We start from the raw sequence: 72,089 nt of genomic DNA on the forward strand, positions 1-72,089 counted from the left end.
TTTGAAAGCTTAAAACGGTTGGTGAGGTGATTTTAACCAATCATCAAGCTTTTACTCTCCCCAGGATGACACAGGGGTAGAAAAGTCGTTTCGGATCCATGATTTGTTCATCTTTATGAACGTGAGTCTGTCTACATTATCAGTGGAGAGCCGCGTGCGCTTATCTGTCAGCACACCACCAGCAGCGCTGAACACACGTTCAGACAGAACGCTGGCTGCGGGGCATGACAAGATCTCCAAGGCGTAAGTGGCGAGGTCCAGCCATTTATCCAGATTGGAAGCCCAAAAAGAGCAAGGGTCCAGTGACACAGTCATGGCTTCAATGTTTACTTGGAGATACTCCTGTACCATCGTCTCTAGGCGTTGACTATGTGTCAGACTTCTTGTCTCCTGTGGCCTTGCAAAGGATGGGCTAAAAAAGTGGTGAAATGATTCCGCAAAATTGATGTTACCAGCAGATACTGTGTTTCTGTTACGGTTTGAGTGCTGAACACTCGACGGTCCCACGGTTGGCAAGTTGGAACTGTGAGATTCACTACGTGCACCACTGGTGTTTTGTGGAAAAGCACATGTAAGATTCTGCAACAGTCTCTGCTGATACTCCTGCATGCGTGCATCCCTTTCTATGGCAGGAATAATTTCTGCAAATTTACTTTTGTACCGGGGATCTAACAGTGTGGCAACCCAGTAGTCAGGATTATTTCTAATTCTCACAATTCGAGGGTCATGTTGCAGGTAGTGCAGCAAGAAGGCACTCATGTGTCTTGCGCATCCAGGAGTACCAAGTCCCTGTTGTGTTGGTGGCGAGGTAACAATCATGCTTCCTTCCTCTGTCCTCTCCCCCCAACCTCGCACAACAGAAATGTGATCAAGGTCTCCCTCATCTGATGAGTCTTCCATCAGTTCGTCCTCCACTTCTTCCTGGGCTCCTGCACCTTCCTCACTAGTTTGGCTGCTACCATGCGCCCTGGTAAAACCATCTCCCCCACCCTCACATGCCTGCCGCCTTGGTGCTGCCGACCGTCTGGACCTTGCAGATGTTAGCCCTTCCGCATACAACTCCTCCTCCTCTACTTCCTCCACCTCCTCTTGTGCCACCACCTGACTCCGAATTCTGTTTAACATGTGCTCCAGCATGTAAATCACCGGAATAGTCATGCTGATAATGGCATTGTCAGCACTAAACATCTTCGTCGCCATTTCAAAACTGTGCAGAAGGGTGCATAGGTCCCTGATCTGAGACCACTCCTCCAGCGTAATTTGCCCCACCTCTGGATCTCGTTGGCCCAGGCTATACGTCAGAACGTATTACACCAGGGCTTGTCGGTGCTGCCACAGTCGCTGCAACATGTGCAGAGTTGAATTCCACCGGGTAGGCACATCGCATTTTAGCCGGTGAAGTGGCAGGCCCAACGACTTCTGTAGAGATGTAAGTCGCTGAGCTGCGGGATGCGAACGGCGGAAGTGAGCACACAGCGACCGTTCCCTCTGCAAAAGGCCATCTAGTCCGGGATAGTGGGCTAAAAATTGCTGGACAACCAGGTTCAACACGTTAGCCATACAAGGCACGTGTGTGACATTGCCCCGGCGAAGGGCCGCACCCAGGTTTGCAGCATTGTCGCACACGGCCTTCCCTGGTTTCAGGTCCAGTGGAGACAACCATTCATGAAATTGGTTCTCCAGAGCTGACCACAACTCCTCAGCTGTGTGACTCACATTTCCCAGACATTTCAAAGTAAAAACCGCCTGATGACGTTGAGCCCTACTGCCAGCATAGGAAGGAGGTGTGCAGGATCCCTTCTGCGCAGTTATAAAGCTTGTGGCATGACCAGACAGGCTTTGGGTGCTGGTGGAGGACCGAGAGGAGGTTGAGGAGGCAGAAGCAGTGGAGGAACTTTGAGATAAAGAGGATTGACGCACAACTCGTGGGGACGGCAAGACTTGGACAGCAGCCCCTTGTCCTGCTGTCACCATAGTTACCCAGTGCCCAGTCAGCGACCTGTAACGCCCCTGTCCATGCCTACTCGTCCAAGTGTCTGTGGTGAAATGCAACCTGTCACACACAGAGTTTCTCAAAGAAGCGGTAATGTTGTGTGCGACATGCTGGTGGAGCGCAGGCACACCTTTCTTTGAGAAGTAGTGCCAACTGGGCATCTGGTACTGGGGCACTGCGACGGACATAAGGTCTCGAAAATCCTCTGTGACCACCAGGCGGAAAGGCAGCATTTCTGTAGCCAAGAGCTTGCAGATGGTGAAATTCAACCTCTTAGCTTTCTCATGGCTAGGAGGAAATGGTCTTTTACTTGTCTACATCTGAGGGACCGAGGGCTGGCTGTTGTGCTTAGACGGGGTTGATAAGGGTGTCCCCGGCAAACTGCCGGTCTGTGAGGAAGATGCAGGCGGACATGTTAGGTTGCCTTGATCCAAAGGTGGTGCTATCGATGTCGGACAGCGCTCAACACCAGCTGGTGTTACCACCTCCAAAGAAAATGATGACCTGCCAATCACGCTGGCTGTTGCAGGTAAAGAGGTGGCAGGTCTGCGTCCCAAAACAGGTGTGACTGCTATCCCCCCAGTCACAGAGAATGAAGAGGCCGCGGATGCACAAGATGCGGCAGACGGTGGTCGGCCCGGCCGGCTAGGCCGCATTGTAGCACAGTGAGCTTCCCACTGCAACTTATGCTTCATGTCAATGTGCCGGTTCATGCAACTCAAAGTACTCAAACTATGTATTTTTTGGCCTCTACTTAGCTTTTGCTGACAAATGTTACAGATAACACGAGTTGGGTCATCTTTATCGATCTGAAAAAATGCCCAGGCTATGCAAGGCTTAGCACCCATGCGACCTGAAGAGCCACCACGATTTGTGGTCAGAGGCAGAGTTGTGTTTGAGGATGCCGTTGTTGACCTGCTTCCAGTACTACGTCTATGTCCAGGAAGGCGCAACCTGACCTCGTCGTCACTAGCAACCTCCTCCACCTCCTCTGCTGACCTCATCTCTTGGCTGACTGTGGGTTGACAGTAAGTGGGATCTCCAACCTCATCATCATCACCCTGTGTGTTATCACACCAGTCGTCCTCAGAGCCAACCTGTTGCTGCCCTGACAAAAAACTAAAGTTGTCGCTCCAATCAGGTATTTGAGTCTCATCATCGTCTTCCTCATTGTCTCCACCAACAGGAGTTACAGTTTGGGAATGAGGGTCTAAATTATGGTCAGAACCTTCTGCGTCTGGTCCTGGAACCGACTCATAAAGATTCTGGGCATCAGTGCAGATCATTTCCTCGTCTGGATTCACAGAAGCGCTGGAGTCGACCTCTGATTCCCAGGCTATAGTATGAGTAAACAGCTCTGCAGACTCAACCATCTGTTCTACCCCATACTCAGATGGGCAGCTGGAGATTTGGGAGCTGTGAGGAAGCAACTGCGATTGGGGTGACACCTCTGAGGACTGGAGTATTTGTGATGTTGAAGTTGAGGTGGAGGAGAGCCCACTTAAAGGAGCACTTGATATCCGTTGAAGCACCTGCTGTTTTTGTGCCTCATCTGGAATTTGTAGCGATTGGTGTGGCCGTAAGAAAGGGATCTTATCGCATTGTCCGCTAAAAGAAGTAGACATTTTAGTTTGGCTGGAAGATGGTCTTTCTTCTGCAGATGTTACTGTTGCTTTAACACCTACCCCACGGACACAAACTTTTTTCCCCTTCCCAACACGCCTATTCCCCTTTCCACCAGCAGCAGGCCTTTTTCCACTCATTTTGGTGATTAACTAATTCACAACTCTGGAGTTGTTTGCACAAAAAAACAATGGATGGGAACCGAGCAGAGCAGAGTGGCCAAACTGTGGTATTAGGCCAAAAGTATTGGCTGGGTTAGATGCAGATAAAAATGATATTGAATTTGCAACCTGATGGAGGTCAGTATAGATGAACTAATAGAACAAGTTCCACACACTGCTAGAAGCCCAAATATTTTTTCAGAGCTAGATGCAGAAAAAAATTATATTCAATTTGCAACCTGATGGAGGTCATTATAGATGGACTAATAGAACAAGTCCCACACACTGCTAGAAGCCCACATTTTTTTTTAGAGCTAGATGCAGAAAAAAATGATATTCAATTTGCAACCTGATGGAGGTCAGTATAGATGGACTAATAGAACAAGTCCCACACACTGCTAGAAGCCCAAATATTTTTTCAGAGCTAGATGCAGAAAAAAAATATTTTTAATTTGCAATCTGATGGAGGTCAGTATAGATGGACTAATAGACCAAGTCCCACACACTGCTAGAAGCCCAATTTTTTTTTCAGAGCTAGATGCAGAAAAAATTTATATTCAATTTGCAACCTGATGGAGGTCAGTATAGATGGACTAATAGAACAAGTCCCACACACTGCTAGAAGCCCAAATATTTTTTCAGAGCTAGATGCAGAAAACAATTATTTTTAATTTGCAACCTGATGGAGGTCAGTATAGATGGACTAATAGACAAAGTCCCACACACTGCTAGCAGCCCAAATTTTTTTTCAGAGCTAGATGCAGAAAAAAATTATATTCAATTTGCAACCTGATGGAGGTCAGTATAGATGGACTAATAGAACAAGTCCCACACACTGCTAGAAGCCCAAATATTTTTTCAGAGCTAGATGCAGAAAAAAATTATATTCAATTTGCAACCTGATGGAGGTCAGTATAGATGGACTAATAGAACAAGTCCCACACACTGCTAGAAGCTCAAATTTTTTTTCAGAGCTAGATGCAGAAAAAAATTATTTTTAATTTGCAACCTGATGGAGGTCAGTATAGATGGACTAATAGAACAAGTCCCACACACTGCTAGAAGCCCACATTTTTTTTCAGAGCTAGATGCAGAAAAAAATTATATTCAATTTGCAATCTGATGGAGGTCAGTATAGATGGACTAATAGAACAAGTCCCACACACTGCTAGAAGCCCAAATATTTTTTCAGAGCTAGATGCAGAAAAAAATTATTTTTAATTTGCAACCTGATGGAGGTCAGTATAGATGGACTAATAGAACAAGTTCCACACACTGCTAGAAGCCCAAATATTTTTTCAGAGCTAGATGCAGAAAAAAATTATATTCAATTTGCAACCTGATGGAGGTCATTATAGATGGACTAATAGAACAAGTCCCACACACTGCTAGAAGCTCACTTTTTTTTTCAGAGCTAGATGCAGAAAAAAATGATATTCAATTTGCAACCTGATGGAGGTCAGTATAGATGGACTAATAGAACAAGTCCCACACACTGCTAGAAGCCCAAATATTTTTTCAGAGCTAGATGCAGAAAACAATTATTTTTAATTTGCAACCTGATGGAGGTCAGTATAGATGGACTAATAGACCAAGTCCCACACACTGCTAGAAGCCCAAATTTTTTTTCAGAGCTAGATGCAGAAAAAAATTATATTCAATTTGCAACCTGATGGAGGTCAGTATAGATGGACTAATAGAACAAGTCACACACAGTGCTAGAAGCCCAAATATTTTTTCAGAACTACATGCAGAAAAAAAATATTTTTAATTTGCAACCTGATGGAGGTCAGTATACATGGACTAATAGACCAAGTCCCACACACTGCTAGAAGCCCCCAATTTTTTTCAGAGCTAGATGCAGAAAAAAATTATATTCAATTTGCAACCTGATGGAGGTCAGTATAGATGGACTATTAGAACAAGTCCCACACACTGCTAGAAGCCCAATTTTTTTTTCAGAGCTAGATGCAGAAAAAAATTATATTCAATTTGCAATCTGATGGAGGTCAGTATAGATGGACTAATAGAACAAGTCCCACACACTGCTAGAAACCCAAATATTTTTTCAGAGCTAGATGCAGAAAAAAAATATTTTTAATTTGCAACCTGATGGAGGTCAGTATAGATGGACTAATAGACCAAGTCCCACACACTGCAAGAAGCCCAAGTTATTTTTCAGAGCTAGATGCAGACAAAAATTATATTCAATTTGCAACCTGATGGAGGTCAGTATAGATGGACTAATAGAATGATGCTATGCCCAAAAGGTTTTACTTCACTAGGTGCAGTAAAAAAATTGGTATTCTATACACAGGTGGTATAGCTTGCAACACAGATAGGCTACTCCACTGACTAACACACTCTGCAATAGGCCAAAAAGGATTAGCTTTGCTAGATTTAGCCAAATGCTGTGAAAAAAACTTGCACAGCACTGGCACAGACCTGCTTGGCAAAAACTGATAGGAACTGATGTAACTTAGTCCTGAAAATGACTGCAATTACAATTAGTCTTTACTCCCAACCTATCTATTTAAGAGCACAGACCTGCCTGACAAAAGTCGTAGGAAATGCTGTAACCTAGTCCTTAAAAGGACTGCAATCACAACTCTTCCCTACTCCCAAGCTATCTGTAGATTTGTGCGAAAATTGGCTTGAAATTAACAAGGTATAGCGCACACAGCAACAGCGGTGCCGTCTAACACACAGCTGCAGCAGTGAGAAAATGGTGGCGACGGGGAAAATGGCTGGGTCTTATAGGGCAAGGACATGTGACATACACTGCCAATGACACATGCCCTTGCTTGTGTGAAAAAAAGCACTTCGCTCCGTGTGTGCGCTGCTGATAGGGTGACAGATTGCACCTCCCCACTGTAAATGCGGGAAAGAGAAAAAAAATGGAGATCTTCATTATTCCTGCAGAGATCCATCCCATGCCCATCCCCCCGCCCTGCTGTACACTCAAACTGCGTATTAACATTAATTTTCAGCATTACTGAGAAAAAATCCAGTTATGATTTTGGGGCACGAACAGTTATCGAACATAACCTCGAACAGCCGAATTTTTTTCAAAACGTTCGTGTTCGCCGAACGGCTCGAACACCGCCCAAAACAGCTCGAATTTGAGATTGGCGAACAGTTCGAGTCGAACAACGCTCATCTCTACTAGCCACCCGGATTGACATCCGTTTCCAAGAACGTACCAAAGAGACTACCCGGGAGAGAAAGTTACCTCGCCTTGCTCCTACTTTCCAGAGACCTGCCTCTCAACCAGTCACTCCCCGAGCGCACTCGCCCGAACCTATGCAGATCGACCAGACCAAGATGGTCAAATCTCGCCAAGAGTCACGCCGAGCCGAGGGGAGCTGTTTCTATTGTGGCAGTAAGGAGCACTTCATCCGTTCCTGCCCAGAGAAGCCGGGAAACTCCAGTGTCTAGGACCGCTCGGAGAGGTCGTCCTAGGCAAAAGTAAGCCCTCTCCGTCCCTGACTTTGTCTGTCTCTATCTCCTGGGGAGAGAACCGTCACTTTGAAATTGCTCATCTGGATTCTGGAGCTGCTGGAAACCTCATTTCCCAGTCCCTGGTAGAGAGATACCGGATTCCCACCAAACCCCTGGCTGAACCATTGTCAGTCGCCTCCCTGGATGGAAGACTCCTTCAGGTGACTATCCTGCTCGTCACTGAACCCATAACCCTGCAGGTGGGAATGCTGCACTCTGAGAAGATCTCCTTCCATGTGCTGTCCGGACTCTCTCACTCCCTATTGCTAGGTCTACCCTGGCTCCAGACACATGAACCCGTGCTGAACTGGCAATCCGGTGAAGTACTCCGGTGGGGGCAGGATTGCCATAGGATTGTCTTAAGGGAGCTAGGATCTTTACCAGGCTAGATCTACGTGGGGCGTATAATCTGGTCCGAATCAGTCAAGGAGACGAGTGGAAGACGGCATTCAATACCCGGGACGGTCACTATGAATACCGTGTGATGCCCTTCGGTCTCTGCAATGCTCCCGCCGTCTTCCAAGAATTGGTCAACGACATCTTCCGTGATCTTCTTTACTCTTGCGTGGTGGTGTACCTGGATGATATCTTGGTCTTCTCTCTGGATCTTCCCACACACCGGAGGGATGTTCGTCAGGTCTTGCTTAGGCTCAGGCAGAATCACCTCTATTCAAAATTCGAGAAGTGCCTCTTTGAGCAGACCTCTCTTCCATTCCTGGGCTATGTTATCTCCCAGACAGGCCTACGGATGGATCCCGAGAAGCTCTCTGCTGTCTTAAAGTGGCCCCGTCCGGAGGGGTTGAAGGCGATTCAGCAATTCCTGGGCTTCGCCAACTACTATCGTCTCTTCATCCCGCACTTCTCTTCCCGGACTGCTCCCATATCTGCGCTCACCCGTAAGGGAGCAAATCCCAAGGAATGGTCGCCCGAAGCTGAGGTGGCCTTCCTTTCCTTAAAGCAAGCCTTCTCCTCTGCCCCAGTGCTGCACCGTCCGGACTGCAACAAACAGTTCTACCTGGAGGTTGATGCTTCCTCCTCCGGAGCCGGAGCGATGCTCACCCAAAAGTCTTCATCCGGGAGAATGGTAACCTGCGGCTTCTTCTCCAAACTCTTCTCCTCGTCTGAACACAACTACTCCATATGAGACCGAGAACTGTTAGCCGTTAAATTGGCGCTGGAGGAGTGGCGTTACCTGCTTGAAGGGTCTCTATACCTGGTGATCATCTATACAGATCACAAAAACCTGGCATATCTCCAGAATGTCCAAAGACTCAATCCGCATCAGGCCCAGTGGTCTTTGTTCTTCGCCCGTTTCGACTTCGTCCTACATTTTCGCCCGGTGGACAAAAATGTCAAAGCCGACGCCTTGTCCCGATCCTTCCTGTCCTCCGATCAAGAGGAGGAGCCTATGCACATCATCGACCCCTCCAAGGTGATGAATGTGGCCCCCTTGGATCTGACTCGTCTTCCACCCGGTAAGATGTTTGTAGCGGTACCAGATCGTGAGATCGGACTGCTCCCATATCTGCGCTCACCCGTAAGGGAGCAAATCCCAAGGAATGGTCGCCCGAAGCTGAGGTGGCCTTCCTTTCCTTAAAGCAAGCCTTCTCCTCTGCCCCAGTGCTGCACCGTCCGGACTGCAACAAACAGTTCTACCTGGAGGTTGATGCTTCCTCCTCCGGAGCCGGAGCGATGCTCACCCAAAAGTCTTCATCCGGGAGAATGGTAACCTGTGGCTTCTTCTCCAAACTCTTCTCCTCGTCTGAACACAACTACTCCATATGAGACCGAGAACTGTTAGCCGTTAAATTGGCGCTGGAGGAGTGGCGTTACCTGCTTGAAGGGTCTCTATACCCGGTGATCATCTATACGGATCACAAAAACCTGGCATATCTCCAGAATGTCCAAAGACTCAATCCGCATCAGGCCCAGTGGTCTTTGTTCTTCGCCCGTTTCGACTTCGTCCTACATTTCCGCCCGGCGGACAAAAATGTCAAAGCCGACGCCTTGTCCCTATCCTTCCTGTCCTCCGATCAAGAGGAGGAGCCTATGCACATCATCGACCCCTCCAAGGTGATGAATGTGGCCCCCTTGGATCTGACTCGTCTTCCACCCGGTAAGATGTTTGTAGCGGTACCAGATCGTGAGAGGGTTCTTCACTGGGGTCATTCATCTAAACTAGCTGGCCATGCTGGCCAAAAGAAGACCTTCCTACTCATTACCCGGCATTACTGGTGGCCTACCCTGCGCAAGGATGTGGTAGACTTCGTCTTGGCCTGTTCGTCCTGTGCCCGCAACAAAGTTCCAAGACATGTTCCAGCCGGTCGCCTCCTGCCTCTTCCCGTACCTGCTGCCCCGTGGCAGCACATTGCCATGGACTTTATTACTGATCTCCCTGTTTCTGCCGGTTGTACAGTCATTTGGGTGGTCGCCGACCGCTTCTCTAAGATGGCCCACTTCATCCCTCTGCCTGGTCTCCCGTCTGCATCGGAGCTGGCCAAGGATTTCTTCCGTCATATCTTCCGTCTCCATGGCCTACCCCTCCACATTGTGTCGGATCGAGGGGTTCAGTTCACCTCACATTTCTGGAGAGCTACCTGTAAGCTACTGTATGTCACCCTGGATTTCTCCTCCGCCTACCATCCACAGTCCAATGGCCAAGTGAAGCGTATCAACCAAATCCTTACCAGCTACCTCCGGCTCTTTGTTAACGCTCACCATACCGATTGGGTGGAGCTCCTACCATGGGCCGAATTCTCCTACAACAACCATGAGAGCGAATCTACTTCTAAATCCCCGTTCTTCGTGGTCTACGAGCAACTTCCTCGGATTCCGTTTCCCATCTCCGCCTCGGTGGACAACCCTGCCGTGGAGGCTCTTGTCAGTGAATTCTCCACCATTTGGGAAAATACTAGGTCCGCACTTCTTCAGTCCTCCGAGCGGATGAAGAAACATGCTGACAAGAGACGTCTGGATCCGCCTCAATTCCGCCCGGGAGATAAAGTCTGGCTCTCTTCCAAGCATGTCCGACTCAAAATACCCTCCTATAAGTTGGGTCCTCGGTTCATCGGTTCATTTGAAGTTTTCAAACAAATCAACTCAGTGGCCTACAAGCTAAAACTCCCGGCCACCTTACAGATTCCCAACTCCTTCCATGTATCTCTCCTCAAACCAGTTGGGTTTAACTCTTTTTCCAACAATCCATGTACTCCCCCTGCTCCGGTTTCCACTGAGGACGTTTTTGAGGTAGAGAACATTCTGGCCACTAAGAGGGTAAGAGGAAAAACCTTTTTTCTAGTGGATTGGAAGGGGTTTGGCCCAGAGTAGAGAACTTAGGATCCCAGGGAGAACATCCATGCCCTGCTTCTCCTTGAAAAATTCCTTTCTGGCTTAAAAAAGAGGGGGCGTAAAGGGGGGGGTACTGTAGCATCAGCGTCTCTGCCCCCTGCTAGGCAGAGATGCCGTCCCACTCACCTCCTCGCTCCCTGCTCTGCTTTCTCCAGCGCTCCTCTTCCTGCTGCAGGCGCGCGCAGCTCCCCGGGCACTGTGCTTAGGGCGTGCGCGCTCTCCCTCCCTCTTAAAGGGGCCGCGCATGCTGTCCTAAGGAGTCCCCGGCCAATAGCCGAGGATCCTCCCATATATACGGCACCTCCTCCAAAATGGAGGTGCCCGAGCAAAAGTTGTTGCACAGTGTTTCTGACCTCTGCTTCAGCCCTCAGGTCCCGCTCCTAGCCTGACTACCAGTCTTGCCTGCCAGCCTGTTACCTACCTGTTACCTGCCGTGCCTGCCAGCCTGCTCACCTGGGAGCACTTGCCTGTTACCTGCCTGTTCCTGCCTGTTACCTGCCGTGCCTGCCTGCCAGCCCGCTCACCTGGGAGCACTTGCCGTGACCACCTAGAGACTCCTGCCGTCACTTGCCGAGACCACCTAGAGACTCCTGCCGTCACTTGCCGTGACCACCTGCCAGCCCACCTAGAGACTCCAGCTGTCATTTGCCGTGTCTACCTGATAGCCTACCTGGAGGCTTCCGCTCGCCAGCCTGCCTTCTGTGCCTATCTGCTATTCCGGTCAGTTCCTGCCATCTGTACCGTGGGAGTCACCTGCTCCCTTACAAGGTCGTGCCCAGAGTAGCACCTGGTCCCTCGGCTCGGTCCCTTCCTGGTCACGGAGTCGTTAGCTGCCGTACGTCCAGGGTCGGTCCGGGTTGATACTTAGTTACGCCCCTCTGGGTCCCTCCTTGCACCGTAGCACAGAGGTTCCACACCCCCTGACCCGAAACAAATGTGGAGGCACCAAGTGTAATATTTGCAAATTTATGTTTAAGACCCAGACATTTACTGACAGTGCAGGCAAAATATACAATATCAAGCACTTTATTAATTGCTCTAGTACATATGTCATTTATCAAGCACTGTGCACACCTTGCAAAATTTTTTATGTGGGTTGCACTAGCCGCATGCTCAAAAGACGCATCGCAGAGCATGTTGCTGGAGAACTCCGAATCCTAATGCAGGGAGTCCTCCATGTCAGGGCTCAGCAAACATTTTGCTGATTTTCACTGTGGTGATCTTTCCACACTTAAGATTATTGGAATAGACAAGGTGCAAAGACAAATAAGTGGAGGAGATAGAGGCAAGCTTCTCTTAGCCAGAGAAGCCTCATGGATTCTTAAACTTAACTCTCGCATTCCCAATGGTCTCAATTTTCGTAATGATCTAATGTACATTTTTTGATATTTTTTTCTAATGGTGTACTTAATTTGCCAGCATAACATGCACATAAGTTTAATTTATACATATTACTGAGCAATTATCCTCAGGAGGATTTTCATTCACTAATGAACTTCCTGTTCTTTGTTGTCTCCACCTATTTTCTCTTTTGTTTTCAGTCCATATGTATATATATGTCTTTTAACTAGAGCAATGCTATCTATGATTAAGAACCCCTGTTTGGTTCGAAACGCATAAGGTCTGCCTCACATATGGCGCTTTTTTAATGGAACTAATAAAATGGAAGTTTTAAATTTACATTTCTTGTGATGGATACGGAGAAGGTGCTGGAGTTTTTCTAATTCACTTCCTACTGCTTCTCAACCCTGGATTTGCTACCAAGGATTTCCTGACCCTCATGGTATATGCATGGTAGGCTGAAATTTTCCCTTTTTTTCCTTATATACCTATGACCAGATAAGGTTGTAAAATGTTAAAATGATATTTCCCAGTGAATGCATTTGTCTTTGTTGAAAGCAATGCAAAAGTGCAAAAACGCATCAAAAACGGTACGTGTGAACATAGCCCAAGGTGTGGAGGAGTATTTTTGTTTTTGGTTATTTATTTTACCTTATATACAAGTCATTACCCTGGAAAGGATGTTCCTTAACATATTTCCCAGGAAAATCCATTTTGGTTTCGTTTTTGCATGTTTTATTGTGAGTCCGTAAAAGTCACATAATAACTCTGACAATATTGTTCACAGCAGTGACCTGGGAGTCAGAGATGCTTCCAGGGGTCTTCCCCATGCTGTTCCCATGTCATTTGAACACTGTTCCCACAATTTCTAGGCTCTCTGCAGACCGCTGGGGGGGAAGCCGCCAGAAAAATGCCCGAGTTTACACTAGACTTACATTGGGGTCGTTGCTCGGGTCGAGCACCCAAGTATTCCAATTTGCTCGACCCGAGAAACGAGCACCCGAGCATTTTAGTGCTCACTCATCACTAATTATGACATCATCAGTTGATTATGACATTATGAGTTGATTATGACATAACCGAATGATTATGACATCATCAGTTGATCATGACATCATCGAATGTTTATTGCATCATCAGTTGATTATGACATCATCAAATGATTATTACATCTGTTGATTATAACACCATCAGTTGATTATGACATCATTGAGTGATTATAACATCACTTGAATGATTATGACATCATCAGTTGATTATGACATCATCATTCGATAATGTCATAATCATTTGATGATTTCATAATCAACTGATGATGTCATAATCATTCAATGATGTCATAATCATTCGATGATGACATCAAATGATTATGACATTAACAAATGATTATGACATCATCGAATGATTATGACATCATCAGTTGATTATAACATCATCAAATGATTATGACATCATCAGTTGATTATGACATCATTGAATGATTGACATTATCAAAAGATTATGACATCATCAGTTGATTATTACATCATCAAATGATTATGACATAATTGAATGATTATGACATTATCGAATGATTATGACATCATCAGTTGATTATGACATCATCAAATGATTATGACATCATCAGTTGATTATGACATCATCAAATTATTATGACATCATCGAATGATTATGACATCATTAGTTGATTATGACATCATCGAATGATTATATCATTGAATGATTATAACATCATCAAATTATTATGACATCACTAAATGATTATGACATCATATGATTATGAAATCATATGACAGTTCCTTATGACATCAATAGTTTATTATAACATCATCGAATGATTATGACATCAACAGCTGATTATGACATCATCAAATGATTATTACATCATCTAATGATTATGGCATATTCAGTTGATCATGACATCATCTAATGATTATGACATCATCAGTTGATTATGACACCATCGAGTGATTATGACTTCAGTTGATTATAACATCATCAGTTGATTAAGACATCATCAAATGATTATGATGTAATTGAATGATTATAACATCACCAAATGATTATGACATCATGTGATTATGACATCATCAGTTTCTTATGACATCATGTGATTATGACATCATCAGTTTTTTATGACATCATTATTTTATTATGACATCATTGAATGATTATGACATCAACAGCTGATTATGACATCATTTGATTATGATATAATCCGTTTTTTATGACATCATCGAATGATTATGACATCAGTTGATTATAACATTATCAGTTGATTATATAATCAAATGATTATGACATTATTAGTTGACTATGGCATCATCAAGGATTATGACATCAGATGATTATGACATTATCAGTTGATTATATAATAGAATGATTATCATATCAGCGGTTGATTATGCCATCATCAAATGATTAACACATCATCAGTTGATTATGCCATTATTGAATATCACATCATTAGTTGATTATGCCATCATCAGTTAATTATGACAACATCGAAAAGTTATAACATCATCGAATGATTATGAAATCATCAAATGATTAAGATATTTTCAGTTGATTATGACATCATCAAATGATTATGACATCATCGGTTGATTATGACATGATCAGTTAATTATGACATCATCGTATAATTAAGACATAGAATAATTATGACATCATCAATTATTATGACATCAGTTGATTATGATGACATCATCAAATTACTATGAAATTATCATTTGATTATGAAATCCTTAGCTGATTATTACATCATCGAATGATTATGATATCATAAAATGATTATGACATCATCAGTTGATTATGAAATCATCGAATGATTATGACATCATCAGTTGATTATGACATCATCAAATGATTTTGACATTATCAGTTGATTATATCATCAGTTGATTATGACATCATCGAATAATTATGACATAATCAGTTGATTATGCCATTATCAGTTGATTATGATATCATCAAATGATTATGACATCAGTTGTCTATAACATGAGTTGTTTACTACATCATCAGTTTTCTATGACATCATCAGTTTATTATGACATTATCAGTTGAATATGACATCGTCAGTTGATTATGACATCATCAGTTAATTATGACATTATCAGTTGAATATGACATCGTCAGTTGATTATGACATCATAAGTTGATTATAACATCATCAAATGATTGACATCATCAGTTTCTTGTGACATCAATAGTTTATTATGACATTGAATAATTATGACATCATCGAATGATTATGACATCATCATTTGATTATGACATCATCAGTTTATTATGACATCATCAAATTATGACATCATCGAATGACTATGACATCTTCAGTTGGTTATGACATTATAAAATGATTATGACATCATCAGCTGATTATGACATCATCGAATGATTATATCATTGAATGATTATAACATCATCAAATGATTATGACATCATTAAATAATTATGACATCATCATGTGATTATGACATCATCTGTTTCTTATGACATCAATAGTTTATTATGACATAGAATGATTATGACATCAACAGCTGATTATGACATCATTCAATAATTATCACATCATCATTTGATTATTGCATCATCAGTTTATTATGACATCATCGAATGATTATGACATCAGTTGACTCTGACATCATTAAATTATTATGGCGTCATTAAATGATTATAACATCAGTTGATTAAGACATCATCAAGTGATTATGACATCATCAGTTGATTTTGACATCATCAGTTGATTATGACTAGAGATGAGCGTTGTTCGACTCGAACTGTTCGCCAATCTCAAATTCGAGCTGTTTTGGGCGGTGTTCGAGCCGTTCGGCGAACACGAACGATTTGAGAAAAATTCGGCTGTTCGAGGTTATGTTCGATAACTGTTCGTGCACCAAAATCATAACTGGATTTTTTCTCAGTAATGATGAAAATTAATGTTAATACGCAGTTTGAGTGTACAGCGGGGCGGGGGGAGGGGCAGGGGATGGATCTCTGCAGGAATAATGAAGATCTCCATTTTTTTTTCTCTTTCCCGCATTTACAGTGGGGAGGTGCAATCTGTCAGCCTATCAGCAGCGCACACACGGAGCGAAGTGCTTTTTTTCACACAAGCAAGGGCATGTGTCATTGGCAGTGTATGTCACATGTTCTTGCCCTATAAGACCCAGCCATTTTCCCCGTCGCCACCATTTTCTCACTGCTGCAGCTGCGTGTTAGACGGCACCACTGTTGCTGTGTGCGCTATACCTTGTTAATTTCAAGCCAATTTTCACACAAATCTACAGATAGCTTGGGAGTAGGGAATAGTTGTGATTGCAGTCCTTTTAAGGACTACGTTACATAATTTCATATGACTTTTATCAGGCAGGTCTGTGCTCTTAAATAGATAGGTTGGGAGTAAAGACTAATTGTAATTGCAGTCCTTTTCAGGGCTAGGTTACATCAGTTCCTATCACTTTTTGCCAGGCAGGTCTGTGCCAGTGCTGTGCAAGTTTTTTTCACAGCATTTGGCTGAATCTAGCAAAGCTAATCCTTTTTGGCTTATTGCTGAGTGTGTTAGTCAGTGGAGTAGCCTATCTGTGTTGCAAGATATACCACCTGTGTATAGAATACCAATTTTTTTACTGCACCTAGTGAAGTAAAACCTTTTGGGCATAGCATCCTTCTATTAGTCCATCTATACTGACCTCCATCAGGTTGCAAATTGAATATAATTTTTTTCTGCATCTAGCTCTGAAAAAATATTTGGCCTTCTAGCTGTGTGTGGGACTTGTTCTATTAGTCCATCTATACTGACCTCCATCAGGTTGCAAATTGAATATAATTTTTTTCTTTATTTAGCTCTGAAAAAATATTTGGCCTTCTAGCTGTGTGTGGGACTTGTTCTATTAGTCCATCTATACTGACCTCCATCAGGTTGCAAACTGAATATAATTTTTTTCTGCATCTACCTCTGAAAAAATATTTGGCCTTCTAGCAGTGTGTGGGACTTTCTCTATTAGTCCATCTATACTGACCTCCATCAGGTTGCAAATTAAAAATAATTTTTACTGCATCTAGCTCTGAAAAAATATTTGGCCTTCTAGCAGTGTGTGGGACTTGGTCTATTAGTCCATCTATACTGACCTCCATCAGGTTGCAAATTCAAAATAATTTTTTGTCTGCATCTAGCTCTGAAAAAATATTTGGGGTTCTAGCAGTGTGTGGGACTTTCTCTATTAGTCCATCTATACTGACCTCCATCAGGTTGCAAATTAAAAATATTTTTTATCTGCATCTAGCTCTGAAAAAATATTTGGCCTTCTAGCAGTGTGTGCGACTTGTTCTATTAGTCCATCTATACTGACCTCCATCAGGTTGCAAATTGAATATAATTTTTTTCTGCATCTAGCTCTGAAAAAATATTTGGCCTTCAAGCAGTGTGTGGGAGTTTCTCTATTAGTCCATCTATACTGACCTCCATCAGGTTGCAAATTAAAAATAATTTTTATCTGCATCTAGCTCTGAAAAAATATTTGGCCTTCTAGCAGTGTGTGGGACTTTCTCTATTAGTCCATCTATACTGACCTCCATCAGGTTGCAAATTCAAAATAATTTTTTGTCTGCATCTAGCTCTGAAAAAATATTTGGCCTTCTAGCAGTGTGTGGGACTTTCTCTATTAGTCCATCTATACTGACCTCCATCAGGTTGCAAATTCAAAATAATTTTTATCTGCATCTAGCTCTGAAAAAATATTTGGCCTTCTAGCAGTGTGTGGGACTCATTGTATTAGGCCATCTATACCAAGCTCCACCAGCTTTTAAATTAATAATAATTTTTAGCTGCATCTAGCCCTGAAAATAATTTTTCTTCCCAATAGTGGTAGCAATAGAAATATGGGGCGCGTGCCTGGCTTACAAAAATATACGCGTCATAACAAAAAACACCAGCTAGCGCACTGCATTAATAAGATGGCATCATCGTCTCTCCCAGTGCTAGGCCTACTACCCAGGCTAGCATTCCTGTGCCTAAAACACAATGTATGGGTCCGCGCTAGCCACTATGCTGAGGGGTCTAAAGCTGCTGCTAACGCTTTATAACAATTCAATTGGCAGATTTTCACAGAGCTCTTCCACAACACCCAACCATTGGGCAACAGTTGCCCACCTTCCCTATGGGATCTAGTGGCGAATAGTTGATGCCATTAATCAGAGCGTCAGTTGCCCCGTCGACGTGTCAAGCATACGGTAAGGCATGGGAAGAGTGGACACGACTAGTAGCAGGCAGACGGGTTGACCAATGTGAACAAGCCAGATCACAAGTCACTAGCTATAGTATGGTCAGAGATTGTGCCGATAGCGGTATGACAAGGTGCGCGAGACATCACGGCCATCGAACGGACAAGGCGGGTAATAAATATTCGGATGGCAAAATTTAGAAGAGACAGAGGCGGTGTAGTGGTACGACACCGATAACTGGAAGGAGATAAAGCAGGCCTCATACGGCCCGACGTTGTTCACTTAATGGATATTGTACTAGACATATTCCTTATTAACACAAAATTTTTTACCAGGATGTATTACAATAACCCAGTAAAACATGAAGTACCAAAATAATTTTAAAATAAATATTTTATTTTAGACATGTTAAAATCCAGAGTAAAACCATAAAAAGAGAGGTACCAATCATAAGGAGACAGGAGAATATTGAAGTCTTTAGAAAAGTATACATAGATTGTTGGTTAATTATTGATATATATATCCAGCTTAGGTAGTCCTATAACAATTTTATTGTGCTATGAATGAAGTACCCATCATAGATTAGAGAGGTGTAATGGTGTTGTATATAGCAGCATGGATTATCAAAAAGAAAAATCAATTTATTATGCCACACATTGGACCGAATCAACAGGGCAGCAGTGCTATAGCATACTGGTGCTCTCGTGCACAGAAGTACATAGATCAGCTCAGTTCATTAATTACATGACCAGCACCTGCTGCCAAAGTGATTGCTCCAGTGCACATAGATATACAAAAGATCTCCTGCTGTCATTAACACCTAATGCTAAGTGGGTACAGTCAACACATAGGCATATATCAACAGTAAAGTATATAATACTTATTCCATACCAATGTAGATACTCCTGCTTCCTGCCCCGACGCGCACGTTTCGCATTAGCTTCTTCGGGAGGCGTGTCAAACTAAGGGGTGTGCGTGTTTTTTATGTAGCAACCGGCCAATGAGGAGATAGTGGGCAGAGATGGAACAATGATGCTGTCAGCGTGGAACCAATGGCGCGTGCGAAGATTGAGGCGGCATCCAGGAAAAGAGTCCCGTGACCAGCGGTCACGTGCTGGATGACGCTCTCGCCCTCAACAGCTCAGTGAAAGCGAGGCGAGGATTTTGAAAAATGGGAGAAAAATATTAGTCTGGACAAGCACAAAAAGTATGAACGGGACATTAATGATTTTCAGAGTGGTACTATCTTTAAATGGCAGCTAAGGAAAAATACGAATAAAAAGAATTTACCTAGAAGCATATCCAGTCAGTCTTTGTCCTCCTATCCGGGGGACTTCAGTTCTGAAACTGATTCTGAAACGGGATCCAATATAAGACAATTTCAAAAGAGGAGACCGAATACAAGAACGTACAATAAAAACTCCCGTGAGGATTCTTTGAAGGTAATTAATCTGTCTTCTCATTCCATATCTGAAACTCAAATGTCTGTCCTACAGAAGGGCTTAACGTTTTCTCCCTCGTTTCATCTAGACACATTTACGGCCATAAAGGACATACATCTATTTGCCCGTAAATTAATCTTGAAGAAATTTCACTATAAAACTGATGTCTTTGATATGTTCCCAAGCACGGAAGAACAGGAGGTTTTGGCTACTTTGCAATCTTTAGCTGAAGAAAGCTCTGCAGATGTGAATGCCTTCCCTATACATCTGGTAGGTCAAACCAAAAAATTTCCGGCTCTATCTCTTGTACCGACGGTGGAAATTTTTACTAAAATAGTATCACGTGATGTTGAAAAACTGGCCCTTGAATCTAGAGGCCAGTCTAATTTGAGTTTTAGAGAAAGAAAGGCTATAGATGAAATGAAGGGTTGGGATGATGTGGTCTTCAAAATGGCTGACAAAGGCGGTAATGTGGTAGTGTGGCCAACTCAATGTACGAGAAACAAGCCAATAAATTACTTGGCGATCGTAAATGCTACAAAGAATTGACCTTTAATCCTACCGCCGCATTTCACTCTGAACTTCTTGGCCTTTTGTCATCAGCCTTTGAGGACCACATTATCCCCAAAAAACTTCTGGATTTGTATAAGAATTTGAACCCTAGACTAGCCACATTATACTTGATCCCTAAGATACACAAAAACACGTTGGACCCTCCAGGGAGACCGATTGTCTCCGGAAATGAAAGTCTCTGTGAGACTATATGCAAGATTGTGGACTTTTATCTTAAACCACTTGTTTCTGAATTACCTTCATTTGTTAAAGACACTACCATGGTCCTACGTCGGCTTGACAATATACAACTAAATGACAATATGCTGATTGTGACAGCAGATGTAGAGGCCTTATATACCTCTATAAGACACAGTGATGGCCTCATGGCGGTCTCCTGGTTTCTTCAATCCAGCAATATTGATCACTCTTTAACTAAATTAATTTTGGCTTTGCTGGAATTCATATTAACTCACAATGTGTTTACTTTCAACAATAAAACCTATTTACAGTTACAGGGGACCACCATGGGGGCATCCTGTGCCCCTGCTTACGCGAATTTATTTATGGGGTTCTGGGAACGTCAAATATTGCAAGACGAAACAAGGCCTGGTATTGACAAAATCCACAACTGGCTTCGATATATTGACGACCTTATGTTCATTTGGGAGGGTTCCAGCGAGGAGTTGAAAGTATTTATGGATAGCCTGAATTGCAACGAATACAATATCAAGCTTACATATAAATTTGGCAGATCTGCTGAATTTTTGGATATTTTTATTTCCACTAACCCAGATGGCCAGTTATCGACCACTTTGTTCCGGAATTCCACAGCAACAAATTCCTTGCTTCATGCATCATCATCACATCTACAATCCACCATTAATGGCATTCCAATTGGACAATTTTTACGCATCAAAAGGATTTGTTCAAACGACGAACAATTTGAAATACAATCACATGAATTATCGGAACGGTTCAAGGCCAGAGGATATAGCCATCGTGCAATTAGGAGAGGCTACCAACGTGCTAAAATTACTTCTAGGAACTCTTTGCTCTACAATAATCAACTCAGCAAAAAATCACCTGCGGCTGACAACCAAGTACGCCTAATTACCAATTACCACTCTCAATGGACGGAATTTAAAAACATAGTTTTGAAACATTGGGATGTCCTCTCCACTGACCCAATTCTTAAACGAATCCTACCTGACTCACCACAGATTATTGCTAAACGCTCCCGTAATTTAAATGACATTCTGGTCCATAGTCATTATGAACCAAAGGCCCAGAAGACATCTAAATACAAAAATGGCTTTTTTCCTTGCAGTCTATGTAAGGCCTGTGGTAATTTAATTAAAACAACAAACTTCAGAAACCATGATGGGTCTCGGACATTTGAAATTCGCCACCACATCACTTGTGCAACCAAGGGTGTCATCTATCTGGCTGAATGTCCCTGTAATAAAATCTACGTCGGGCTGACCAGTAGAGAACTCAAGGTAAGGACTCGTGAGCACTGTTTAGACATTGAGAAAGCCAAAACTAACATTAATGACTCTCTTCTCAAAACGATACCCAAACATTTTAAGAGGTATCACAACTGTAATCCTCATTTATTAAAAATTAGGGGCATTGATGTAGTTACTATGGGCATTAGAGGGGGTGATTTACACAAAAAATTAGCAAAAACCGAAAGCAGATGGATATATCGGTTAGGGTCTCTGGCCCCTCAAGGCTTGAATGAGAGTTTTGGGTTTGGGGTCTTTCTGTGAGCTGTATAAGCTATATGAGATATATGAGATTTGAAACTGGATATTTGATGTGTGCTGTTTGTCTTGATTTTAATTATTATTTTTTTAGTTTTTAGTATATGGTACCCGGGGTTTAGCAAATATGGATGGAGATGAGACCATGATGCACAGATGCCAACCATTGTTGATGTATGAAATGATGAAGAATTTGGACAGAATATTATTTTTTGTATTATCTATAATATACCTTTTGATAGGCGTTTTTTGCATTGTCACTTTATAATGTCTATGTGATGTGATTATTGCACAGTTACTTTATGCAGTCATAGCATTTGATTTTCAAGCATAAAAATTATACATACCGTATATTCCGGCGTATAAGACGACTTTTGAAGACTGAAAAATCTTCTGTCTAGTCTGGGGTCGTCTTATACGCCGGTAATGCTTTTGAACTTTCAGAAATTGACATGCGGGGATACTCTGGGGGTGTTAATAAGCTGCCGTGGCCGTATCCCTGCCATGTCGGAGTTAATATAAGGTGGAGGGAGGTAAAATACGGCGGCGGTAGGTCCAGACAGTCAGCGCTTCTGTGCTGAAACTGACACATCGCTGCGTATTCCCAGCTCCGGACACAGCGCAGGGCTTCTGTGCCGACAGCTTTCACTTGTCACAGAAGCGCTGCGCTGTGTCCGGAGCTGGGAAGTTCGCATCGCTTCTGTGACAATATATGAAAAGCCGGCAATTCAGCAGCGGCATAAGCCGGCACCCGACAATTTAGAATAGAAAGAATAGAGAATCACACATAGATTAGATAGATAGAAACATGTCAGTCACATATATATGAAGTACAGTGACAGTGTTGCTTACTGTACTTGTCATTTAGTGTAAAGGATTTATTAAAACAAATAATAGTGTTTTCATGCACCGTCTCTTTAAGAAAGCCGGCCGGCAATTCAGCATCTGTACCCGACAATTTAGAATAGAAAGAATAGAGAATCACACATAGATTAGATAGATCGAAACATGTCAGTCACATATATAAGAAGTACAGTGACAGTGCTGGTTACTGTACTTGTCATCTAGTGTTAAAATAACGGATTTATTAAAAAAAAAATTGGCGTGGGGTTCCCCGTAATTTTTGTCCCTAGCGGAGGTTAAGCAGACGGCTGGGGCAGATGTTTGAAGCCTGGGAAGGGGGTAATACCCACGGAGCTTCCCAGGCTACTAATATCAGCCCCCAGCTGAATACCTAGCCTTTACTAGCTATTAAAATGGGGAATCCCAAAAAAATGACGTGGGGTCCCCCCTATTTTAATAGCTAGCAAAGGCTAGGCAGACAGCTGGGGGCTGATATTAATAGCCCAGGAAGGGTGCCATGAATATTGGCCCCCTCCCAGGCTAGAAACACCAGCCGTCAGCCGCCCCAGAAATGGCGCATCCATAGGATGCGCCAATTCTGGCACTTAGCCTCGCTCTTCCCACTGCCCTGTAGCGGTGGCAGTGGGGTAATAGAGTTGGGGTTGATGTCAGCTTATAATGCCAGCTGACATCAAGCCCAGGTTAGTAATGGAGAGGCGTCTATAAGACACCCCCATTACTAACCCCATAGTCAAAGTTAAAAAAAACACAAACACCCAGAATAAAGTCCTTTAATTGAAATAAACACACAATTCTTTATTGTTCTAAATTAAACCATACTCACCATCACGCCCATTCCAGCTGAAGCCAACGATCTCCTGCAATAAAAGAAAAATAATAAACCAACCTCATCCTTACCTTTCCATGGTTCCCAGGACGGGTCCAGCTCTGCTACATTGAGATGACAGGCTGGACCGCAGCAGAACGCTGCCATCCAGAGTGTCATCCCGCAGACACTGAGAAGCGCAGGCTTGCTTGCGCTCCTCAGTGTCTGACTGTGACGGCATCCAGATGAGCCGACAATGAACTCAGCTCTAGTGTTGAGCCACCCCCGTAGTGTTCGAGTTCGGTTCGGTTCGTCGAACACCCGTGTGTTCGCCGAACTGTTCGTCGAACTGTTCGTCGAACACCTTCAAACACCGTTAAAACCAATGGCAGGCAAACAAAAACACATAGAAACACATAGAAAACACCTTCAAAGGTGTCCAAAAGCTGACAAACTGCTCAGAAGACACAACTAACACATGGAAAAGTGACAAGTACATATAGTCATGCGAAAAGAAAAGAGGTGGAGGAGTAAAAGGAGGGGGAGACACAGATATAGGCATGTCATGCCCTTCTAAAATCCAAAAAGTGAGAAGCCGAGACGGCCAGTCCGCTCCTGCCCGTGCCACCTCCGTGTCGCCGGGTTTGTGCCAGAGCTGCGGTGAACCCTGACGGCCAGCCCCCCTCTCCCAATACTGGTGCCTGTCCGCTGGTGGGTCGAGAGAGCCCCCCTGTGGTGGAGGCAGCTCTAAGCTTTTTAATTTAAATTGTCCCTCTAATTTGAATGAATACACTTTAAATCCATTTACAAGGATCTATTGGAGGGCAAGTCTCATGCCAGCAGCTGCGTAATTCCAGCTTCAGTAGCGTCCACTAAAGCTGCTGCAGTTAAAAAGCTTTTATAAGGATCGAGCTCGGCTGTCCACCGCAAGGCATCCTAGTGCCAGTCCCAGCCCCTATGCCTTGGGGTGCCTCCTGATGCTCTTCACTAAGTATCCCGTGGTCCCGAAGCATTTCCTTTGAAAAAATTAAGTGTCCAAACTACAGGTGGTGTAGCTTGCTTAACAGCCGGGATAATCCGCTGACTAGCAGACACTGCTACTAGGCACAAAGTATTTCCTGGGCTAGATGCAGTTAAAAATTTGTAAGTAGATACTCTCGTTGGATGCTGAGAAAGCATTCCATAGAGTCTCCTGGCACGCCATATATGATTCTCTTAAAAAGCTTGGGGTAGGGGTCTAGGGGACCCTTTTATAGCCAAAATCACGGCCCTGTATCACAATACGTCACCTAGGCTGAAGATAAATGGAACTGTAGCACCGAGGGCTCGGTTGCTACAGACGTATTGCACCTCACCCAGAGGTGTGATATCTCACTCTCAGATAAGGATGGAGTGTGGATCAGGACCCGACACCTGCATGCATTACACCACATTGCCGTGGGGCAGGGCGACCAATATGCCCCTGAGATGGGCACGACAGTCCCTGTCCCTGGCTGGAGTGGGGGGAGGGAACACTGAGGAAGGGGAACCCTGCAGTGCAGGAGCAGGGAGGAAGCAGTTCCTGGGTGCATTGAGAAGGGAGTATAAAAGGTGGGCACCATCTTAGTTCAGTGCAGAGAAGTCTGAGCAGAAGTGGCAGGGAGCAGGGGCTCTGCATGAGCTCTGCTCCGGAGGCGGGCCTAGTAACAGAGGCCCAGGCCTGCAAGAGGGAGAAGGAAGGAAGAGGAGCGGAGAAGGCTCCAGGAACGAGGAATGAAGGGATCCCAGGGGTGCGGACGGGCGAGTCGCCACCGCACGCCCGAATCCACCTGCGTGGAGGGGTCAGGCCAAAGGGGGAGACCGGTCCCCGAACTAGTGGAGGCAGGAAACGACCCTCAGCTAGAAACCGGAGGCTCTGACATTTTATGTGGCACAGCCCCTTGCTCCACCCGCTAGGAAGGCACCACATAGGGTCAGGGAAACTGGCGCCAAGTTTACCAAGAGGAGGCCCGAGGCAGCCGGACAGAAGTGTTGGTAAGAAAGGCCAGACAAAGGACACACAAAGGGGGTCCTGTGAAGCGCTCCAAAGTTATCTGGGAGTTGTCTGAGCCCCTCACCTGGTGAGCACAGTACGACGTGGGCAGCCGTTACCTGCAGACGTGGTCTGGATAATAAGAACTGTGAGTAAAGGCCCTGAACTGCATCACTGACTCCGTGTCGTTACTGCTGCTGCCCTGCACCATCACCCCCATCCTCCGCATACACTGCCCTGAGGCTATACTCCTCCCGTGGGGAGTTATGCTACGCTCTGCTGCACCCACAACACCAGCCTTAGCGGTCTGCCCTGTAGCGGCGGTTCACTCTGACCGCAATCCACGGGTGGCGTAGTCGGACATTTAAACATCAAAACCACATAAATAGTTCCGCCACTGGTTTGACCGCCCTGAGCCACGGAACCGGATCGCCGCCACGAAGACTACAACCACCAGCATCCACCAAAAAGGGTCCGGCTCCGGGTGTCCCAAGGCCCAGGGGGTGCGTCAGAACATTTTCATCACCTTTCACAATCACCAATGGGACAAGGCAGGGATGTCCTCTGTCCCCTCTCTTATACATCCTAGTGATGGAGCACCTGCTCTCATCAATTCGCCATAACCCCAATATTAGGTGGATTGAGGTGGGAGGCACCGAGTACAAGTGCTCTCTATTTGCTGATGATGTCCTAGTATATATCACTCAATCACATATATCCATCCCTGCTGTTATGGCTGAAATAGATCACTTTGTTACATGGTAAAATTTTAAAATCAATGCAGCGAAGTCTGAGGCCCTCGATGTCTCCCTCCCTAAATCCATATAGGATTCCATCCAGTCCAACTTTCCCTTTGCCTGGCCCTCACAGGGTATCAAATACTTAGGAATTCCTATTCATAGAGACCTCTCCCATCTATGTTATCTTAATTTTGGGCCCTTTATTGAACAATTCCATACAGACCACGGTTGGCAAGTTAGAACTGTAAGATTCACTACGTGAACCACTGGTGTTTTGTGGAAAAGCACATGTACACCGCGTTCCAAATTATTATGCAAAAAGTGTTTAGGAGTGATAAGGGAAGAATTTGTTTGTTTGTCAGTTAAACTCATTGATGGTGATGTGTGTCAGGGCTCTTTATATCACTGTAAGCAATTGCAGACACCTGTGCTAATTAGTTTGGCAGGTGTGTCCAATGAAAGGCAAGACTACTTAAGAAGGCTCTCTCACATTATTAAGCAGCCTACATTTTCTGCCAAAATGGGAAAGAAAAAGGATGTGTCGGCTGCTGAGAAGCAACAAATTGTGGAGTGTTTAGGTCAAGGCATGACTACAATCAACATTGTGCGATGATCAGGATGAAGTGTCTTGGCAATCAAGAAGTATGTAGCTGATTCACAGTACACACGTGTGCGTGCTGATAAGGGCAAATTGAGGACTCTTTCCTACAGGCAATTACGTCAGGTTGAAACAGCAGCGGCAAAAAAGCCTTGTCATAGCAGCAGACAAGTTTTTGAAGCTGCTTGTGCCTCCAACGTCCCCCGAACAACAAGATGCAGGGTCCTTCAGAGGTTTGCAGCTGTGCATATGCCATCCTGTCGACCTCCTCTATCCACTTCACACAAGCAGAAACGGCTCCAGTGGGCCAAACATTACATGAAGACTGATTTCAAAACTGTTTTGTTCACGGATGAGTGCCGTGCAGCGCTCGATGGTCCAGATGAATGGAGTGGAGGATGGCTGGTTGATGGACACCCCACGCAAACACGGCTACAGCGCCAACAAGGAGGAGGTGGAGTAATGTTTTGGGCTGGAATCATGGGGAGAGAGATTGTCGGCCCCTTTAGGATCCCTGAAGGCGCTAAAGATGAACTCCATAATGTATGTGGATTTTCTCAAACAGCACTTCCTGCCATGGTTCAAGAAGAAGAACCGTGTATTTCACAGCAAGATCATTTTTCTGCATGATAATGCACCATCTCATGCTGCACATAAAACATCTGCATCTCTGGCTGATATGGGCATAAAAGGGGACAAACTTATGGTGTGACCCCCATGCTCCCCTGACCTCTACCCCATTCAGAACCTTTGGAACATCATTAAAAGGAGTGTCTATGATGGCGGGAGGCAGTTCACATCTAAGCAACAGCTCTGGGAGGGTATTCTGTCCTCATGCAAAACAATTGAAGCAGAAACCATCCAAAACCTGACAAATTCAATGGACGAGAGAGTTCAGAAGCTCCTTTCGAACAAGGGGTCCTATGTGAAAATGTAACATCACCTAGAATAAAGTTTTGAGTTGAAAACTGTTTGATTTCAGTTTCTAACAACCTGCTAATGCTTATAATTTCAAAAATGACCATTTTTTTGGTCTTTATTAAAATGAAAAGGTTGATCGAAAAGTTTGGGGGATCTAAGAGTGTGGCAACCCAGTAGTCATGATTACTTCGAATTCTGACAATATGAGGGTCATGCTGCAGGTAGTGCAGCAAGAAGGCACTTATGTGTCTTGCGCATCTCGGAGCCCCAAAATTATTTTCCGGGCTAGATGCAGCTAAAAATTATTTTTAATTTTAAATCTGGTGAAGCTTATTATAGATGGCCTAATAGGATCAGTGCTGCACACTGCTACAAAGCCCAAATTATTTTCCAGTCAAGATACAGATAAACATGATTAGTAATTTGAAAGCTTAAAACGGTTGGTAGGGTGATTTTAACCAATCATCAAGCTTTTACTCTCCCCAGGATGACACAGGGGTAGAAAAGTCGTTTCGGATCCATGATTTGTTCATCTTTATGAACGTGAGTTTGTCTACATTATCAGTGGAGAGCCGCGTGCGCTTATCTGTCAGCACACCACCAGCAGCGCTGAACACACGTTCAGACAGAACGCTGGCTGCGGGGCATGACAAGATCTCCAAGGCGTAAGTGGCTAGCTCCGGCCATTTATCCAGATTGGAAGCCCAAAAAGAGCAAGGGTCCAGTGACACAGTCGTGGCTTCAATGTTTACTTGGAGATACTCCTGTACCATCGTCTCTAGGCGTTGACTATGTGTCAGACTTCTTGTCTCCTGTGGCCTTGCAAAGGATGGGCTAAAAAAGTGGTGAAATGATTCCGCAAAATTGATGTTACCAGCAGATACTGTGGTTCTGTTACGGTTTGAGTGCTGAACACTTGACGGTCCCACGGTTGGCAAGTTGGAACTGTGAGATTCACTACGTGCACCACTGGTATTTTGTGGAAAAGCACATGTAAGATTCTGCAACAGTCTCTGCTGATACTCCTGCATGCGTGCATCCCTTTCTATGGCAGGAATAATTTCTGCAAATTTACTTTTGTACCGGGGATCTAACAGTGTGGCAACCCAGTAGTCAGGATTATTTCTAATTCTCACAATTCGAGGGTCATGTTGCAGGTAGTGCAGCAAGAAGGCACTCATGTGTGTTGCGCATCCAGGAGTACCAAGTCCCTGTTGTGTTGGTGGCGAGGTAGCAATCATGCTTCCTTCCTCTGTCCTCTCCCCCCAACCTCGCACAACAGAAATGTGATCAAGGTCTCCCTCATCTGATGAGTCTTCCATCAGTTCGTCCTCCACTTCTTCCTGGGCTCCTGCACCTTCCTCACTAGTTTGGCTGCTACCATGCGCCCTGGTAAAATCATCTCCCCCACCCTCACATGCCTGCCGCCTTGGTGCTGCCGACCGTCTGGACCTTGCAGATGTTAGCCCTTCCGCATACAACTCCTCCTCCTCTACTTCCTCCACCTCCTCTTGTGCCACCACCTGACTCCGAATTCTGTTTAACATGTGCTCCAGCATGTAAATCACCGGAATAGTCATGCTGATAATGGCATCGTCAGCACTAAACATCTTCGTCGCCATTTCAAAACTGTGCAGAAGGGTGCATAGGTCCCTGATCTGAGACCACTCCTCCAGCGTGATTTGCCCCACCTCTGAATCTCGTTGGCCCAGGCTATACGTCAGAACGTATTGCACCAGGGCTTGTCGGTGCTGCCACAGTCGCTGCAACATGTGCAGAGTTGAATTCCACCGGGTAGGCACATCGCATTTTAGCCGGTGAAGTGGCAGGCCCAACGACTTCTGTAGAGATGTAAGTCGCTGAGCTGCGGGATGTGAACGGCGGAAGTGAGCACACAGCGACCGTGCCCTCTGCAGAAGGCCATCTAGTCTGGGACAGTGGGCTAAAAATTGCTGGACAACCAGGTTCAACACGTGAGCCATACAAGGCACGTGTGTGACATTGCCCCGGCGAAGGGCCGCACCCAGGTTTGCAGCATTGTCGCACACGGCCTTCCCTGGTTTCAGGTCCAGTGGAGACAACCATTCATGAAATTGGTTCTCCAGAGCTGACCACAACTCCTCAGCTGTGTGACTCACATTTCCCAGACATTTCAATGTAAAAACCGCCTGATGACGTTGAGCCCTACTGCCAGCATAGTAAGGAGGTGTGCAGGATCCCTTCTGCGCAGTTAGAAAGCTTGTGGCATGACCAGACAGGCTTTGGGTGCAGGTGGAAGACCGAGAGGAGGTTGAGGAGGCAGAAGCAGTGGAGGAAAAATGACATAAAGAGGATTGACGCACAACTCGTGGGGACGGCAAGACTTGGACAGCAGCCCCTTGTCCTGCTGTCACCATAGTTACCCAGTGCTCAGTCAGCGACATGTAACGCCCCTGTCCATGCCTACTCGTCCAAGTGTCTGTGGTGAAATGCACCCTGTCACACACAGAGTTTCTCAAAGAAGCGGTGATATTGTGTGCGACATGCTGGTGGAGCGCAGGCACACCTTTCTTTGAGAAGTAGTGCCGACTGGGCATCTGGTACTGGGGCACTGCGACGGACATAAGGTCTCGAAAATCCTCTGTGTCCACCAGGCGGAAAGGCAGCATTTCTGTAGCCAAGAGCTTGCAGATGGTGAAATTCAACCTCTTAGCTTTCTCATGGCTAGGAGGAAATGGTCTTTTACTTGTCCACATCTGAGGGACCGAGGGCTGGCTATTGTGCTTAGACGGGGTTGATAAGGGTGTCCCCGGCAAACTGCCGGTCTGTGAGGAAGATGCAGGCGGACATGTTAGGTTGCCTTGATCCAAAGGTGGTGCTATCGATGTCGGACAGCGCTCAAGACCAGCTGGTGTTACCACCTCCAAAGAAAATGATGACCTGCCAATCACGCTGGCTGTTGCGGGTAAAGAGGTGGCAGGTCTGCGTCCCAAAACAGGTGTGACTGCTGTCCCCCCAGTCACAGAGGATGAAGAGGCCGCGGATGCACAAGATATGGCAGACGGTGGTTGGCCCGGCCGGCTAGACCGCATTGTAGCACACTGAGCTTCCCACTGCAACTTATGCTTCATGTCCATGTGCCGGTTCATGCATGAAGTACTCAAACTATGTATTTTTTGGCCTCTACTTAGCTTTTGCTGACAAATGTTACAGATAACACGAGTTGGGTCATCTTTATCGATCTGAAAAAATGCCCAGGCTATGCAAGGCTTAGCACCCATGCGACTTGAAGAGCCACCACGACTTGTGGTGAGAGGCAGAGTTGTGTTTGAGGATGCAGTTGTTGACGTGCTTCCAGTACTACGTCTCTGTCCAGGAAGGCGCAACCTGACCTCGTCGTCACTAGCATCTTCCTCCACCTCCTCTGCTGACCTCATCTCTTGGCTGACTGTGGGTTAACAGTAAGTGGGATCTCCGACCTCATCATCATCACCCTGTGCGTTATCACACCCGTCGTCCTCAGAGCCAACCTGTTCCTGCCCTGACAAAAAACTAAAGTTGTCGCTCCAATCAGGTATTTGAGTCTTATCATCGTCTTCCTCATTGTCTCCACCAACAGGAGTTACAGTTTGGGAATGAGGGTCTACATTATGGTCAGAACCTTTTGCGTCTGGTCCTGGATCCGACTCATAAAGATTCTGGGCATCAGTGCAGATCATTTCCTCGTCTGGATTCACAGAAGCGCTGGAGTCGACCTCTGATTCCCAGGCTATAGTATGAGTAAACAGCTCTGCAGACTCAACCATCTGTTCTACCTCATACTCAGACGGGCAGCTGGAGATTTGGGAGCTGTGAGGAAGCAAGTGCGATTTGGGTGACACCTTTGAGGACTGGAGTATTTGTGATGTTGAAGTTGATGTGGAGGAGAGCCCACTTAAAGGAGCACTTGATATCCGTTGAAGCACCTGCTGTTTTTGTGCCTCATCTGGAATTTGTAGCGATTGGCGTGGCCGTAAGAAAGGGATCTTATCACATTGTCCGCTAAAAGAAGTAGACATTTTAGTTTGGCTGGAAGATGGTCTTTCTTCTGCACCTACCCCACGGACACAACCTTTTTTCCCCTTCCCAACACGCCTATTCCCCTTTCCACCAGCAGCAGGCCTTTTTCCACTCATTTTGGTGGTTAACTAATTCACAACTCTGGAGTTGTTTGCACAAAAAAACAATGGATGGTAACCGAGCAGAGCTGAGTGGCCAAACTGTGGTATTAGGCCAAAACTATTGGCTGGGTTAGATGCAGAAAAAAATTATTTTTAATTTGCAACCTGATGGAGGTCAGTATAGATGGACTAATAGACCAAGTCCCACACACCGCTAGAAGCCCAAATATTTTTTCAGAGCTAGATGCAGAAAATTTTTTTATTCAATTTGCAACCTGATGGAGGTCAGTATAGATGGACTAATAGACCAAGTCCCACACACCGCTAGAAGCCCAAATATTTTTTCAGAGCTAGATGCAGAAAAAAATTATATTCAATTTGCAACCTGCTGGAGGTCAGTATAGAAGGACTAATAGAACAAGTCCCACACACTGCTAGAAGCCCAAATATTTTTTCAGAGCTAAATGAAGAAAAAAATTATTTTTAATTTGCAACCTGATGGAGGTCAGTATAGATGGACTAATAGACCAAGTCCCACACACTGCTAGAAGCCCAAATATTTTTTCAGAGCTAGATGCAGAAAAAAATTATTTTTAATTTGCAACCTGATGGAGGTCAGTATAGATGGACTAATAGACCAAGTCCCACACACCGCTAGAAGCCCAAATATTTTTTCAGAGCTAGATGCAGAAAAAAATTATATTCAATTTGCAACCTGCTGGACGTCAGTATAGATGGACTAATAGACCAAGTCCCACACACCGCTAGAAGCCCAAATATTTTTTCAGAGCTAGATGCAGAAATTTTTTTTATTCAATTTGCAACCTGATGGAGGTCAGTATAGATGGACTAATAGACCAAGTCCCACACACTGCTAGAAGCCCAAATATTTTTTCAGAGCTAGATGCAGAAAAAAAATATTTTTAATTTGCAACCTGATGGAGGTCAGTATAGATGGACTAATAGAACAAGTCCCACACGCTGCTAGAAGCCCAAATATTTTTTCAGAGATAAATGAAGAAAAAAATTATTTTTAATTTGCAACCTGATGGAGGTCAGTATAGATGGACTAATAGACCAAGTCCCACACACTGCTAGAAGCCCAAATATTTTTTCAGAGCTAGATGCAGAAAAAAATTATTTTTAATTTGCAACCTGATGGAGGTCAGTATAGATGGACTAATAGACCAAGTCCCACACACCGCTAGAAGCCCAAATATTTTTTCAGAGCTAGATGCAGAAAAAAATTATATTCAATTTGCAACCTGCTGGAGGTCAGTATAGAAGGACTAATAGAACAAGTCCCACACACTGCTAGAAGCCCAAATATTTTTTCAGAGCTAAATGAAGAAAAAAATTATTTTTAATTTGCAACCTGATGGAGGTCAGTATAGATGGACTAATAGACCAAGTCCCACACACTGCTAGAAGCCCAAATATTTTTTCAGAGCTAGATGCAGAAAAAAATTATATTCCGTTTGCAACCTGATGGAGGTCAGTATAGATGGACTAATAGAATGATGCTATGCCCAAAAGATTTTACTTCACTAGGTGCAGTAAAAAAATTGGTATTCTATACACAGGTGGTATATCTTGCAACACAGATAGGCTACTCCACTGACTAACACACTCTGCAATAGGCCAAAAAGGATTAGCTTTGCTAGATTCAGCCAAATGCTGTGAAAAAAACTTGCACAGCACTGGCACAGACCTGCCTGGCAAAAACTGATAGGAACTGATGTAACCTAGTCCTGAAAAGGACTCCAATTACAATTAGTCTTTACTCCCACAATCTATCTATTTAAGAGCACAGACCTGCCTGATAAAAGTCGTAGGAAATGCTGTAACCTAGTCCTTAAAAGGACTGCAATCACAACTATTCCCTACTCCCAAGCTATCTGTATATTTGTGCGAAAATTGGCTTGAAATTAACAAGGTATAGCGCACACAGCAACAGCGGTGCCGTCTAACATGCAGCTGCAGCAGTGAGAAAATGGTGGCGACGGGGAAAATGGCTTCTTCTTATAGGGCAAGGACATGTGACATACACTGCCAATCACACATGCCCTTGCTTGTGTGAAAAAAAGCACTTCGCTCCGTGTGTGCGCTGCTGATAGGCTGACAGATTGCACCTCCCCACTGCAAATGCGGGAAAGAGAAAAAAAAATGGAGATCTTCATTGTTCCTGCAGAGATCCATCCCCTGCCCCTCCCCCCGCCCCGCTGTACACTCAAACTGCGTATTAACATTAATTTTCATCATTACTGAGAAAAAATCCAGTTATGATTTTGGTGCACGAACAGTTATCGAACATAACCTCGAACAGCCGAATTTTTCTCAAATTGTTCGTGTTCGCCGACCGGCTCGAACACCGCCCAAAACAGCTCGAATTTGAGATTGGCGAACAGTTCGAGTAGAACAACGCTCATCTCTACTCAGCTCACCTCCTGGACGTCCGTCACTGACAGCGTGGGAAACTTCTACTGCGCATGCGGGGAGCAGGAGAATTTTCCCACGCTGTCAGTGACGTGCATGAGGTGAGCTGAGTTCATTGGACATGATCTCGGCTCATCTGGATGCCGTCACAGTCAGACACTGAGGAGCACAAGCATGCCTGCGCTTCTCAGTGTCTGCCGCATGGCAAGCTGAACGGCAGCGTTCTGCTGCGGTGCAGCCTGTCATGTGAATGTAGCAGAGCTGGACCGGTCCTGGGAACCATGGAGAGGTAAGGATGAGGTTGCTTTATTATTTTACTTTTATTGCAGAAGACATTGGCTTCAGCTGGAATGGGCGTGATGGTAAGTATGGTTTAATTTAGAACATTAAAAAATTGTGTCTTTATTTCAATTAAAGGACTTTATTCTGGGTGTTGTGTTTTTTTTAATTACTTTACTAGAAATTCATGGTGGTCATGTCTAATATTGGCGTGACCCCATGAATTTCGGGCTTAGGGCCAGCTGATAATGCCAAGCTGGCCCTAACCCCTTTATTACCCAGTGAGCCACCGCACCAGGGCCCTGGATGAGTTGGGTACAGCGCCAGAAGATGGCGCTTCTATGAACGCGCCATTTTCCGGGGTGGCTGCGGACTGCAATTTGCAGCGGGGGGGGGCCCAGAAAGCTTGGGCCTCCCTGCGCTGCAGATTCCAGCCTCCAGCTGCCTAGTTGTACCTGGCTGGACACAAAAATAGGGCGAAGCCCCACGTATTTTTTTTTTAAATTATTTCATGAAATAATTAAAAAAAAAAGGGCTTCCCTATATTGTTGTGTCCGGCCAGGTACAAATAGGCAGCTGGTGGTTGGGGGCAGCCCGTTCCTGCCTGCTGTACCTGGCTGGACACAAAAATATGGCGAAGCCCCACGTCAACATTTTTGGGAAAAATTAATTACAAAATTAATAATTTAGGGACTGCATCTTTATTAACCCCTCAATTGTCATTTAGTGTTAAAATAAAGGATTTTTTAAAAAGAAAATTGGCGTGGGATCCACCATCATTATAGTCTCTAGCGGAGGTTAAGCAGACGGCTGGGGCAGATGTTTGAAGTCTGGGAAGAGGGTAATACCCACGGAGCTTCCCAGGCTACTAATATCAGCCCCCAGCTGAATACCTAGCCTTTACTAGCTATTAGAATGGGGGACCCCCCCAAAAAATGACGTGGGGTCCCCCCTATTTTAATATGTTTATGAGTGACAGTTTTCCTGCTATATACCTGCATGTCATAAGAATTTAAATTAAAAAAGGACCATGTTAAATTCAAATCTGTTTTTTTTTAATTTTTACCGGTGTTTGGTATGCGTTGGAAAAGGGGTAGTCTTATACGGTGAATATATCTGTAGCACCCTGAGGATTCGGCTGCTACAGGGGTATTGCACCTCAACCCAGAGGTGTGATATTCCACTCCCGGGTAAGGATGGAGTGTGGATCTGAGCTCAGAGAGCTGCATGCACTACACACATCCCATTTCCGAGGAACAGACCAACGGTACTCCCACTTAGAAATGTGCAGGTACGACCGAGTCTGTTCCTGGCTGGAGTGGGAGGGGGGTGGTACATCCCAAGTAGTGTAGGGGCAGATAGGGGGAGCAGCCTGGGTAAAGATAGGAGCTCATTGGGTGCTGGTCACCTGAGCTCACACATAGAGGGAGTATATAAGGTGGGCACCATCAAAGATCAGGGTCAGTCTGTCAGAGTCAGCAAGAAGCAGAGGTCCAGATGAGCCTGCAGAGAGAGAGTGGAGCAGAGAAGGAAAGACCCAGAGGGGACAAAGAGAGGACTCTGAGAACCCAAATTCAATCCCCGGGTGAAGAGTCGGCAATAGGGTACCGGATCCCAAACTGGTGGGGGCAAAAGCACACCTCAGCCAGAGACCGGAGGCCGTGGGCAGGATCTGCCACGGCCACCCACCACATCCACCCCGAAGGCAAACCACGTGGAGGGTCAGGGAACCCAAGGCCAAGGGTCTCCCAACAGAAGGCCCGAGGGAGCTGGACCTAGGTGGATCACTAGTGGGGACGGCCAGAGGAAAGGACAGAAGGAGAGCTCAGGGTCACGCTCCGGACTTGTTTGGGGGTTTGCTGAATCCAGGACCTGGTGGACGCAGCACGGCTCGGGTGGTCACTTGAAGCTGGAGTGACCGGAACATCAGCAGTGAGTAAATACCCTAAACTGCACAACCCGACTCTGTCTTCATTTAACATCTATGCTGCACCACCACAACCCCCATCCTCTGCACCTGACCCCCTGAGGCTATACCCCACCCGTTGGGGGTTATACTACCAAAAGCTGCACCAACACCATCAGCCTCAGCGGACCCTGCTGCAGCGGCGGCCATAGTGACCGCAATACAACGGGTGGCGTAGTCGACATTAAGAACTTAATAACATCTGTAGGACTGCCACATACTCTGAGCTTGACACCCTGGGCACGGACTGGGTCACAGCCACTCGGAAGACTACAACTCCCATCTGATCCGGCTCCGGGTATTCCCCTAAAGAATATGGCCCAGGGGGCGCGTCATATCCTAAACTCTATATTTTAACAGGAAAGTAGGGGGGTCGTCTTATACACCAGGTCGTCTTATACGCCGGAATATATGGTATGTATATCATGATATCAGCATTTATTCATACTTGTTTTTGTTTGCACTGTCACTTTATACTACCATCTCTGCAATTAATTTATTTATTGCATTGTCACTTTATAATGTCTTTGTGATGTGAGTAGTGCACAGTCACTTCATGCAGTCATAGCATATGATTTCCAAGTATAAAATTACACATATGTACATCATGATTTCAGCATTTATTCATATTTGTTTTGTTTGCACCGTCACTTTTTATTATCAACTCTGTTATTAATTTATCAGCAAGATTGTCATCTGCTGATTATTTGCACATTCATTTGCGGTATAAGTATCTATGCCGCACTCTGGTTGATTTTATGCATTTAATTCATATATATCCCTTCACTTTCATGTACACATTTATTAATTGTCACGTCATCCCCTTTCTTCTTTATTTTTATTTTTCTCACACTTTATTGTCCCAATCTATGATCTGTTCCTCTTGTGGTTGGTGCGCATGCGCGGATTGTCGCAGCCCCGAGTCCAGGATACCGTGGCCTTTTATGCGGATCACGCCTCGCTTTCACTGAGCTGTTGAGGGCAAGAGCGTCATCCAGCACGTGACCGCTGGTCACGGGACTCTTTTCCTGGATGCCGCCTCAATCTTCGCACGCGCCATTGGTTCCACGCTGACAGCATCATTGTTCCATCTCTGCCCACTATCCCCTCATTGGCCGGTTGCTACATAAAAAACACGCACACCCCTTAGTTTGACACGCCTCCCGAAGAAGCTAATGCGAAACGTGCGCGTCGGGACAGGAAGCAGGAGTATCTACATTGGTATGGAATAAGTATTATATACTTTACTGTTGATATATGCCTATGTGTTGACTGTACCCACTTAGCATTAGGTGTTAATGACAGCAGGAGATCTTTTGTATATCTATGTGCACTGGAGCAATCACTTTGGCAGCAGGTGCTGGTCATGTAATTAATGAACTGAGCTGATCTATGTACTTCTGTGCACGAGAGCACCAGTATGCTATAGCACTGCTGCCCTGTTGATTCGGTCCAATGTGTGGCATAATAAATTGATTTTTCTTTTTGATAATCCATGCTGCTATATACAACACCATTACACCTCTCTAATCTATGATGGGTACTTCATTCATAGCACAATAAAATTGTTATAGGACTACCTAAGCTGGATATATATATCAATAATTAACCAACAATCTATGTATACTTTTCTTAAAACTTCAATATTCTCCTGTCTCCTTATGATTGGTACCTCTCTTTTTATGGTTTTACTCTGGATTTTAATATATCTAAAATAAAATATTTATTTTAAAATTATTTTGGTACTTCATGTTTTACTGGGTTATTATAATACATCCTGGTAAAAAATTTTGTGTTAATAATTGATGATTTGGAAGTACTATTAGCTTATCAATTTGGACACTTTTTGTGAAATCTGGACATATTCCTGTCAGGACTCCAGGACGGAGTGGAACAAGCGTTAAGAGTGATGGGTGGGGGTCAGAGTCCTGCATACGAGTACGCAGGATCCTCCGTGGCCTGGAAATAGAAAGGACATGTTGGAGAGTTACACTTGTTGGCCAACTTGCCGGAGTGGAGACCCAGGGCATGCTGCAACAAGCTGAATTATTTTAGAAATAAAATGCCTTTCTAATGGAATGAGTATAAAGAGTTAATGAAGCTGTGACCGATCCTCACCCATCCAGTTGTAAGAGTTACATTATTGTATTGTCAAGGAAAGGGGGGCGGTAGGGAGACTGAGCGTCTGGGTTTGGTTGGGGGTCCCCACAGTCTGCCTAGGCTAGATGCATTTAAAAATTCTTATTAGATACACAGGCGGTGCAGCTTGCTTCGCAGCTGGGCTACTACGCCCAAAGTATTGCCTAGGCTAGATGCAGTTAAAAATTCTACGCTGAATAGCAGACACTGAAGATTTGGAGCAGACCTCTGAGTAAACAGCTCTTCAGACTCAACCATCTGTGTTACCTCAAGCCATAGTGTATGCAGTTTCTTACAGTTAAAAGGGGGGGCGACCCAACCCACCTGGAATTGACGATGCCAACGTCACGTAAGACACAGCAAGGGGACTCCAAAAAGAGTCTCCATTTTTTCCCAAAATTGTGGCACAGACACCACTTAACCCTAGAACGCATACCTGGGGCCTCGCAGGCCCGCCCTGTTAATTGTTTTCTATTTTCTGCAAGATTACTTTAGTTAGAATTTTGAAACTCTAGGTATTCTTCATGTATACAGTTGTTTGTCATTTGAGTTTGAGTTATTCCATGTTATTTGCACACGGGCCTAAAAGGCCCCAGGTATATAAAAGTGTAGATTTTTATGGTCATGCGTTCTAGGGTTAAGTGGCATCAATTGCCCCACAGTTGCTTAAAACGGTTGGTGAGGTGATTTTACCAAATCCTCAAGGTTTTAGTCTCCCAAGGATAACACAGGGGTAGAAAAGTCCTTGCAAATCCATGATTTGTTCATCTTTATGAACGTGAGTGTAATGCACACGCCCGGGCTGAGCGGCGTGTGCGTGTGATTGTAGTGATTCCACTGTACCGTACCGGAGAGTGCCTGGAGGGGCGTAACTAAGTGTCTGCCCGATCCGACCAAGATCGCACGACGGCATACGACGCCAGTGCACCAGGGAGGAACCGAGCAGAGGTACCAGGGTCTACTCCAGGTCAGACTCCGGACACGGCTGTTGGCCCACACCGAGGAATACAGGAACTGGAAGGTTTAGGCTGGCACACTGGTATGCAGACGGGGAGGTACTGGCAGGTACAACAGGTTGGAGCACAGAGAGGATAGAACCCAGTGCAGACTGGGACTTCTGGAACAGAACCGCAGAAGCGGTATACAAACACAGCAGGTTGAGTGCAAGACGAGGCCGCCAGGAGCGGAGCAAAGAGTCAGAGCAGAGCGAGGCTGCCGGAGCAGCGAGCAAAGGGTCTGAGCAGAGCGAGACTGCCGGAGCAGCGAGCAAAGGGTAAGAGCAGGGTAGGACTGCCGGAGCAGTGAGCAAGAGGAAACAGAGCAAGACTGCTGGAGCAGCGAGCAAAGGGTCAGAGCAAACTACCGGAGCAGCAATCTAGAGGGAGCAGGGCGAGACTGCCGGAGCAGCGAGCAAGAGGGAACAGGGCGAGGCTGCCGGAGCAGCGAGCAAAGGGTCAGAGCAGAGTAGGACTGCCGGAGCAGCGAGCAAAGGGTCAGAGCAGAGTAGGACTGCCGGAGCAGCGAGCAAAGGGTCCGAGCAGAGCGAGACTGCCGGAGCAGCGAGCAAAGGGTCAGAGCAGAGCGAGACTGCCGGAGCAGCGAGCAAAGGGTCAGAGCAGACTGCCGGAGCAGCGAGCAAGAGGGAGCAGAGCGAGACTGCCAGGGCAGCAAGCAAAGGGGAGAAAGCAGAACGAGACTGCCGGAGCAGTGAGAAAGAAGGAGCAGAGCGAGACTGCTGGAGCAGTGAGAAAGAAGGAGAGAGCAGAACGAGACTGCCGGAGCAGTGAGAAAGAAGGAGCAGAGCGAGACTGCTGGAGCAGTGAGAAAGAAGGAGAGAGCAGAACGAGACTGCCGGAGCAGTGAAAAAGAGGGAGCTGAGCGAGACTGCCGGAGCAGTGAGGTAAAGGGAGAGAGCAGAACGAGACTGCCGGAGCAGTGAGAAAGAGCAGAGCAGGACGAGACCGCCTGGAGCGGTGAGCAAGAGCAGAGCAGGACGAGACCGCCTGGAGCGGTGAGCAAGAGCAGAGCAGGACGAGACCGCCTGGAGCGGTGAGCAAGAGCAGAGCAGGACGAGGCCGTCTGGAGCGGAGAGCAAGGCAGAGCAGGGGGGACAGGGCTCTGTTCACACGGAACAGGCAGGAAGGGAAAGGCAGAGCCAGATACCCACAGGGTACTTGCAGAGAAGTAGCGAGTGGACCACAAACTCACAAACGGGAGTACAGAGACAACAAGCAGGAGTTAGGTACGAGTTCAGACTCTGCAGAAAAAGGAAAGGAATGGACATAGAGAAAAAACAGGTAAAAGATAGGAGAGAGTTCAGACTGGAACTGAGTGTACGGAGGAGACCGACACTGCAGCGGAATACAGGAGCGGGTCTGGGAATACGGCCCCCAGAGAGGCGGGACGAACAGGCAAGGAGCGTGTTCAGACAGGACAGACAAGATACAGGAGCAGGTCTAGGTAATCGGCCCCTAGAAGGCGGGAGGAACAGGCTAGGAGCGTGTTCAGACAGGCCTGGAAATACAGCCTCCAGGATAGGCAGACAAGAGGCAAGGAACGTGTACAGACTGCAGGTTAGGGTACACAGATAGGACACAGTACAGACATGGGAACAGATACTGCAAGACAGGTAACATAGACAGGACCTGGCATGTCAGAGACAAAAGCCAACTGACAGGGCAAGATGCTCAGGCAGGGATTGATTGGAGCAGCTGGGTTAAATACCAGGTGACAGACAGCAATAGGCTGAGGACGCACAAGGGGTGTGACCCACAGCAGGTACAAAAAGCAGGAAGTGATCGGGTGCCGCCCTTAGGCAGCAGAAACAGACACAAACAGACAGCATGGAGGGAAGCCAGAGAGACATTCTCAAGTGCGCGCTCTTGCACAGTGGGAGATGGACCACTATGCAAAGACGCCACCAGGTATGTTACAGTACCCTCCCCCTTACGCCCCCTCTTCTTCAGGCCTGCCAGAATCTTCCGCAGGGAATTCGAGGGCCAATCCTTCACTTCAAGGAGATCACTTCCACTGTCCACAGGAAAAACTGGTCTCATCTGGTTAGCTAGGATGCTACCTCCTATCCAGCCTTCCTCAGCAACAGACGAAACGGGTAGAGTACCAGGAACAGCACACAAGGAAGTCTCTCTCCACATATTTTCAGGTGGCACCCCAGAGGGTACAGGAGACAACTGGAAGTCCTCCACCGGGTTGGAGGGGAGCAGAGACTTGGGGGTAATCTCTGCTTCGAGGTACATCTTGTCAAACTCACAGGAAGAAATAGACGGGTTATCAGGTACAGGGTGAGAAAAATTCACTGTCTCTTTGTTATCTGGTGGTACCCCGGAGGATTCAGGAAACAACTGAAGGACCTCCGCCGGGTCAGAAGAGTGCAGAGGCTCGGGGAAAATATCTGCTTCAGAGTACACTAGGTCGGACACACTGGACGAAGCAGGCGAGGTATCGGGTGCTGAGTATAGGAAAGTCTCTGTCCATTCACCACCAGGTGGCACCCCGAAGGGTTCTGGAGACAACTGGAGGTCCTCCGCCTGGTCGGAGGGGTGTAGAGACTCAAGAATAACCTCTGCTTCGGAGTACACTAGGTTAGACTCACTAGGCGAAGCGAGCGAGGTATCAGATCCAGGATATAGGAAAGTCTCTGTCCATTCACCACCAGGTGGCACCCCGAAGGGTTCTGGAGACAACTGGAGGTCCTCCGCCTGATCGGAGGGGTGTAGAGACTCGGGAGTAACCTCTGCTTCGGAGTACACTAGGTTGGACTCACTGGACGAAGCGAGCAAGGTATCAGGTACAGAGTATAGGAGAGTCTCTGTCCTTTCGCTACCAGGTAGCACCCCGAAGGGCTCAAGAGACAACTGGATGTCCTCCGCCAGGTCGGAGGGGTGAAGAGACTCATGGGTAGCCTCTGCTTCGGAGTACACTAGGTCGGACTCACTGGATGAAGCAGCCAAGGTATCAGGTACCGAGTATAGGAAAGTCTCTGTCCATTCGCTACCAGGTAGCACCCCGAAGGATTCAGGAGACAACTGGAGATCCTCCGCCTGATCGGAGGGGTGTAGAGACTCGGGAGTAAGCTCTGCTTCGGAGAACACCAGGTCGGACTCACTGGACGAAGCGGGCTAGGTATCAGGTGCAGAGTATAGGGAAGTCTCTCTCCAATTGTCATCAAGTGGTATCCCGGGGGATTCAGGAGGCAACAGGGGATCCTCCGGTGTGGATTCTGGGTGGGCAGCAGTCTCTTCGGGCAGGAGAACTGGTGCACTACCCACGCACATTACCCGTTGGGGCTTCTCCGGGATACAGGGAGATGAAGCTTCAGTAGGGACTTCAAGGTTGGGGTCAGGAGGTCTCAGGGAGGACAGACCCTGGCGTGACGGCTTGCCTCTACGTCTAGCACGTCTGGACTGCCTCTTGAGGTTGGGAGAAGTATTCCGGAGAGTGTAGTCACCCTGTGAGGATTCTGGATGGGCAGTAGTCTCATTGGGCTGGAGGACTATTGCGCTACCCACACACATTACCCATCGGGGCTGCTCCGTGATACTGGGAAGTGAAGCTTCAGCAGGAGCCTCCGGGTTAGGATCATCGAAGACCATTAGAAAGGCCACCAGGAAGGCCATTATGTCCAGGACGATAGGATCCTGTGCGTCCCATAGGGGGATGATCCAACTCAAGGCATCACCCGCTAGGTAAGACATCATGAATCCCACCTTAACCCGATCTGTGGGAAAACATAGAGGGTAGAACTTGAAGTGTAGCATGCATTGCTCCACAAATGCACGACTCTGTCTTGGATCCCCATAGTAACGTGGCGGATCCGCAGGAACGAGAGCTGATAGATCCATCTGGACGGGTGCGTAATTCGCCTGGAACTCAGCTAAGGAAAAAAAAATGTATTTATTTATTTTTAATGCACGTATTCGCTGGAAAACGTCTCAGAGAGCGAAGGCCGTGGGGCTCAACGGGAACCATGGCCTGAGCATGCTGTAATGTACATGCTCGGGCTGAGCGGTGTGTGCGTGTGATTGTAGTGATTCCACTGTACCGTACCGGAGAGTGCCTGGAGGGGCGTAACTAAGTGTCTGCCCGATCCGACCAAGATCGCACGACGGCATACGATGCCAGTGCACCAGGGAGGAACCGAGCAGAGGTACCAGGGTCTACTCCAGGTCAGACTCCGGACACGGCTGTTGGCCCACACCGGAGAATACAGGAACTGGAAGGTTTAGGCTGGCACACTGGTATGCAGATGGGGAGGTACTGGCAGGTATAACAGGTTGGAGCACAGAGAGGATAGAACCCAGTACAGACTGGGACTTCTGGAACAGAACCGCAGAAGCGGTATACAAACACAGCAGGTTGAGAGCAAGACGAGGCCGCCAGGAGGGGAGCAAAGAGTCAGAGCAGAGCGAGGCTGCCGGAGCAGCGAGCAAAAGGTCTGAGCAGAGCGAGACTGCCGGAGCAGCGAGCAAAGGGTAAGAGCAGGGTAGGACTGCTGGAGCAGTGAGCAAGAGGAAACAGAGCGAGACTGCCGGAGCAGCGAGCAAAGGGTCAGAGCAAACTACCGGAGCAGCAATCTAGAGGGAGCAGGGCGAGACTGCCGGAGCAGCGAGCAAGAGGGAGCAGGGCGAGGCTGCCGGAGCAGCGAGCAAAGGGTCAGAGCAGAGTAGGACTGCCGGAGCAGCGAGCAAAGGGTCAGAGCAGAGTAGGACTGCTGGAGCAGCGAGCAAAGGGTCAGAGCAGAGCGAGACTGCCGCAGCAGCGAGCAAAGGGTCAGAGCAGAGCGAGACTGCCGCAGCAGCGAGCAAAGGGTCAGAGCAGAGCGAGACTGCCGGAGCAGCGAGCAAAGGGTCAGAGCAGAGCGAGACTGCCGGTGCAGCGAGCAAGAGGGAGCAGAGCGAGACTGCCAGGGCAGCGAGCAAAGGGGAGAGAGCAGAACGAGACTGCCGGAGCAGTGAGAAAGAAGGAGCAGAGCGAGACTGCTGGAGCAGTGAGAAAGAAGGAGCAGAGCGAGACTGCTGGAGCAGTGAGAAAGAAGGAGAGAGCAGAACGAGACTGCCAGAGCAGTGAAAAAGAGGGAGCTGAGCGAGACTGCCGGAGCAGTGAGGTAAAGGGAGAGAGCAGAACGAGACTGCTGGAGCAGTGAGAGAGCAGAGCAGGACGAGACCGCCTGGAGCGGTGAGCAAGAGCAGAGCAGGACGAGACCGCCTGGAGCGGTGAGCAAGAGCAGAGCGAGACCGCCTGGAGCGGTGAGCAAGAGCAGAGCAGGACGAGGCCGCCTGGAGCGGAGAGCAAGACAGAGCAGGGGGGACAGGGCTCTGTTCACACGGAACAGACAGGAAGGGAAAGGCAGAGCCAGATACCCACAGGGTACTTGCAGAGAAGTAGCGAGTGGACCACAAACTCACAAACGGGAGTACAGAGACATCAAGCAGGAGTTAGGTACGAGTTCAGACTCTGCAGAAAAAGGAAAGGAACGGACATAGAGAAAAAACAGGTAAAAGATAGGAGAGAGTTCAGACTGGAACTGAGTGTACGGAGGAGACCGACACTGCAGCGGAATACAGGAGCGGGTCTGGGAATACGGCCCCCAGAGAGGCGGGACGAACAGGCAAGGAGCGTGTTCAGACAGGACAGACAAGATACAGGAGCAGGTCTAGGTAATCGGCCCCTAGAAGGCGGGAGGAACAGGCTAGGAGCGTGTTCAGACAGGCCTGGAAATACAGCCTCCAGGATAGGCAGACAAGAGGCAAGGAACGTGTACAGACTGCAGGTTAGGGTACACAGATAGGACACAGTACAGACATGGGAACAGATACTGCAAGACAGGTAACATAGACAGGACCTGGCATGTCAGAGACAAAAGCCAACTGACAGGGCAAGATGCTCAGGCAGGGATTGATTGGAGCAGCTGGGTTAAATACCAGTTGACAGACAGCAATAGGCTGAGGACGCACAAGGGGTGTGACCCACAGCAGGTACAAAAAGCAGGAAGTGATCCGGCGCCGCCCTTAAGCAGCAGAAACAGACACAAACAGACAGCATGGAGGGAAGCCAGAGAGACATTCTCAAGTGCGCGCTCTTGCACAGTGGGAGATGGACCACTATGGAAAGACGCCGCCAGGTATGTTACAGTGAGTCTGTCTACATTCTCAGTGGACAGATGCGTGCACTTATCTGTCAGCACACCACCAGCAGCGCTGAACACACGTTCAGAGAGAACACTGGCTGCAGGGCATGACAAGATCTCCAAGGCGTGAGTGGCGAACTCCGGCCATTTTTCCAGATTGGAATACCAAAATGAGCAAGGGTCCAGTGACACAGTCATGGCTTCGATGTTCACTTGGAGATACTCCTGCACCATCCTCTCTAGGCATTGACTATGTGTCAGACTTCTTGTCTCCTGTGGCCTTGCAAAGGATGGTCTAAAAAAGTGGTGAAACGATTCCACAAAATTGCTGTTACCAGCAGATACTGTGTTACTGTTACGGTTTGAGTGATGAAGACTCGACAGTCCCACGGTTGGCAAGTTAGAACTGTGAGATTCACTACGTGCACCACTGGTGTTTTGTGGAAAAGCACATGTAAGATTCTGCAACAGCGTCTGCAGATACTCCTGCATGCGTCAATCCCTTTTTATGGCAGGAATTATTTCGGCAAATTTACTTTTGTACCGGGGATCTAAGAGTGTGGCAACCCAGTAGTCGGGATTACTTCGAATTCTGACAATCTGAGGGTCATGTTGCAGGTAGTGCAGCAAGAAGGCACTCATGTGTCTTGCGCATCCAGGAGGACCAAGTCCTTGTTGTGTTGGTAGCGAGGTAAGAATCATGCTTCCTTCCTCTGCCCTCTCCCCCCAACCTCGCACAACAGAAATGTGATCAAGGTCTCCCTCATCTGATGAGTCTTCCATGCCCATCGCCAGTTCGTCCTCCACTACTTCCTCGGCTCCTGCACCTTCCTCAACAGTTTGGCTGCTACCATGCGCCCTGGTTAATCCCTCTCCCCCACCCTCCCATGCCTGCCGCCTTGGTGCTGCCAACCGTCTGGACCTTGGAGATGTTATCCCTTCCGCATACGACTCCTTCTCTACTTTCTCCACCTCCTCTTGTCCCACCACCTGACTCTGAATTCTGTTTAATGTGTGCTCCAGCATGTAAATCACCGGAATAGTCATGCTAATAATGGCATCGTCGTCAGCACTAAACATCTTCGTCGCCATTTCAAAACTGTGCAGAAGGGTGTGTGGCGCCCCTGAGGGTTCAGTCGCCACAGAGTTATTGCATCTCACCCAGAGGTGTGGTATCTCACCCTCAGGTAAGGAAGGCATATGGCTCGGGACCCTAACACCTGCATCCAACACATACCCGCAGTGGGGGTAGGGCGAGATTGCTCCTAAGGGAGAGCACAGTCCCAGGTCCCTAGCTGGTGGGAGGGTCCTATGTAGTGGGTGCTTAGGGGAGCTGCTTAGCGGAGCACATGACAGGGAGAGTATAAATAGGAAGCCATCTTAGAAAGAGCAAGCCAGTCAGAGGAGGAAAAGTGACAGAAGCAGAGGCTCGGCATGAGCTCTGCTCCAGAGGCGGGCCTAGCCTGGGAGGCCCAGGACTGAAGGAGAGAAGAGAGGAGTGGGAGCAGGAAGGCTCCAGGAACCGAAGGGACCCTAGGGCTACGGGCCGTGCAGAAGGCCACCCGTACTCCTGCTGCTACCAGGAGGTAGAGGGGTCAGGCCAGATAAGGGCAACCGGTTCCTCAACTAGCGGAGAAACAGCAAGGCTCAACTAGAAACCGGAGGCTGCAGCATTTCATGTACTGCAGGTAAAAGTCCACACCAGTCTCACTAAGAAGGTAGCCACATAGGACCCAGGGGACGGAACACAAGTCGCCCGCCAAGGCCCGAGGATACCGGATAGAAGTGTCACTGGGTGTGAGGTGCAGGGAGAAGGCCAGAGAAAGGACACACAGAAGGGGGTCCTGCTAAGTACTCAGGAGCTATCTAGGGGTGGACTGAGCCCCTCACTGAGTACGCACAGCACGACGGGTGAGATTGCTCTGGTACCTGTAATCTGGACTGCAACAACTGTGAGTAAAGATCTTGGGACTGCATCACACGTACTCTGTGTTCATTACTGACTCCCTGCACTACAACCACCATCATCCACCCACACTGCCCTGAAGCTACACTCTTCCTGTGGTGAGTAATAATACCATTGCTGCAAAACCACCAGCTTCAGAGGACTGTTCCGCAGCGGCGGCCCCTTTTGCCCCACTCCAGAGGTGGCGTAGTCGGATATTATAAAACCCATATATACAAATTACCCTTGGATTGACTGCCCTGGATCACGGACCGGGTCACCGCCACAGTGACTACAACCCCCAGCGTCTACCGGCCCGGCTCAGGGTACCCCACGGCCCAGGGGGCGCGTCAACTTCATAGGTCCCTGATCTGAGACCACTCCTGCAGCGTGATTTGCCCCACCTCTGGATCTCATTGGCCCAGGCTATACATCAGAACGTATTGCACCAGGGCTTGTCGGTGCTGCCACAGTCGCTGCAACATGGTCAGAGTTGAATTCCACCATGTCGGCACATCGCATTTCAGCCGGTGAACTGGCAGGCCCAACGACTTCTGTAGAGATGTAAGTCGTTGAGCTGCGGGATGCGAACGGCGGAAGTGAGCACACAGCGACCGTGCCCTCTGCAGAAGGCCATCTAGTCCGGGATAGTGGGCTAACAATTTATGGACAACCAGGTTCAACACGTGAGCTATACAAGGCACGTGTGTGACATTGCCCCGGCGAAGGGCCGCACCCAGGTTTGCAGCATTGTCGCACACGGCCTTCCCTGGTTGCCGGTCCACTGGAGACAACCATTCATGAAACTGGGTCTCCAGAGCTGACCACAACTCCTCAGCTGTGTGACTCACATTTCCCAGACATTTCAAAGTAAACACTGATGCCTTGAGCCCTGCTGCCAGCATAGTAAGGAGGTGTCCAGGATTCCTTCTGCGCAGTTAGAAAGCAGGTGGCATTACCAGACAGGCTTTGGGTGCAGGTGGAGGACCGAGAGGAGGTTGAGGAGGCAGAAGCAGTGGAGGAACTTCGAGATAAAGAGGACTGACGCACAACTCGTGGGGACGGTAAGACTTGGACAGCAGCCCCTTGTCCTGCTGTCACCATAGTTACCCAGTGCCCAGTCAGCGACATGTAACGCCCCTGTCCATGCCTACTCGTCCAAGTGTCTGTGGTGAAATGCACCCTGTCACACACAGAGTTTCTCAAAGAAGCGGTGATGTTGTGTGCGACATGCTGGTGGAGCGCAGGCACACCTTTCTTTGAGAAGTAGTGCCGACTGGGCATCTGGTACTGGGGCACTGCGACGGACATAAGGTCTCGAAAATCCACTGTGTCCTCCAGGCGGAAAGGCAGCATTTCTGTAGCCAAGAGCTTGCAAATGGTGAAATTCAACCTCTTAGTTTTCTCATGGCTAGGAGGAAATGGTCTTTTACTTTTCCACATCTGAGGGACCGAGGGCTGGCTGTTGTGCTTAGACGGGGTTGAGTAGGGTGTCCCCGGCAAACTGCCGGTCTGTGAGGAAGATGCAGGCGGACATGTTAGGTTGCCTTGATCCAAAGGTGGTGCTCTCGATGTCAGAGAGCGCTCAACACCAGCAGGTGTTTCCACTTCCCAATGAACTGACGACCTGCCAATCACACTGGCTGTTGCAGGTAAAGAGGTGGCAGGTATGCGTCCAAAAACATGTGTGACTGCTGTCCCCCCAGTCACAGAGGATAAAGAGGCCGCGGATGCACAAGATGGGGCAGACGGTGGTTGGCCCAGCCTGCTAGGCCGCATTGTAGCACAGTGAGCTTCCCACTGCAACTTATGCTTCATATCCATGTGACTGTGGGCTGACAGTAAGTGGGATCTCCAACCTCGTCATCATCACCCTGTGTGTTATCACACCCGTCGTCCTCAAAGCCAACCTCTTCCTGCCCTGACCGAAAAGTCAAGTTGTCGCTCCAATCAGGTATTTGAGTCTCATCATCGTCTTCATCATTGTCTCCACCAACAGGAGTGACAGTTTGGGAACGAGGGTCTACATTATGCTCAGAACCTTCTTCATCTGGTCCTGGATCCGACTCATAAAGATTCTGGGCATCAGTGCAGATCATTTCCTCGTCTGGATTAACAGAATCTCTGGAGCAGACCTCCGTTTCCCAGGCTATAGTATGAGTAAACAGCTCTGCAGACTCAACCATCTGTGTTACCCCATACTCAGACGGGCAGCTGGAGACTTGGGAGCTGTGAATAAGCAAGTGCGATTGGGGTGACACCTCTGAGGACTTGAGTATTTGTGATGTTGAAATTGAGGTGCAGGAGAGCCCACTTGAAGGAGCACTTGATATCTGCTGAAGCACCTGCTGTTTTTGTGCCTCATCTGGAATTTGTAGCGATGGGCGTGTCCGTAAGAAAGGGATCGTATCACATTGTCCACGAAAAGAAGTCAACATCTTAGTTTGGCTGGAAGATGGTCTTTCTTCTGCAGATGTTACCCCCCCCCACCGCGGGGGAACTCGACCCACCAGCGGACAGGCACCAGTATTGGGTGAGGGGGGCTGGCCGTCAGGGTCCACCGCGGCTCTGGCACAAACCCGGCAACACGGAGGTGGCACGGGCAGGAACGAACTGGCCGTGTCGGCTTCTCACTTTTTGGATTTTAGAAGGGCATGACATGCCTATATCTGTGTCTCCCCCTCCTTTTACTCCTCCACCTCTTTTCTTTTCGCATGACTATATGTACTTGTCACTTTTCCATGTGTTAGTTATGTCTTCTGAGCAGTTTGTCAGCTTTTGGACACCTTTGAAGGTGTTTTATATGTGTTTCTATGTGTTTTTGTTTGCCTGCCATTGGTTTTAACGGTGTTCGATGAACAGTTCGGCGAACACACGGGTGTTCGACGAACCGAACCGAACTCGAACACTACGGGGGTGGCTCAACACTAATTATGACATCATCAAATGATTATTACATCAGTTGATTATGACACTATCAGTTGATTATCCCATCATTGAGTTATTATGACATCATTGAATGATTATGACATCATCAGTTGATTATGACATCATCATTCGATAATGTCATAATCATTTGATAATTTCATAATCAACTGATGATGTCATAATCATTCAATGATGTCATAATCATTCGACGATGACATTATCAAATGATTATGACATTATCAAATGATTATGACATCATCGAATGATTATGACATCATCAATTGATTATAACATCATCGAATGATTGACATTATCAAAAGATTATGACATCATCAGTTGATTATTACATCATCAAAGGATTATGCCATAATAGAATGATTATGACATTATCGAATGATTATGATATCATCAGTTGAATATGACATCACCAAATGATTATGACATCATCAGTTGATTATGACGTCATCATTCGATAATGTCATAATCATTTGATGATTTCATAATCAACTGATGATGTCATAATCATCCAATGATGTCATAATCATTCGATGATGACATTATCAAATGATTATGACATCATCAGTTGATTATTACATTTTCAAATGATTATAACATAATTGAATGATTATGACATCGAATGATTATGACATCATCAGTTGATTATGACATCAAATTATTATGACATCATCGAATGATTATGACATCATCGAATGATTATATCATTGAATGATTATAACATCATCAAATTATTATGACATCATTAAATGATTATGACATATGATTATGACATCATCAGTTCCTTATGACATCAATAGTTTATTATAACATCATCGAATGATTATGACATCAACAACTGATTATGACATCATTAAATAATTATGACATCATCATTTTATTATTGCATCATCAGTTTATATGACATCATCGAATGATTATGAAATCAGTTTATTATATAATCAAATGATTATGACATCATCAGTTGACTATGAGATCATCGATTGTCAATAACATCATTATTTGATAATGACATGATCGAATGATTGTGACATCAGTTGATTATGACATTATCAAATTATTATTACATCATCGAATGATTATGACATCATCTAATGATTATGACATCATCAGTTGATTATGACACCATCGAGTGATTATGACATCAGTTGATTATAACATCATCAGTTAAGACATCATCAAATGATTATGATATCATTGAATAATTATAACATCACCAAATGATTAACATCATGTGATTATGACATCATCAGTTTCTTATGACATCATGTGATTATGACATCATTAGTTTATTATGACATCATTGAATGATTATGACAACAGCTGATTATGACATCATTTGATTATGATATAATCCGTTTTTTATGACATCATCAAATGATTATGACATCAGTTGATTATAACATCATCAGTTGATTATATAATCAAATGATTATGACATTATCAGTTGACTATGGCATCATCAAGGATTATGACATCAGATGATTATGACATTATCAGTTGATTATATAATAGAATGATTATCATATCAGCGGTTGATTATGACATCATCAGTTAATTATGACATCATCAGTTGAATATGACATTGTCAGTTGATTATGACATCATAAGTTGATTATAACATCATCAAATGATTGACATCATCAGTTTCTTGTGACATCAATAGTTTATGACATTGAATAATTATGACATCATCGAATGATTATGACATCATCATTTGATTATGACATCATCAGTTTATTATGACATCATCAAATTATGACATCATCAAATGACTATGACATCTTCAGTTGGTTATGACATAAAATGATTATGACATCATCAGTTGATTATGACATCATCGAATGATTATATCATTGAATGATTATAACATCATCAAATGATTATGACATCATTAAATAATTATGACATCATCATGTGATTATGACATCATCTGTTTCTTATGACATCAATAGTTTATTATGACATAGAATGATTATGACATCAACAGCTGGTTATGACATCATTCAATAATTATCACATCATCATTTGATTATTGCATCATCAGTTTATTATGACATCATCGAATGATTATGACATCATCAGTTGACTCTGACATCATTAAATTATTATGACATCATTAAATGATTATAACATCATCAGTTGATTAAGACATCATCAAGTGATTATGACATCATCAGTTGATTATGACATAATCAAATGATTATTACATCAGTTGACTAAGACACCATCAGTTGATTATCCCATCATTGAGTTATTATGACATCATTGAATGATTATGACATCATCAGTTGATTATGACATCATCATTCGATAATGTCATAATCATTTGATGATTTCATAATCAACTGATGATGTCATAATCATTCAATGATGTCATAATCATTTGACGATGACATTATCAAATGATTATGACATTATCAAATGATTATGATATCATTGAATGATTATGACATCATCAATTGATTATAACATCATCGAATGATTGACATTATCAAAAGATTATGACATAATCAGTTGATTATTACATCATCAAAGGATTATGCCATAATCGAATGATTATGACATTATCGAATGATTATGATATCATCAGTTGAATATGACATCACCAAATGATTATGACATCATCAATTGATTATGACATCATCAGTTGATTATGACATCATCGAATGATTATGACATCATTAGTTGATTATGACATCATTGAATGATTATATAATTGAATGATTATAACATCATCAAATGATTATGACATCGTTAAATGATTATGACATCATGTGATTATGACATCATCAGTTCCTTATGACATCAATAGTTTATTATAACATCATCGAATGATTATGACATCAACAGCTGATGATGACATCATTGAATAATTATGGCATCATCATTTGATTATTGCATCATCAGTTTATATGACATCGAATGATTATGACATCAGTGTATTATATAATCAAATGATCATGACATCATCAGTTGACTATATCATCGAATGTCAATAACATCATCATTGTATTATGACATGATCGAATGATTGTGACATCAGTTGATTATGACATTATCAAATGATTATTACATCATCGAATGATTATGGCGTATTCAGTTGATCATGACATCATCTAATGATTATGACATCATCAGTTGATTATGACACCATCGAGTGATTATGACATCAGTTTATTATAACATCATCAGTTGATTAAGACATCAAATGATTATGATATCATTGAACGATTATAACATCACCAAATGATTATGACATCATGTGATTATGACATCATCAGTTTCTTATGACATCATGTGATTATGACATCATCAGTTTCTTATGACATCATTAGTTTATTATGACATCATTGAATGATTATGACATCAACATCTGATAATGACATCATTTGATTATGATATAATGCATTTTTTATGATATCATCGAATGATTATAACATCAGTTGATTATAACATCATCAGTTGATTATATATTCAAATGATTATGACATTATCAGTTGGCTATGGCATCATCAAATGATTATGACATGAGATGATTATGACATTATCAGTTGATTATAACATCACCAGTTGATTTTATAATAGAATGATTATGATATCAGCGGTTGATTATGACATCATCAAATGATTAAGACTAGTGTTGAGCCACCCCCGTAGTGTTCGGGTTCGGTTCGGTTCGTCGAACACCGGGATGTTCGAGGAACTGTTCGTCGAACTGTTCGTCGAACACCTTAGAACACCGTCGAACACCGTTAAAACCAATGGCAGGCAAACAAAAACACATAGAAACACATAGAAAACACCTGCAAAGGTGTCCAAAAGCTGACAAACTGCTCAGAAGACACTCTCTTTAAAAAAGCCGGCCGGCAAATTCAGCAGCGGCATACACCGGTACCCGACAATTTAGACAAGAAGGAATAGAGCATCACACATAGATTAGATAGATATAAACATGTCAGTCACACATATAAGAAGCACAGTGACAGTGTTGGTTACTGCACTTGTCATTTAGTGTAAAGGATTTATTTAAAAAAATATTAGTGTTTTCATGCACCGTCTCTTTAAAAAAGCCGGCCGGCAATTCAGCATCTGTACCCGACAATTTAGAACAGAAAGAATAGAGCTTCACACATAGATTAGATAGATAGAAACATGTCAGTCACATATATAATAAGTACAGTGATAGTGTTGCTTACTGTACTTGTCATTTAGTGTAAAGGATTTATTTAAAAAAATAATAGTGTTTTCATGCACTGTCTCTTTAAAAAAGCCGGCCGGCAATTCAGCAGCGGTACCCGACAATTTAGAACAGAAAGATAGAGCATCACACATAGATTAGATAGATAGAAACATGTCAGTCACATATATATGAAGTACAGTGATAGTGTTGGTTACTGTACTTGTCATTTAGTATTAAAATAAAGGATTTATTATTAAAAAAATTGGCGTGGGGTTCCCCTTAATTTTAGGCTCTAGCGGAGGTTAAGCAGACGGCTGGGGCAGATGTTTGAAGCCTGGGAAGGGGGTAATACCCACGGAGCTTCCCAGGCTACTAATATCAGCCCCCAGCTGAATACATAGCCTTTACTAGCTATTAAAATGGGGGACCCCCCAAAAAAAATGACGTGGGGTCCCCCCTAATTTAATAGCTAGCAAAGGCTAGGCAGACAGCTGGGGGCTGATATTAATAGCCCAGGAAGGGAGCCATGAATATTGGCCCCCTCCCAGGCTAGAAACACCAGCCGTCAGCCGCCCCAGAAATGGCGCATTCATAGGATGCGCCAATTCTGGCACTTAGCCTCGCTCTTCCACGCTGCCCTGGTGCGGTGGCAGGGGGTAATAGGGTTGGGGTTGATGACAGCTTATAATGCCAGCTGACATCAAGCCCAGGTTAGTAATGGAGAGGCGTCTATAAGACACCCCCATTACTAACCCCATAGTCAAAGTTAAAAAAAACACAAACACCCAGAATAAAGTCCTTTAATTGAAATAAAGACACAATCCTTTATTGTTCTAAATTAAACCATACTTACCATCACGCCCATTCCAGCTGAAGCCAACGATCTCCTGCAATAAAAGAAAAATAATAAAGCAACCTCATCCTTACCTTTCCATGGTTCCCACGACAGCTTCAGCTCTGCTACATCGAGATAACAGGCTGCACCGCAGCAGAACGCTGCCATCCAGCCTGTCATCCCGCAGACACTGAGAAGCGCAGGCTTGCTTGCGCTGCTCAGCGTCTCTCTGTGACGACATCCAGAGGAGCCGAGTTCATGTCCAATGAACTCGGCTCACCTCATGCACGTCACTGACAGCGTGGGAAAATTCTCACGCTGAAGCGCTGATTGCAGGAGAATTTTCCCACGCTGTCAGTGACGTGCAGGAGGTGAGCTGAGTTCATTGGACATGAGCTCACCTCATGCACATCACTGACAGCGTGGGAGAATTCTCCTGCACTCAGCACTTCAGCGTGAGAATTTTCCCACGCTGTCAGTGACGTGCATGAGGTGAGCCGAGTTCATTGGACATGACCTCGGCTCATCTGGATGCCGTCACAGCGAGACAGTGAGGAGCGCAAGCATGCCTGCGCTTCTCAGTGTCTGCGGGATGACAGACTGGATGGCAGCGTTCTGCTGCGGTCCAGCCAGTCATCTCGATGTAGCAGAGCTGAAGCTGTCGTGGGAACCATGGAAAGGTAAGGATGAGGTTGGTTTATTATTTTTCTTTTATTGCAGGAGATCGTTGGCTTCAGCTGGAATGGGTGTGATGGTAAGTATGGTTTAATTTAGAACAATAAAGAATTGTGTCTTTATTTCAATTAAAGGACTTTATTCTGGGTGTTGTGTTTTTTTTAAATACTTTACTAGAAATTCATGGCGGTCATGTCTAATACTGGCGTGACCCCATGAATTTTGGGCTTGGGGCCAGCTGATAATACCAAGCTGGCCCTAACCCCTTTATTACCCAGTGAGCCACCGCACCAGGGCCCTGGATGAGTTGGGTACAGCGCCAGAAGATGGCGCTTCTATGAACGCGCCATTTTCCGGGGTGGCTGCGGACTGCAATTTGTAGCGGGGGGGGGCCCAGAAAGCTTGGGCCTCCCTGCGCTGCAGATTCCAGCCCCCAGCTGCCTAGTTGTACCTGGCTGGACACAAAAATAGGGCGAAGCCCCACGTACTTTTTTTTTAATTATTTCATGAAATTCATGAAATAATTAAGAAAAAAAGGCCTTCCCTATATTGTTGTGTCCGGCCAGGTACAAATAGGCAGCTGGTGGTTGGGAGCAGCCCGTTCCTGCCTGCTGTACCTGGCTGGACACAAATATAGTGCGAAGCCCCACTTCAATTTTTTTTAATTATTTCATGAAATTCATGAAATAATTAAGAAAAAAAGGGCTTCCCTATATTGTTGTGTCCGGCCAGGTACAAATAGGCAGCTGGTGGATGGGGGCAGCCCGTTCCTGCCTGCTGTACCTGGCTGGACACAAATATAGTGCGAAGCCCCACTTCAATTTTTTTAAATTATTTCAGGAAATTCATGAAATAATTTAAAAATAATTGACGTGGGGCTTCGCACTATATTTGTGTCCAGCCAGGTACAGCAGGCAGGAACGGGCTGCCCCCAACCACCAGATGCCTATTTGTACCTGGCCGGACACAACAATATAGGGAAGCCCTTTTTTTCTTAATTATTTCATGAAATAATTTAAAGAAAATTGACGTGGGGCTTCGCCCTGTTTTTGTGTCCAGCCAGGTATAACTAGGCAGCTGGGGGCTGGAATCCGCAGCGCAGGGAGGCCCAAGCTTTCTGGGCCACCCCCGCTGCAAATTGCAGTCCGCAGCCACCCCGGAAAATGGCGCGTTCATAGAAGCGCCATCTTCTGGCGCTGTACCCAACTCATCCAGGGCCCTGATGCGGTGGCTCACTGGGTAATAAAGGGGTTAGGGCCAGCTTGGCATTATCAGCTGGCCCTAAGCCCGAAATTCATGGGGTCACGCCAATATTAGACATGACCACCATGAATTTCTAGTAAAGTATTTAAAAAAAACACAACACCCAGAAAAAAGTCCTTTAATTGAAATAAACACACAATTCTTTATTGTTCTAAATTAAACCATACTTACCATCACGCCCATTCCAGCTGAAGCCAACGATCTCCTGAAATAAAAGAAAAATAATAAAGCAACATCATCCTTACCTTTCCATGGTTCCCATGACAGCTTCAGCTCTGCTACATCGAGATGACAGGCTGGACCGCAGCAGAACGCTGCCATCCAGCCTGTCATCCCGCAGACACTGAGAAGCGCAGGCTTGCTTGCGCTCCACAGTGTCTCTCTGTGAGGGCATCCAGATGAGCCGAGTTAATGTCCAATGAACTCGGCTCACCTCATGCACGTCACTGACAGCGTGGGAAAATTCTCCTGCACTCAGCGCTTCAGCGTGGGAGAATTCTCACACTGAAGCGCTGAGTGCAGGAGAATTCTCCCACGCTGTCAGTGACGTGCAGGAGGTGAGCTGAGTTCATTGGACATGAGCTCACCTTATGCACGTCACTGACAGCGTGGGAAAATTCTCCTGCACTCAGCACTTCAGCGTGGGAGAATTCTCACGCTGAAGCGCTGAGTGCAGGAGAATTCTCCCACGCTGTCAGTGACGTGCAGGAGGTGAGCTGAGTTCATTGGACATGAGCTCACCTTATGCACGTCACTGACAGCGTGGGAGAATTCTCCTGCACTCTCCGCTTCAGCGTGAGAATTTTCCCACGCTGTCAGTGACGTGCATGAGGTGAGCCGAGTTCATTGGACATGAACTCGGCTCATCTGGATGTCGTCACAGAGAGACGCTGAGCAGCGCAAGCAAGCCTGCGCTTCTCAGTGTCTGCGGGATGAGAGGCTGGATGGCAGCGTTCTGCTGCGGTCCAGCCTGTCATCTCGATGTAGCAGAGCTGAAGCTGTCGTGGGAACCATGGAAAGGTAAGGATGAGGTTGCTTTATTATTTTTCTTTTATTGCAGGAGATCGTTGGCTTCAGCTGGAATGGGCGTGACGGTAAGTATGGTTTAATTTAGAACAATAAAGGATTGTGTCTTTATTTCAATTAAAGGACTTTATTCTGGGTGTTTGTGTTTTTTTTAACTTTGACTATGGGGTTAGTAATGGGGGTGTCTTATAGACGCCTCTCCATTACTAACCTGGGCTTGATGTCAGCTGGCATTATAAGCTGACATCAACCCCAACCCTATTACCCCCTGCCACCGCACCAGGGCAGCGTGGAAGAGCGAGGCTAAGTGCCAGAATTGGCGCATCCTATGAATGCGCCATTTCTGGGGCGGCTGACGGCTGGTGTTTCTAGCCTGGGAGGGGGCCAATATTCATGGCTCCCTTCCTGGGCTATTAATATCAGCCCCCAGCTGTCTGCCTAGCCTTTGCTAGCTATTAAATTAGGGGGGACCCCACGTCATTTTTTTGGGGGGGTCCCCCATTTTAATAGCTAGTAAAGGCTATGTATTCAGCTGGGGGCTGATATTAGTAGCCTGGGAAGCTCCGTGGGTATTACCCCCTTCCCAGGCTTCAAACATCTGCCCCAGCCGTCTGCTTAACCTCCGCTAGAGCCTAAAATTAAGGGGAACCCCACGCCAATTTTTTTAATAATAAATCCTTTATTTTAATACTAAATGACAAGTACAGTAACCAACACTATCACTGTACTTCATATATATGTGACTGACATGTTTCTATCTATCTAATCTATGTGTGAAGCTCTATTCTGTCTGTTATAAATTGTCGGGTACAGATGCTGAATTGCCGGCGGCTTTTTTAAAGAGACGGTGCATGAAAACACTATTATTTTTTTTGATAAATCCTTTACGCTATTCTTTCGGTTCTAAATTGTCGGGTACAGGTGTATGCCGCTGCTGAATTGCCGGCTTTTCATGTTTCACTGTTGGCACTGTTCCCATCGATTTGGGCAATCACTGTAATGCCACAACCACCATGGCTGTGGCATTACAGTGAGTGGCAGACAATCCCTGCATGATTGGTGCTCTAAATAGCGCCAGACATGCAGGACACGCTTTTGGTGCACGAACAGTTATCGAACATAACCTCGAACAGCCGAATTTTTTGCAAATCGTTCGGGTTCGTGGAACAACTCGAACACCGCCCAAAACAGCTCGAATTTGAGATTGGCGAACAGTTCTAGTCGAACACCGCTCATCTCTAATTAAGACATCATCAGTTGATTATGCCATTATTGAATAATATGACATCATTAGTTGATTATGCCATCATCAGTTGATTATGACATCATTAAATTATTATAATGTCATCAGTTAATTATGACATCATCGAAAAGTTACATCATTGAATGATTATGAAATCATCAAATGATTAAGATATTTTCAGTTGATTATGACATCATCAAATGATTATGACAGCATCTGTTGATTATGACATCATCACTTAATTATGACATCATCGTATAATTAAGACATAGAATAATTATGACATCATCATTATGACATCAGTTGATTATGACATCATCAAATGACTATGAAATCATTTGATTATGAAATCCTTAGCTGATTATTACATTATCAAATGATTATGATATCATGAAAAGATTATGACATCATCAGTTGATTATGAAATCATCGAATGATTATGACATTATCAGTTAATTATGACATCATCAAATGTTTATGACATCATCAAATAATTATGACATCAGTTGTCTATAACATGAGTTGTTTACGACATAATCAGCTTTCTATGACATCATCAGTTTATTATGACATTGTCAGTTGATTATGACATCGTCAGTTAATTATGACATCATCAGTTGATTATGACATTGTCAGTTGGTTATGAGATCATAAGTTGATTATAACATCATCAAATGATTGACATCAGTTTCTTGTGACATCAATAGTTTATTATGACATTGAATGATTATGACATCATCGAATGATTACGACATCATCAGTTTATTATGACATCATCAAATGATTATGACATCATCAACCTATTATGACATCATCAGTTCAATATGACATCACCAAATGATTATGTCATCATCAGTTGATTATGGCATCAAATGATTATGACATCATCAGTTGATTATGACATCATCAAATGATTATGACATCATCAAATGATTTTGACATCATCGAATAATGACATCATCAGTTGATTATGCCATCATCAGTTGAATATGAAATCACCAAATGATTATGACATCATCAGTTGATTATGACGTCAATTGATTATGACATTATCAAATGATTATGACATCATCTAATGACTATTACATCAGTTGATTATGACATCATCAGTTGATTATGACATCATTAAATGATTATGACATCATTAAATGATTATAACATCATCAGTTGATTAAGACATCATCGAGTGATTATGACATCATCGAATGTTTATAACATCATCAGTTGATTAAGACATCATCGAGTGATTATGACATCATCAAATGATTATGACTTCATCAGTTGATTTTGACATCATCAGTTGATTATGACATCATCAAATGATTATTACATCAGTTGATTATGACACCATCAGTTGATTATGACATCATTGAGTGATTATGACATAATTGAATGATTATGACATCATCAGTTGATTATGACATTATCGAATGATTATGACATTGAATGATTACGACATCATAAGTTGATTATGACATCATCAAATGATTATGACATCATCAGTTGAATATGACATCACCAAATGATTATAGTAACAGAAAAAACTGATGGCACTTCCAATACAAGAAATAGGTGTGAACAGGTGCTTACTAGGAGCAGCTACCTCCATGTTACGCTCGCGCCCGGACTGACTGGCGTGAGCTTGATTAGTGATCCCACTGGACCATGAACCGAGGAGTGCGTGGAGGGGCGTAACTAAGTATCAACCCGGTCCGACCAAGGTCATACGGCGACTCCGTGAACCAGGGAGGAACCGAGCAGAGTGACCAGGTGCTACTCCAGGTCAGACCCCGGTCACAGCTGTTGACCCACATCGAGGAATGCAGGAACAGGCAGGTTAGACTGGCATATAGACAGGTGGGTACTGGCAAGCACGGCTGGTATGCAAACAGGTGGATATTGACAGGCACAGCTGGTATGCAGACAGGTGGGCACAGGCAGGCACGGCTGACATGCAGAGAGGCGGGTACTGGTAGGTAGGAACGTAGGCAGGATAGCGACCAGTACAGACTGGGATACAGGAACGGAGCCGCAGGTGCGGTAGACAAGCAGAGCGGAGCAAAACCCGCAGGTGTGGTAGACAAGCACAGCGGAGCAAAATCCGCAGGAGCGATAGACAAGCAGAGCAAAGCAAAACCCGCAAGTGCGGTAGACAAGCGGAGCAGAGTAAAACCCTCAAGTGCGGTAGACAAGCGGAGCAAAGCAAAACCCGCAGATGCGGTGAACAAGCAGAGCAGAGCAAAACCGCAGGTGCGGTAAACAAGCAGAGCAGAGCAAAACGCACAGATGCAGTGACAAACAGAGCAGAGCAAAACCGCAGATGCGGTGAACAAGCAAAGCAGAGCAAAACCCGCAGATGCGGTGATCAAGCAGAGCAGAGCAAAACCACAGGTGCGGTAAACAAGCAGAGCAGAACAAAACCCGCAGATGCGGTGAATAAGCAGAGCAGAGCAAAACCGCAGGTGCGGTAAACAAGCAGAGCAGAGCAAAACCTGCAGATGCAGTGAACAAGCAGAGCAGAGCAAAACCGCAGATGCGGTGAACAAGCAAAGCAGAGCAAAACCCGCAGATGCGGTGAAAAAGCAGAGCAGAGCAAAACCGCAGGTGTGGTAAACAAGCAGAGCAGAGCAAGACCCGCAGATGCGGTGAACAAGCAGAGCAGAGCAAAACCGCAGATGCGGTGAACAAGTAAAGCAGAGCAAAACCGCAAATGCGGTGAACAAGCAGAGCAGAGAAAAACCGCAGATGCGGTGAACAAGCAAAGCAGAGCAAAGCCCGCAGATGCGGTGAACAAGCAGAGCAGAGCAAAACCGCAGGTGCGGTAAACAAGCAGAGCAAAGCAAAACCCGCAGATGCGGTGAACAAGCAGAGCAGAGCAAAACCACAGGTGTGGTAAACAAACAGAGCAGAGCAAAACCCGCAGATGCGGTGAACAAGCAGAGCAGAGCACAACCCGGAGATGCAGTGAACAAGCAGAGAAGAGCAAAACCGCAGATGTGGTGAACAAGCAAAGCAGAGCAAAACCGCAAATGCGCTGAACAAGAAGAGCAGAGCAAAACCACAGATGAGGTGAACAAGCAAAGCAGAGCAAAACCCGCAGATGCGGTGAACAAGCAGAGCAGAGCAAAACCGCAGGTGCGGTAAACAAGCAGAGCAGAGCAAAACCTGCAGATGCAGTGAACAAGCAGAGCAGAGAAAAACCGCAGATGTGGTGAACAAGCAAAGCATAGCAAAACCCGCAGATGTGGTGAAAAAGCAGAGCAGAGCAAAACCGCAGATGCAGTGAACAAGCAAAGCAGAGCAAAACCCACAGATGCAGTGAACAAGCAGAGCAGAGCAAAACCGCAGGTGCGGTAAACAAGCAGAGCAAAGCAAAACCCGCAGATGCAGTGAACAAGCAGAGCAGAGCAAAACCACAGGTGCAGTAAACAAACAGAGCAGAGCAAAACCCGCAGATGCGGTGAACAAGCAGAGCAGAGCAAAAGCCACAGATGCGGTGAACAAGCAGAGAAGAGCAAAACCGCAGATGCGGAGAACAAGCAAAGCAGAGCAAAACCGCAAATGCGGTGAACAAGCAGAGCAGAGCAAAACCACAGATGCGGTGAACAAGCAAAGCAGAGCAAAACCCGTAGATGTGGTGAACAAGCAGAGCAGAGCAAAACCGCAGGTGCGGTAAACAAGCAGAGCAGAGCAAAACCCGCAGATGCGTTGAACAAGCAGAGCAGAGCAAAACCCACAGATGCGGTAGACAGGACAGGTCTCTGTTCTCATGGAACAGACTGGAAAACACAAGAAGATAGCTGGAACACAGGAGGTAGATGCGGAGGCAGGGAAACAGAACGAGCAGAACCAGATACACACAAGGTACTTGCAATGAAGTAGCGAGTGGACACAAAACTCACAAACAGAAGTACAGAGACAACGAGTTGGAGTTAAGTGCAGGTTCAGACACTGCAGGAAAAGGGGAAGGTACAGACATTGAGACAAACAGGTAACGGATTAGGACACTGTTCAGACAGGATCTGAACCTGGAACAAGATACAGGAACGAGCCTGGGAACTCAGCCCCCAGGGTGGCGGAAACTGACTAGAAGTCACAGGTACAGGTAACAGGCCTGGGTATACAGCCCCCAGGGTGGCAGAAACAGACAAGATACAGGACAGGACCTGGCAACTCAGTTGCAAGGAACAAATAGATGGAAAGTGTTGCTCAGGCACCTCCTACTGGGTGGAGGTGGTTTAAGTATCCAGTGACTCACAGCAATAGGCTGGGGACGCATTAGGACTGCGCACACTGTAGCTTTAAGAATCAGAAAGTAACAGCGCCGCCGCCCTAAGCCAGCAGACAAGAGACATACAAGCAGCAGGTACTGTAGCAAAGTGTGCAGCCTGGCCTGATAGGTAAGATTGCGGTCTTGCATGGTGGAAGGTGGTAAGCCATGGAAGCACGCTGCTAGGGATGTTACACTCCATATACAATTAACAAACAAAGTAGCACTCTGTAGCGCTAAGTATGTAAATATGAAGTATGAAATATGAATAGCATTACTGCTGTAGAAAATAGAATGAGAAATTTTAGCGCATGTAAATATGAAGTATGAAATATGAATTTACTGCTGTCTGCTTTCCCACACATAAGCAGACGGATGTCCCTTAGAGAGGTATTCACATTGGTAGGATCCTGACATTGAGAAACGCCTTACAGTGGCTGACAGGTACACATGAATTCGCCAATTTATGCACTAAGATTTCTCATTTATTTCTATATTTTACAGCAGTAATGCTATTCATATTTCATATGTTATGTAGACCCTCTTTATTATTAGGGAGAACTTTGGAATAGACAGCAAAGGGTCTTCACATTGTCAGTGAGATTCAAATTAAAATACTTCATCGATGAAGGGAGAGAGACAAAATACATGCGACATGCATTGTCAGCAGGTAGAGTCTTCTGGTGTGGCAACAAAGACAAAAAGTGGAACTACATTTCTTACATACAAGTGAACAGTAAACCGAAATAGACAATCAGTGATAACACACTTCCCTTGGCCCAACGTAAAACCTTCTTGTCAGGGAATTCACAGGAAACCAGTATCTTAGTCAGACATTCCATAATTCAAGTCTTACACTAAAACTTCAGACATAGAATAGTTATAATTGTTTTCCTAAATAATGATGTATCTACATATAAAAAATTAACCATAACAACTCCTCCCTTTTTATTATTTTACAAAACAATTTATTCAGCAGCTACTTCCCCATGCTATAAAAGCCTGGAGGGGACGAATCCTGTTCACCGACAAATATCTTGCTTGTAAATCTCATCATATATGTTTAGAGGAGAAGTGGCATTATATTTCGCAGGCCTGTGATGCTTAATCTTGCGTGTTTTCTTGTATAGTCTCTTAATAGCAAATATACTAATCCTGGCAACTATATACACTAGTAATATCAAAATTCCTATTTGTAGAATACCTTGTAGGATACCCATTAGCCATCCACCTATACCCTTGAACCAATTGACAGGAATAAGAAATGAGAAAGTGTCACTCCACCGAGAATCTTTGTTGACATGATGTTCTTGGAGCCACGCATCCCTCATTTCTCTAACTATCTCTATCTTGGTCTTTACCTGGAAATTTCCTGCAGGGTCTATGTAGTGGCAACAGGTAGGGCCTATTATCTGACACATCCCGCCCTCTCTAGCAGTCAAGTAATCTAGCACTATGGTGTGTTGGTTAGTAACTGCAATTAGTTGTTTCTGTACAATATTAGATGTATTTAGAACGTCAAGAATCTGGAAGATCTGGTCATCTAGATAATCAGTCGCCTCTACCAACTTATCCCACATTTGCATTATGAATGGGTAAATGAACAAGACACTAAAAAATTTGTTAGCCACCCCCATTTCTACAAGATGTTGTTTACCATTTGGTCTGGGCTTGTCGTCTGCAGCTCGTCTGTACAGTGTGTGTAGAGGGATTGCTTTAATATCTACTCTTGTGTGTAGTACTATAAAAGTAGAAGGTGTCAGAAAGGCCAGTGTGCAAACTCCTGTGGAATTGGGTAACCACTTGTAAGCCTGATGTCCACATACAATATATAAACTCTCTGGTGCTCCAACAACAGTGTTGTTGAACACACTAGCAATCCATTTAGATAACAAGGTGGTGCTTAGTTTTTCCATCATTTTTCCCTGATACTGAGTGTCATTTGAGGTAAAACCTGATATTAGATTTTGCAAGGTGACATTTACACAATGAAGCTTAGGATTGAGAGTGGCATCAACCGCTATACACTGCGTAGTAGTGGTAGCAGATCCATTACACTCTGAATAGTCAGCTGTAGAGAAAAGAAACCCTCTGGATTTTATCTGAATACAGCTGCAAGAGGTAAAGTTCGGATAACAGGAGAGGTCGACGCGACTGGTCGCCCAAGGCATTTCAGTATGACTTAGAGGTGGACCACTCCTGCTAAACAACAACCATGGCTCAGTCACCCAAGCAGCTACAGTTAGACCTACGACCTTCTTTTTTTTTTTTGTTCTTAGTCTAATAGGAAAAGTGTAGTTACTTAAGTAAAACATTTCTTTCTAAGTCACTGGAATAGCTAAATAAGGCATAGTATTGGAGGATATTGGACTATGGGTGCATATCCAACAGTTCTTAGGACGGTCATTAGAGTTCATGTCTTGGAGTAAGACTTGGTGATGCTTTATCAGTTTGTTATCCCAGTTCTCTTTAAGCACTTCATGGAGAGTTAGGGCAAAGGGTACGGTTGCTATCACCATAGTCCAAACGAACAGGGTCATCATCTTTGCTGCTGCTGGGGTTCAAAATCATTTTACAATGGCTGGCGTGGATCCAAGTGTCCTCGCCTTGAAGCTTCACCGAAGTGGCAGTGGTTAACAGCACTTGGAATGGTTCACTGTATCTGGGCTTCAGTGGTCTCCTCATATGTCTCTTTACCATGACCCAGTCTCCTGGTACCAAAGTGTGAGTGCCACTGAGGCAATTGGGGTCTGGGATAGAGGAAAGAACACGATTATGAGTAACAGTCAAATGTTTATGCAACTCCAGAACATATTCAGTGAGAGAACCATAGGAGCCTTGCAGCTGCTGTGGGAAATACAACCCTGTCTTAGGGACACTACCAAACAGTATTTCATATGGGGACAGCTTCTCCCTCCCCCTTGGGGCGGTCCTCACTGAATTCAATGCTATGGGCAAACAATCTACCCAGGACAAGTGTGTTACTTCCATGGACTTTTGAATTTTTAGTTTCAAGGTACCATTGAGATGTTCCACCTTCCCACTACTTTGTGGATTATAGGGAACATGGAAAGCCTGTTCTATCCCAAGAGTGACCATGAATTGTTTCATTAGTTCCCCAGTAAAGTGGGTTCCTCTGTCGCTTTCTATAGTTTCAGGAACCCCATATCTACAAACCACTTCACTGATCGATTTTTTAGCAGTAGTTTTTGTGTTTGTTTTAGTCACCGCCCAAGCTTCTGGCCTCCCAGAGAAAAGGTCAATGCATACCAGGGTGTATTCATAATGAGCCACCTTAGGTAGCTGTATGTAGTCCACCTGCAGTCTCTGAAATGGGTAATCTGGTTTTGGTGTGCATTTTCGTGGGACTCGAATAGGCCTACCAGGGTTATGTTTTGCACAAACTAGACATTCTTGAACATACTTTGCAGCCGTATTCGGGAACCCTGGGGCACACCAGTTTTGTAGCACCACTGCACACATAACACCCCTTGAGTTATGCACCGGAGAATGTGCAAGGGCAGCCATCATAGGGAACAGGCAGCGTGGAAGGCAAATACGTTTGTTTACCTGCTATACCCCTGACACTGACTGTACGGCGCCCGCTTTGACCCATGCATTCTGCTCGTGGGGGGGGGGGCCTGTGTCTGGAAGACCTGCAGTAGTTCGAGGTCCTCGGCCACTGGGACCGGTGCAGGGGATGTCTCCTTATTTGAAAGGGGGCTTCCTGCACTCCCTGACTCTGAGTCTCCTGGGGTTCCCGCACTTGCGATAGCCAGTATCTCTGTCAGAGGTAATCGTGCTGCTTCCTTAGCCGCCTGGTCGGCCAAAGCATTCCCTACTGCAAGGGGAGTTTGTTCCCGAGTGTGTGCTGACACTTTGAGTATGGCTTCCCTTCGGGGAAGGGTGAGTGCTGTGAGTAGCTGCTCTACCGCTTGCGCATTCCTTATAGGTTTGCCAGCAGATGTCAAGAAATTAAGGCTTTGCCAAATGGCGCCAAAGTCATGTGCAACACCATAAGCATATTGCGAGTCAGAAAATACATTCATTTATTTACCTTTTCCCAGATTACACGCTGCAGCAAGTGCTTTAAGCTCTGCCTCTTGCGCAGAGCAGCTGGAGGGGAGTGGTTCTTCTATCACTGCTTTACCATTGTGGACTACTGCATACCCGGTGATGTGTCGTCCTTGCTCACTGTCCCAAGCTCTGGAACCATCTACAAAATACTCAGCAGGTGGGTTAGTGAGTGGCACATCAGTAATATTTGCCAAGCCCTTTACTTCAGCTTCCATCAATGCCTGACAATCATGTTCATGTGCCATATCAAACTGAGCTTCCTCATCTGCTAATTTGAAAAACAGGGGCAAATCTTGGCTCTCCCTCTTCCCCATCCTAATACTTTCCTCCCTTTTCTAAATCCACTGGTAGTAGTGTAGCTGGATTTAGAACCGCGTTTGATAGTTATATGGAGAGATGTAAGGAGTGAGACTTCATATTTTGTCAACCTTGATGCTGAGAGGTGACGGGTCTGAGCCTGTTGAAGTATTTCAGATACAGCATGAGGAACTTGAAGTGTGAGGGGGCTTCCTAACACTATGTCCTCTGTCTTTTTAACAAGTTCTGAAGCAGCTGCCACAGCTCTAACACAAGTAGGAGAACCCATAATGACTGGATCAAGGGTTACAGAGTAATACCCTAGAGGGCGCTGCCTACCACCATGTTCTTGGGTAAGGACACCAGACGCATGTCCAGCCTGTTCGTGGCAGTACAAAGTAAAAAACTTGTCATAATTTGGTATACCTAGAGCTGGTGAGGTAGAAAGAGAGAGCTTGAGGGTGTGAAATGCATCAATAACCTCAGAATTAATGGTGAAAGGCTCAGTTTTGTGGCATTGAAACAATGGGGCCATAATACTAGAGGCATTTCGTATCCAGAGACGGCAGTACTGGACTAGGCCCAAGAATGCCCGAAGGGACTTGGTAGATCTTGGAAGGGGTATTTTTAGTATAGCCTCAATCCTCCCTGGGCTGAGATACTTAATGCCTGGAGACAAGCAATGCCCAAGGAAAGTGACTGTGGACTTGCACAATTGGAGTTTATCTTTTGAAGCTTTGCACCCATTTTCTGCTAAGAATATCAGCAGAGATTGAGATTCATTGTGGCATATCTTGTCAGTGGTGCAGCAAAGGAGAAGGTCATCCACATATTGTAAGAGTATGGTGGATGAATCAAAGGGGCACCAGTTATCGAGTACAGTCTTCAGGGATGTGGAAAATAAGGAAGGGGAGTTAGCAGCTCCCTGAGGAAGGACTGGCCATGCATACTGAGCACCTCTGTGGGTGAAGGCAAAATAAGAGGTACACTCCATGGACAAGAAGACAGAGAAAAAAGCATTGGCCAGATCAATCACTGTGAAACAGGTGGCTGTGGAGGGTACCTGATTCAGGAGAGTATGGGGGTTGGGTACAAGTAGAGTATCCACTATAGTTACTGCATTAACTGCACTAAGATCATGTACCATACGATAAGCTACTGGCTGTACAGGTGGGGTTTTCTTTTTGACTGCGTACAGGGGAGTGTTAAATGGGGAGGTTATAGGAATAACTAGACCTCTTGACAAAAGTTCCTGGACATTCTCATGTATTGCTGCATCCTGAGCAGCACTTAAAGGATACTGCTTTATACAGGGGGGGTGGGCACCTGGTTTAAGTTTTACAGTCACCGGAGGGATAGGTAGTTTTCCCACATCAAGTTTGCTACATGCCCACAATTCACTGGGTATATCCTCAAGCCAAACAGGATGGGAATGAGGTTTAGAGTCTGCATTGTCTAGAACTGTGGGAATTGTTAGGGATAGAAGACTACACAATGTGTCGTCATCAAGGGGGTGGTCATCTTGGAGCCGTTTGGAGTGAATTCTATGCAGGCCCCAATTTTCTGCAACACATCTGTTCCCAACAAATTAAAAGGCACATCAGGGGAAACTAAAACCTGGGTTACAATTGAAATTGAGTCATGCAAATTTAACCAGAGAGGATGAGTCATTTGTAATTTAGTAAGTCGTCCCTCTACCCCTTCACAAGTCACATAGTCGGGGGACAAAATGTCCTCTGGAACATGTTCTTGTATTAATACTGTATGGGCTGCTCCAGTGTCTACCATGAATTAAATAGTTTGTCCCTCCCCCAGGGACACGGGAACAGTGAGTGTGGGTCCCTGGGGGGTGACAACGGGGTCAGAGGGAGACATCTGGATTGCCAGTTTCCTATGGAGGGGGCTGGGCAGTGGCTGTTGATTTTGCGGGACATTTGATGGATAGATGTCCTTTTTGCCGGCAAGACCAACATTCTACATTGCTGTAATCTCTATTTCCTCCTTGGTGGTTACTTCCTCCTCCCCCCCATCTTCCCTTCCTGGGCTGCACAGGAGCCAAGTTAACCCTTTTCTTTGACATGCTTTCTAGTTCAGCACCTCGGGCTATTTCCTTTAAATCAACCCATTGCATATGGCGTCACTCCGGGCGACTCAGGGGCGGAACTACCGCCCGTGCAGCCGGTTCATTGAACGGGGGCCCCGAGGGAGAGGGGGCCCCTCCAGCCTCCAGCAGGGCCGCCATCAGGGCATGACTGCCCTGACTCCAGTATGGGGCCCGGCCGGTAGGGGCCCCCTCGGGGGCCCCCCTCTTGTGCGTCTCTCTCCTCCTGGGGCCCCCGGCCCCATGCTATGCGCCGGGTCCGGGACATTTCAGCGCTGCGCTGCTGCGGCAGCACCTTCATGATTCCCCTGACTTCCGGTCATGTGACGGCGCCGTCACATGGCCGGAAGTCAGGAGAACCTGCTGTCAGCGATTTGGACGAGCGCCAGGATTCTGCAGGGATCGCATGGGGGTAAGTATAACAAGTTTTATTTTTTTTAAAATACAATTAACTAGGAGTGGAGAGATGGGAGATGAACATGTGTGTGTGTGTGTGTGTGTGTGTGTGTGTATGTGTGTGTGTGGGGGGGGAGATGGGAGATGCACATGTGTGTGGGGGGGGGGAGATGGGAGATGCACATGTGTGTGGGGGGGAGATGGGAGATGCACATGTGTGTGTGGGAGGAGATGGGAGATGCACATGTGTGTGTGGGGGAGATGGGAGATGCACATGTGTGTGTGGGGGGAGATGGGAGATGCACATGTGTGGGGGGGGGAGATGGGAGATGCACATGTGTGGGGGGGGATGGGAGATGCACATGTGTGGTGGGGGGAGATGGGAGATGCACATGTGTGTGGGGGGGGTGGGAGATGCACATGTGGTGGGGGGGGAGATGGGAGATGCACATGTGTGGGGGGGGAGATGGGAGATGCACATGTGGGGGGGGTGAGAGAGGTGCACATGTGGTGGAGGGGGATGAGAGAGGTGCACATGTGGTGGAGGGGGATGAGAGAGGGGCACATGTGGGGGAGGGGGATGAGAGAGGGGCACATGTGGGGGAGGGGGACGAGAGGGGCACATGTGGGGGAGGGGGATGAGAGAGGGGCACATGTGGGGGAGGGGATGAGAGAGGGGCACATGTGGGGGAGGGGGTGAGAGATGTGCACATGGGGGGGATGAGAGCTGCACATGGGGGGGTTTGAGAGCTGCACATGGGGGAATTGGGAGTAGGGGGATAATGAGCTGCACATAACGAATGTGGGGTGGGGGAGAGTAAATGATAAATGA

This window comes from Phyllobates terribilis, unplaced genomic scaffold, assembly GCF_046119375.1.
Source record: "Phyllobates terribilis strain yellow unplaced genomic scaffold, ASM4611937v1 Scaffold_8__6_contigs__length_399053987, whole genome shotgun sequence".
Lineage (NCBI taxonomy): Eukaryota > Metazoa > Chordata > Amphibia > Anura > Dendrobatidae > Phyllobates > Phyllobates terribilis.